Source organism: Miniopterus natalensis, chromosome 4 (assembly GCF_054644295.1).
Source record: "Miniopterus natalensis isolate mMinNat1 chromosome 4, mMinNat1.hap1, whole genome shotgun sequence".
Taxonomy (NCBI): domain Eukaryota; kingdom Metazoa; phylum Chordata; class Mammalia; order Chiroptera; family Miniopteridae; genus Miniopterus; species Miniopterus natalensis.
In genome coordinates this window covers 80,853,736-80,925,314 of record NC_142084.1, presented here as the reverse complement: position 1 = coordinate 80,925,314, position 71,579 = coordinate 80,853,736, and the positions used below count along the sequence as shown (strand labels likewise).

Sequence of the window (71,579 nt, the reverse complement as noted above, 5' to 3'; positions counted from 1 at the left end):
CTCTGTAAAATCATGTCCTATTTCCCCACACGTGTGACACTCTGGTGCTTCCAAAGTCATTTCGCATCTATACACCCTCTGCACCTACCACATTTCATTAGCACAATACGAAGAGCTATAGGAAATTCATGGATAAATTAGGCACCAAACCGATCCAGGAAACTACCATTTTTGCCTTGAGCACAGTGCTTAATAAAACACTAAGCACTGACAACCCAGGATAGATAAGAACAGTTCCCACCTCCATTTGGCAGATGAGAAAACTGTTTCCCAAGTAACTTGTCCAAGGCCACACAGCTGCAAGACAGCAGAGCTGGGTTTGAATCCAGCTGTCTAACTTCAAGAACAACCCCCACCATGTGCTCCACACCCTCAATAAGTGCAGCCAGGGGGGTGAGGACCACACAGTGATATCCTGCCCTGACCTCAAGGTGAGACCAGAACAGAGCAACCTGTGTTCTACAAGGGCATGGAATCCCTGGCAGCTCATAAGGAAGCGTGGTGGGGAGCCTAGGAGATGCTACTGAGCAGACAACCTTGGGAGACACCAGGTAGGTGTGGGCTGGATGGCTATATGGGTAGAGATGCCCCATGAGCAGATGGAGGGGTCTGGGCTGAGGCTGGGGAGCAGCAAGACGGCTGATCTGCGGAACCGGCGACATCATCAATGAGGCCCAGTGCAAAACGACAATGTGGGAAGCTTATTCAGAACTGAGATTTGCAAGACAGAGAACAGAGCATTGAATCAAGAGCAGGGCCTGTCGAGATGGACGCGGCATGCTCATGGGTCCCAACCCTGTGATCTAGTTGGAGCATGACATTGGGGTGGAGGCTAAGAGCTCAGTTTTGGAGCAAGATAAACTTAGCCCAAATCCTGGCTCTACCATTTAAGGGGAGGATGACCTTGGACAGGTCACTTAAACCTCTGACTCAGTTTCTTCTTCTGCAAAATGAGAATGGTAATAATAGTACCTCATCACGAAGATCTATTTGAGGATTAAATGAAATGATGTACTTAAATTAAAACAAATATTAGTTATTATCACCGCAATTATTATTGTTGTTACCATGCAATAGGGAGAAATGGAAGAGACTGCTGGAAATGTCGTTCATGGTTGTGTAGAAGGGGACCTGGGAGGGGTACTGTCCCTGGGCCAGGGCCACATCAGAGCCCCAAGTCTGGGGCAGGTGAGGGTGTGGATAGCATCAGAGATTCTGTTTGAAGTCCACCTCCCAGGCTTCCTGTTGGGGTGGCCTAACCAAGGCCACTGAAGCAGGCTGCCTGGCTCCATTAGCTATCAGCACAGTGCCCCACCCACCAGCACCAGCCTGGGGCAGGCCCACTACAGGCTGGATTGGTGGCAGATGAGCTCATGCTCACCGGCTGGCCAACAAGACCGGACGCTCCTCCTGGCAGGAGCTTGTCAGAACTGCCAGCTGGGGGTCGAGATGAGCTGGAGGGCCCGGTGGTATCCAGATGCCCATGGCCAGCGGGTCTGCTGGGTGTTTGATTACATTCCCGGGCACCCCAGGCAACGCCAGGGCTGGCTGTTCCCACTCCTGCTGGGTCCCGTCTGTCAGCCACAGAGCTGACATCCCAGGCTCAGCCCCCACGTCCCACCTGCCTTCCACCTTCTGCTTCTCCCTCTCGGCTGCAACCCTCGAGCAGCCAGGTGGCCACAGCCCCGATGACTTCATCCCCCTTAAAGGCATCATGTCCCTTTGACAGCCAGGCCTCTGAATCTTTTCCGTCCACCGGCTCACAGACCAGACTCTAGGGTCTCTGCTCTGTACCTGTCTCGCAGCCCCACTCCCATCCTGCTGTGTGCCCCTCCCCGGGGAGAACGCAGTAGGAGGGAGGGACCCCTGCCCTGAAATGACAGTTTGCATTTCATGTTCACTGAACGCATCGTCTCCGTCAGCTAACTGTTCCCAGTGAGCTGAATCTTCTCTCGAGCCTGGTCTTCCAGGGTGGACCGCACTTCCTTGGCACCTCCTCTGGGTGCGCAGCAGATGTGGGCCATGCAGTGAGGCAGCAGTTCCCTCCACTAGGGTGACGGACAGGTCCCCTTCCCTTGGGACCTCCCAGTTATAGCACTGAAAGTCCTACATCCTGGGAACCCCCTTAGTCCTGGGCCAACCAGGACGTTGGCCAACCAACCCTGCACATGCATTTGAGATGTGTGGTCTCTGATAATGTATGTCTATGATTTTCACCAAATAAACCTGAGCCTATAGCCTGCTCCAGAAGGAATCAAAGGGGTTCAGTCTGTTAAAAATGAACATAATACTATCGGTGCTTCCAGACTCTGTGGGCACCCTGAAATTTTGCCACCTGCTTAGAGTTTTCATCACTGCTCAGGCCCTCATTTATATTCTCCACCCCACGATGAACGCAGGGAGGAACGGCTCAGCCGGTCCACAGGGGAGAGTGCGGCTTTCCTGGGCAAGCAGGGGAGTGGACAGTGACTATCTGCCAGGCCTTTCTTTAGAAGCCTACAGCATCCTTGCAGAGAATATCAGAACTGTAGGACCCCAGAGATAGATGTTAAAGGTCAGAGTTCAATACCTGCTTCATTGAGCTGGGGGATCTGAGGTCCAGACTGGGGATTCAGAACCAGATGTAATTCTTTTTAGTGCCTACAACATGCCTGCCCCTGCGTAGCAACCCTGATGCGGGGGCCCACCCCAGAGAGTTCCATGTAATTGGTCTGGGGTGGGGCCTGGGCATCAGGATTTATAGAAGCCCCCCCCCATGCCTAGACTCCGGGGTACTGGGATGCTAAGGTGCAGCACCCCTGGGTTACCCAGATATCCAACCCTGAGGAGCTTAGCATAGAGCGGGGCTGGACTTGAGTGAAGAGAAGGGAGCACGCAGAAGTGGGGCCCAAAGTAGAGAGTCACACAGGAGGTTCGGCCAGCGGGCTGCAGGTTGGGAGGAGAGACCCAGAGCAGTGCAGTTCAGTGGTTAGGTTCAGACAGATTGGGGCTTGAAACTCAGCTAAGTTTAGACCAGCAACCTTGGACCAGTAACTAAAGCTTTGGTGAGCTTCCGTTTCTTCATCCAAAAGACAGAGAATGAGAACAGCGCCTACTCCATCGTGGTGGTGTTCAGAGAAATTAGACAATCCCTGCAGAGTGCTGGTTGAATGCCCGACATAAAGACGAGCTATTATTATTATTATTACCAATCGATCAGGTCAGGCGCATGGTCGGGGGAGCTCACAGAGAAGGGGTAGCATATGGGCGGTCCCAAGATGGATAGGTACAATTTCAGATACCCAGGAAGCTGTGAGCAGGGGCCTGGGAATGCGAGGCTTCCAAGCATGCTTGGGGGACATGAGGAGTCCATTTCCTGGTGCACGAGGGACTAGAGGCCAGAAGATCTCCCAGCTGGGTCCTGGAGCCAGCAGGGAAAAGAAGGATTAGGGCCTGGGTCAGGAGTGGCAGAGGGCCTAGAGAGGAGGGGATGGCATTACGGGGTTCTGCCATACATCCCAATGCTCACCTCCTCCTTCCCCCCAGGCTGCAGACAGTCCCTGCACTGGGCAGGCTGGGGGCCAGCCTTGGCCCGAATGGGGGGCCTGAAGGAAGATGGTCGCCTGCCACTCTGCACATGACTAGTCAAAGGGCTCGTGGGGCCGCTCTGCCACCCTCCCTTGGGTTAATGCCTAATCGGCCCAGACTCAGGGACTTGGGCGGCAATCAGCCAAGTGGATAATTGCCCAGGTTAGCCTTCCCACTGGAGTTGATCACAGAAGCTCCCCTCACACTACAAACCCCTAGGCCTCTCAAGCAGGCCTGAGGCGGCTTGTGGGAGGGAGACCTGGGAGAGTCTTCCTCGAATGGAGCTCCTCGGGACGCCTTGGGCAACATACTGCAGCAGCCTGACACCTGTGGTCATCCCGGATGCCGGTGACAGATCGCCAAGGGCACAGCCCACAGTGGCTGCAACATCTCCATTATGAACATATTCTGAGAGCTGGGAAATAGCCAAGAGCCTCATGAACCTTAACAGTTCCACTCTCCAGCCTGAACTTCTAGGAAACCAAGTCCTAGACCACAGATGCAGACCTCAGTTTTTGTCACATGGCAGAGAAAGTAGATCTGTTCTGAGTGGGCCCGGCAGTTGTGAGTCCATTTAACAAATAAGGAAACAAAAGAGACTTTGCAAATGTAAGTCATTTGCCTTGGGTCACATAGCTTATAATAGTAATAATACAGAGATGTAGAAAACCTGGTTATTAACCAGGTTCAAGGGTGGCTGCTCAGCTGACCATCAAGTAGAATTACTAACAGAACTGACTGCTGGGAGAGGTAATGAGCTCCCTATAATTAGAAGTGTGCAAGCAAAGACTCATTTGCCAGGAAAGCTACAAAGGGGCTGCAAGTCCTGGGGAGAGAGAGGGAATTAGACAGGATGGTTGCAGAGCTGTTTCAGCTCTCCCGGGCAGGAACCATTTCATTTCCTTTATGTCCCCAGTGCCTGGAAACGGGAGGTGTAGGGCCTCACATGTGTGCGTACGCAAGAAACAAGCAAATGAATGCATCCACAACAAAAAAGTGTGGCAATGAGAGAGAGAGAGACTAATTCCCGTCTTAATTCTTCTTCCCTTCTCTTAAAACACTGGTTCTCAACATGGGGAGCCTATTGGACTATCTGGGAAGCCAGAGCAGAGAGGCATCCCATTAAATATGTCAAACTAAGACGTCTTGCTTCCCAGCGAGATGCCAGGCTTTGTGCTCTGTACTTTCCACACATTATCTGTCTTATAAATTTGCACAACCTTATGAAGTAGACATCATTGCTCCCCCCATTTCCCAGATGGGAAGCCAGAGCTTGGCGAGGTTGTCATTTACAGAGGGAGTCACAGCTAATGACAAGAAGAATTAGCTTTCATGAGGGACTTTCTTTGCTAAATGCTCCCCATCAACCTTTATCTCATTTAATCCCCATGACAACCTCGAGAGGCGGGAGTTATTATCTCCATCTTTTCAAAAAAGGAAACTGATGCTCAGATTAAGTCACTCGCCCAAGGTTACTGAGCCAGGACATGGCAGTGCCAGGGTTTTGAACCAGGCCTTTCGGGGAGGGAGGGATGACTGTAGTTGTCTCTCAGATCTGTAGCCTGGGGGAGGACAGTGGAGAGGAAGAAGACCTAAGCGACCTGAGTCCTTTCCCAGTCCCGTCATGGCCCCCGTGCGTCCTCGGGTGAGTTCTCTACCTGTCTAGGGTCTCGGTGGGTGCTTCTGTAAGAATGAGGAAGGAGGTGGCCATGGGCCTGCGCTCTCAGCAACTTTCCAGCCGTCATTTTCCATGACTCGATTCCCCACCGTGAGTTCTGGGCCACAAACCAGTTGGCTCCCTCCCTCCCTCTCGGTGAGACGGAGCTGGCAGGAGGGATGATCCGCCTCAACTCTCCCCCCTCCCTCCCCCCTCCTCCTCCGGGGCTGGGACACACCTACTCCAACTTTCTCGGCGGCCTCTGCGAGCGGAGCGCGCCTTCCCGGGCCTCTCCGCACCTCCCTCCGGAGCTCGGCAGCCCCGTGCAGCCGGGACCGGGCTCCAGCCCAGCGCCCAGTGCCCAGCGCCCAGCTGGCGGGCACCCTCCTACCTGAAGGGCACAGGTGAGAACTGCTGGGAGATGGGCAGTTGGAGGAGGGGGTGCAGAGCTAATCCATTCTTGCGCCTCGTCCCAGAGAAGGCGGGCGTTGGGGGCCCTGGGAATGTGGGGACGGAACCAGGACAGGACTGAGGCAGGCGTGGAGGGGTAGGACAGGGACACGCGGGCCTTGGATCACCTAGGTGCACCGAATGAAGCCAGAGATGTAACCAGCAGGAGCCCAGGGTCGGGGGGTTGGGGCTCAGGAATGGACAAGACTTTGATCTCATGGAGGAGCAAGGTCATATTTGCAAGAATGGAAAGTTGGACTCTTGTCCCTGGAAGAATGAAATCCCCCGCTTGAGCTTCCTGGGGATGAGCCTTCAGGGGGATGTGAGGGCCATTTTCCCTGTGGTTTTAGGGGGAAGTGCTGGGGTCAAGGAACTGGGAGGCGCTGGCTGCTGTGAGTGTCCAGGGGGCTCAGGGTCCCTATCACAGACAAAGCCACCTGGTAAGGAGGAGGGAGGGTGGGAGGGAGAGTCAGATAACCTGGCCAGCCCTGGCTCTCCTGCAACTCCTTAGCGGCACTGGGATTAGAACCTCGGCTTTCCCAGCTGTAAAATGGGGTGCTCTAGGGCTGTGAAAGGCTGCGAGTCTTCAAGGCACCAGGGGCGACACCGGGGTTGGGTGGGGGCAGTGGGAGCAGCCCTATTCCCCTGTCTTGGGGGAAGCAGGAATCCGATGCATATCTCTGGAGGCAGGAGAGCTGGAGTGGAACGCTGAGCAGAGCCACCAGGCCAGAGTTCAGCCTCCACGGGGGGGCGGGGGGTGCTACCTGCCCCGATGTGGGGAACGGCGGGGCTGTGCTCACGTTTGCCTGGGGCTCAGAAAGCCTGCCTCTGTCCCCAGCCACACTTGGGAGCTGACGCCTGGGCTCAGGAGAGAGGAGGGAGGTGGAGAAGCAGGCTCAGGACTCCACCGTGTCTGTTCTTCAGCTGATTTACAAATGGGGAGCTGAGCCTGGGCAGGTTAGCCGTGCCTCCATGCAGGACAGTTCCAACGGCTCTTATTACAGTGGCACTCACTGGATGCTTTCTGTGTTGGGGGCCTGGGCGGGGTATACAGGGTCATTTGAAAGCTTTAAGTTTTCAAAGCAGGCAAGGAGAAAAGAACGTTTCATTATTTGTGTCTCTGTGACTCCCGGGCTCTGTGGCCTCGGACTGCCTCTTTGCGCCTGTTTCCCTACTTGTAAATTAAAGGTGTTGGATTATTCAGATCCGTAATTAATCGATTCACCCTGCCAAGCCTGTTGGGTAGGCAGAGCAGGAAGGATTGCATTTTGCAGGCGAGGAACCCAAGGGGCTCAACGTCCCCGGGTCAGTGAGCCCCAGCTTGGGTTTCCCCAGGAGCAGGGGTTACGTGAAGCACAGGTTACACTCTGGCAGGGAGGTGCTGAGTGCATGGTGTGGGCTAGCCCGAAGGAGTGAAACAGAGGGGCCCCCCTTCCACGAGCCCCCTAGGCCTCCGTTTCCATATCTGTAAAATGGGGCAATAACTAGAGGGAGTGAAGCTCTCCCTGGAACTCCCCACTGATTCTGTGACTCCTAGTGGCTTCCTTGGGGACTCAGAGTACCAGACCCAGGCCACTGACGTTCCCGGGGTTACATGCCGGCCGTGCCTGTGCTTTTCATGGGGGGCGCTGCTGGGCTCCCTCTGTGCCCGAGCTGCCTCTACAGCGTCCGCTGTGAGCTGGGCCACCATGCCCCGCTCCCTGCACACTCTCCTCTGAGTGGAGCTGAACTCACCTCGGCCTGGAGAGTCTCCTTTCGGCTGCCCCACAACAGGCCATGGCACCGGCACTGGCCAGGTGGGGTCAGGTGGGAGAGCACGCCGGGCCGGTGAACTGTCTTACAGAAAGCCAGTGTGTGCTGGGGCCCCGAGGCTGGTAGACTCAGGGACCTTCCTAAACTCTCTGGATGGGCCCTGCCTTTTGGATTTCTTCAGGACTGGATGGGCAGAGCCTCTGGAAGCTTCCTGGGCTCCTGCATCCTCAGCACGAGCCCAGCTAGCTCAGAATCTCAATACTATTATTTCTAGGGTTACTGGTATTAATGCTTACATTTATAACGGGGGTTTTCTAGGCAGGTGTACAAAGAAAAGTGTGGTTCCAAATCCCGGAAAGTATTCATGTGTGACCTGGGCCATAGCTTCTCTAAAGCTCAACCTTGTCATTTGCAAAGTGGGGAGAAGAATAGTCCATTTCTCAGAGAATTGATATGAGAATTAAATGAGATAATGCAGGTGATGTTCAGGGCCTTATTTACTATGTTCACAGTCATCAGTGAAGTCATCACAGAGCTGCCCTCTGCTTCCCCTGGGACAGAGATCACCCACAGCATCCTGAAGTACCCCTTCCTGAGACACATTACAGTTGGAATTTTAGTTATTTGTATGTGTTTTTTTTGTTTGATGTTTTCTCTCCTGCTAAGTGTTGCTAGCTGCTCTAGCACCTAGGGCTAGCATGCCTGGCATATGCAAAAAGCTCATTGCATGGCGGTTGAGAGAATGAATGAATCTTCATTTCTAAGTCATAGATGAGGTCTGTCATAGGGACTAAGCATTAGCCCAACCCAATGGCAGACAAGAGTGGGAGTGGAAGGGGCCCCAGAGATAATTGAATCAGGCATATGGAGACACTGGGGCCTCACCAGAGAAGGCTGGTAACTTGACTGTGGTCACACAGCAAGAGAGCGGGGAAGGAAGGACCACTAGCCAGATCTTTTCACTGTTTTCTATACGGGTGGTCAGTCTTGGAGGCCAGTAAACTGTCCCCACATACCCTGGAGACCAATTTGGGTTCAACAACAAGCTTAAGCTGGACAGAGGACATTAATCAGACCCTTCCCCCAACACCCACTAACACACACACACACACACACACGCTCGTGCGCATGTGCACACACTACTCCATACCTATTGCCAACGAGTCAGCAGGTATCTGTAACTGTACAACTGGAAGGGTCCTCAGGAGTTCCCTGAAATCTGCCTTTAAGAATTATTGGTCCCCTTTAACAGATGAAATACAGATTTTGAACTATTTGCCTAAAGTCAGTAGCCAGTTTGTGCCGGTGTCCTGGGTTGGTGTGTCATTTCTGGGAGCCATTTCTGAGCACGGGATTTAAACATGGGAAAGAAGACCTGATTTACTGAGCCCCTCTATGCACCTGTCACCAGGTTGGACTGTTTCACATATACCTTCTCTTCTACTCCGCACAACTGCCCTGCAGGCCATCTGTCACTATCCTCTATCTCTTCTTTTTTTGTTGTTGCTATTGTTTTCAGTGTGAAGACGAATTTCAGAAAAGCTAAGCCACTTCCTTTCAGTCACACAGCTTCTATTTTCTCAACACTTTGTTCAATGACACTGAGTAAGCACTTACTATGTGTCAGGCCCCCAAAGATTCACAATTGGTAGAGGCAGGCCCATAAGTAGATGGTTTAAATACCTTGAGGTAGGTGGTAAAATAGAGACAAACTCAGGCTGGCCCAGAGGAGCGAATTAGCTCAGCTACAGAAGCAACGAGGGCTTCTTGGAGTAGCTGCCACTGACCATCAGTTTTGAAGGCTGAATAAGGCTTAACTAAGGAAAGGCAATTCAGAAGAGAAAGTAGCATGTGCAAAGGCACAGCGGTTCAAAGAAAACGGCAGGTGTGTGCAGGAAACTATCAGCCTGGTGGGGCCAGGTCACTGAAGGCCCTGTGTGCAGGGCCAAGGGGTGTGGCTTTTTAAAAAATGTAATTTATATGTAATTTTTTATTAACTGGAAATTATAGAAGTACACAAACGTAAGCAGAAGAGTATTTTAAAAACCCCATCACCCAGTTCAACAATTACGTTTCCTCTCTACCGCCACTGATTATTGCCTCACCATATTATTTTGAAGCATATCCCAAATATATAATTGCGTCTGGAAATATTTCCATGTATATCTGCATGGCTTTTATTTTGTAAATATTGGAGGACCGTGTTGAAAGAGCTTAAGTCAAAGAGTACCTTGGCTAGGTGTATGTGGTTGTGGGGTGGAGCATGCATTTAAGGAAGGGGTTGGGGTAGAAGATTAAGAGGTCTTGTCTCCCCTTTCATCAAGTACAGGGCCTGATACTCTACCATTACCCACTGATTAACAAATTATTCCCTAAAATCCACCTTGTTCTGAAAGAGGTGATGCCTTAAGCATTTTCCAGTTTGGAGCCTGCAGAAGAGAGACATCCATCCCTGCCCCCTCCCTGCTGAGTCTTTTTCCGTTCCTGAGGCTGGCGTGGCCCCTGCGAGGGGGCGGCCACGGTGAGGTGGCAGGGCAGCTGTCTGTCCCCTGGCTTGCGGCAGGGAGCCCACACTGGAGAATTCTCCAGGTCCCAGTTCCCGTTCAGCTCCAGTGCCCGCAGCAGTTGGCCTCGGAGCAAGCTGAGCAGGACTGTACATGCTAACTGTGGGGTAACGTCAGCGTGTGTGTGCCTGTTGGCCTGTGTGTGCTCACATGTCCCAGGTCAGAGCTGCTTGCCGTCTGTCCTTGCAGCGTCCCCTTCCCTCTGGGGTCCTCCTGACAAATGCAAGGTGGCACAAATGCATCATTTTAGACAGTTAGAGGGTCAGAGCTTAACTCACATCAGTATGGCACCGCAGTTGGGCGGATGAGCTCTGGGGCCAGGGTGCAGGAATTCCTGTCCTGGCTTGACCTTGGGCACATCATTTCACCTCCCTGAGGGGGGAAGGGTGCAGCATGCTCTCTACCACACAGGGCTGCTGTGTGTGGACACATGTAAAGCTCTCAGCAGAGCAGTCACCATGCATTAAGAGCTCACTAAACGTTAGCTACCTCACAGATTTGGGGGCTCCTGAAACCTTGGGAACTGACTCAGAGAACATTGATAGCGTCTTGGAAAATTTAAATCCTAGACTCTCAAAGTCTTGGAAGGGAACCATTAGAAGAACCTAGATCCCTAGTATAACTCTCTACCTGTGCAAACATTCCTTGTACAGAGTCTCTGACAAATGGTCAGCCTGATTTTTTTTTTCTTTTCGTAAATATTCAAAACCAGAGTACATCAATTTAAGTTACAGCTTGATGACTTTTCACCAAGTGAACAAAACAATGGCTCACCAGCAACCAGAGCAAAAAGCATGGATCACCAGCCCCCACGAGCCCTCTCGACATCCCTTGTCAGTCATCACCCCACCCCAAGTGTAGCCATTACCCAGACAGCCGGGCTGTTCTCCAATACTTTCCTGTGGGGTGTGTACCATCGTTAGGAGAACTCTAATAATTAGAGAGGCTCAGTGAGTTAGCTAATTTGGAAGTTGCTAAATTAAGCTTCACCTTTAAATTGTTTTGTTTTCGCTGTCATATTTCAGAGGCAGTCTCGTTTAGAGCTGAACTTCCCAAATACCTAGGGCTATTACCTAAAAATACAGATTTCTCTCAGCCCTATCCCAAGTCTACAAAATTAAAATGTGGGGTCTGGGAACCTGTATTAAGCTCCAGGGGAACTGCAGGTGAGGCCCAACTGGGTTTGCGAACCATTGGGCTAGTGGTTCAGAACTCAGACTCAATTCATGTTTGTTCCAATCCTTGCTCCACACTTACTGGCCATCGACCCTGGACAAGGCATTTGGACTTTCTGACCCTCGTTTTTCATTTGTAAAATGGGGATGAAAAAATAGTATCTGCTTCCTTGGGTCCATCCATAGGGAGGGTGCTCTCTGAGCGACAGGTGCTACAGTCAGCATGGCTATTATTGGGAACAGCCCGTCTGTGCTGTAGCCAAGGAAGGGTTGGATTTGGAATCTGAAGCCATGTGTTTGAGTCCTGACCAGGCCACTTGCTAGCAGTATGACCTTGGACAAGTCTTTTGACCCCCCACTCGAGGTCTCAACTTCCCCATCTATAAGATGAAAATACTCCTTGCTCCCCTTGTAGGGTCTTTGAGGGGATCAAAAAGAATATGAACCAGAACACTGCTCTTGGGACAGAAAAACGCTGCATGAAGTGAACCCCAATGACCAGGAACTTAGCCGAACCTGGGAACCTAGTGGAAATGGGCTTGCCATCGAGCTGCGGTTCAGCCAGGGGCGGGCCGGGTGGGGGTGGGGACAGGGAACTGCTGAGGCTTTGGCTTTCCACAGCCCGTGTGCCCTGGCAGGCCTCCCACACTTCTTGGTTTTTGAGAACTGTCTCCTTCCTGGTTCCTGGGGCAGGAAGAGTCCAAGATCCCACAGCTATGAAACCCTGTGCAATCTGCCAGTCAGATGCTTTTATTATTTAAATGTCTTCCCTCTTATTACAAGTCTTCCTTGAAGTCCTTTTCTAGCACTTTTAAGAAACTTTTTAATAAAGTATAATATGCATACAGAAAAGTGCACAAATCCTAAGCATACAGCTCAATGAACTTCCCAGAAACTAACCAGCTCCCAGATAAAGAATCAGAACATTACCACCATTCCATAAACCTCCTTTGTGCGCCCTCCCTTCCAGTCCCTACCACCCACTGCCCCACTAAGGGTAACTTTATTTTCATCTAATCCATAGACTTTGCCTGTTTTTAAACTGTGACTAGTTGGAATAGCACAGTATGTATTCGTTTGTATATGGCTTGTTTCATCCACATTATGTGAGTGGGTTCATCTGTATTGTTGCCTAGAGCAATACTTGATTTTCTTTGCTGTATAGTATTCCACTGTGTGACCCTACCACAGGTGACTAATCCATTCTGCTCTGGATGGACACTTGGGTTGTTTCCACTGTCGGGCTATTATAAGCAGTGCTGCTCTGAAGGTTGTCGTGTGAATCTTTTGGTGACTGTAGTATGCACACACTTCTGTTGTGTGTATCACTAGGAGTGGGCATGGTAGAAGGTAAGATCGTAAAGAAAGAGATTCTCCCTTTTCAGTAGCTGTGCTTGTGGTCACAGGGTATGTGCATGTGGGTGGAACCCTTTCATTTTCAGGAAGCAGAACATGGTTCATGGGGTTGAGTCTTTATCTGGGAGATAGACAGGCCGGTCTGCAGGAAGATAAACAGTTGCCTCTGGGGTTTGAGATGCTGATGAACAGAGAGATTTGCAGACTTAGAGACTTCCAGGTGAGAGTCAGGTGCGAGAATCAGATCTGCTGCTTTCCCTCTCCTGTCAATTCTTCTATTTGACTTAGAGATGACCTTGTATCTGCTTTGCCTGAGGGCCAATGTTCCCCTAAGAGTGGTTAGTGGACCACCTACGGGGAAAATGTGCACTCCGAACTCACGACAGCCCTACCTTATCATAAGTCAGACTTCTCGAGGATGAAGCTGTGATTTTTAACACACTGACATTTGAGAAACACTTCTCCAGCCAATAAACGTCATGCAAATTGAAGTCTTTTCCAAACTTCCCCTCCCTTCTCCACTGGGGCATAGCAGAGGACCACATATGGGATGTCAACTTTGAAATAAAGCATAGTAGAAGGTAAGATCATAAAGAGATTCTCCTTTTTCAGCAGATCCCAAACACCACAGGCACCAAAATCACCCCAGGAACTTGTTAAGCATCTATACCTGAGCCCCACCCCTAAGGATTTTGATTCAGTAGATCTGGGGTGGGGCTGCGAGTATGTCTTTGTGAGCCCCGCCCCCACCTCCTTAGGGGATTCCCAATGGTGGGAACCCATGGTTCAGGTCAGTGACCAGCCCTGTGGGTGAGAACACAGCTTGGTTGAGTTCTGTGTCTATGGCTGGGTGGAGCCGAGTTACCATGGGTAAGAGCAATCGGTGTGGACCCAGCCCTGGTGGCTTCAATGTGGAACTGGGTCTGGGCCTAGAGCCTGCCTTTAGAGGCTTGTTTGCATCTCATTAGTATGCACCTTGATGCTCCCAAATCAGCCCTAACCCCTCTAGTGCCTCTGGCCCTCAGTCAGGTTGGGCCTGCAAAACTGCAAGACTGGGTGCCTCAGACAGCGGAACTGCCTGCCTTGCCCCACTATTAGAAGCCGCTCCCCACCTGCCCAGGCCTCCCCACCTGCCCAGGCCTGCCTGCCTGCTGGTTGTGTGTCCCTAAACTGTTCTATGCAGAGGGGATTGGCCGTGGATGGACAGACAGCGCAAGTGGGGTAGGCCAGGCCAGAGGGAACGGGATGGAGAGGGAGGACTAGAGATGAAGTCTTTGCTGAGATCTGTGTTTGCTTGTTCGAGAACCATCCTGGTGTGGGGGAGGGGATCATATAACTCTCTCCTCCCAAGTGCTCTTTCTAACCTGAGAGCACCGGGAGGCGGGTCAGGGAACTGTTAGATGCACAGGTGATCTGAGTTTTAATCCTGGCTTGGCCACAGGCTAGCTGTGTGAACTTGGAGGTCGGGTAACCTCTCTGAGTCTCATTTATCCCCCAAAATGAGGATAATTATAGGTTTGTTGTAAGCTAGCTTAAAAGCGATAATGCATGCCAAGGGTTTACCGCAGGCTCTGGCACATAGTAAACGTTCAATAAAGGCCAGCTGCGACCAGTGCCTGTGCCTCCATAAGCCCTTCTTAGTCCCCAAACCTTGCCATCTTCAGGGCGTCATTTGGCAATAGCTCAGTGAAGGGTTACTCGGTAAGATAGGAGAGCAGGGACTAGCACCAATTCTCAGATGAACAAGTGGAACCCCATGAGAAGGGGAGGTTGCTCAGGGGTCTCCCACTTGGTCCCCTCCTGGGCCTTCTGATATGTTACCGAGGCCCCCTGGCACCAAAGGAGCGGGGCCTCCAATCACAGGCCGGCCTCGGCCCACTGTTCATCTGAACCGATCCTCACAGCAGCCTGATGATCACCTTCCTCAGTTCACATGTCAAGAGGCTGAGGCTCGGTCAGGTTCAGTGATTTGCTCAAGGTCAAGCCCAGCAATGGGCCAAGGCAGGACTCGAGTATAGGATGCCTTACGCCAGAGGGGAAGCAGGTGGCCCCCGTTCATGTGGCCCTGCTCATAAGTTCCCCACCCCGGGGGCCTGAGTTAGAGGCAGACCTGGCTGGGCGTGGCCACGGGTGGATGACGACCTCGTGCACCAGGAACTCGCAGAGGCTTTGGTCCCAGCGGCTTCTCGGAGCCAGCTTAGAGGAACAGGTTTCACCTCCCGTGGCCACGGGGCCAGCTGGCTCCTTGGGAAGGAAGTGTGTTTTGTCCTGGATAGAGAGGGGATGATGCTGAATGGCCTCGTTTTACAAACCACGTATGATGAGGCCCAGAGTGGTTACCCCAGTGGCAGAATAAAAGAGGTCTGGACACCCATGTTGTTGTAGGGTGTGCATGACACTTCTCCACCTCCTATTTTCCCTGCTCCCTACCACCTACCCTTCAAACTCAGAATGAGATCATACCTGTGACCTCTCTGCACCCCCAGTGCGACAGGATAGCAATTATTTTAATGCTGCATAAGCTGTTGCTTGAGCTTTACTACAAATTGTTGCAAAGAGAGCAGGAATGTTGAAAAGACCCACAGGTGTGTGAGTGTATGTGTGTGTGTGTGTGTGTGTAGAAGGGTGCTCCTGCAATGGGCTCCTGAGGCATGGGTGTGGATCAGTACACAACCGAGAATAGCTCCATCAATCCACACATATTTTTTGAACATCTATTATAATAGTTATTAACATTACTGTAATTATTACAGTAGCAATAGTAGTAACTAATAATAGTAATAACATTAACTACTTTCTGTGTTTCTGGCACTATGCTAAATGCTTTCCGTACATAAACCTCACTAATCCTCCAGTGAGGTAAGTGTCGCTAGCCCCATTTCACAAATGGGGAACTGAGGCTAAGGTAGAGGAAGCAGGGCCTCTAAATAAAAGCAGAGACAAGACTGAGGGCAGGTCTGACCCTGAAGCCTGGCTCCCCCACCCCCACTGCTGGCTAAGTAGAAGGACCATGGGATTGTGGGTTCCCGAGGAGCCCCCAGGTTGGAAGAGGAGCTGGTAGGGAGAAGCAACTTGGCCAGTGCAGAGCCACCAGGATTGGAAGCCTGGGTTCTGGTTCTAGTGACTGTAAGAGTTCACATCCAACACCACTTCCTCTGTCCCTTACGTAACCATCATGTCAATCCTGCAATGGGGCCCCACTTCACTGCAAGTCTTTTCTTTAGCCTGAAAGGCCCTGGGCCACCTCCCTGATTTCCCTCCTTGCTCCCTCTAGTCTATACAAATGACCTCCTTGTTCCTGCCTCAGGGCCTTTGCACTGCCTGCTTCTTCTACCTGGAACTCTTTCTCAAGGTGGCTTTGTGGCTCTTTCTCTGCTCAAACGTCACCTTGTCATGTAGGATTCCCTGATCACCCTTTCCAAAACAGTTTTTCCAACATACTCTTTAACCTTCCCCAGTATGATTTTTCTTCATATCACTTTTCACACCTGATATTATATGTGAAAACATTTTCTTCAACCAAAAGGTCTGTTTTCTTTCTACTGAATTTAAGATACATTTTCACAGGCCCCTAAAAGCACTGTGGGCCCTGGGTGTGCCCGCGGTGCCTACCGGATAGGTGGACCTTGACTCCTCCTCTGAGTCCCATGGTCCTTGGTTCCCGTGCCAAGCTCTCTAGAGCTGAGCTGGCCAATGTGGTAGCCACTAGTCACATGTGGCTATGGGAATTAAAGTGAAATAAGATTACAAACTCGCTTCCTCAGTTGTACCAGCCATGCTCCAAATATTTGATAGCCCCGTCCGTGGCTAGTAACTCCTACCCTGGGCAGCTCGGCTCCAGAGCATGTCCAATACTGTAGACAGCGCCGTTGGAAGCTGCTGCTGTAGAGAATTTGCTCCTGCTACTCCAGCTTTCTGAGTCTCGCTTCTCGGAATATGGATTCCTATCCTGGGATGGTACTTGAATCCACCGCCTACTAGGTGGGTGAAACTGGGCAGAGCCTTCACCGGATCGGAGCCTCAGTTTCTCATTTACAAGATGAGAGTAACTATAAGCATCATAATAGGATGAGGCTGGTGCAGTAACTGACTCGTTTCGTACCGAGTGTGTCCAGGCCTGGGTATTTGCATGCACCGACTCACTCAGCCTTCTCAGCCACGCCATGCGATAGGTGCTATCATCATCTCCCTTTTCCTGGGACCAAGAAGTTAAATAATTGCACAGCTGGAGGGTGGTAGCGGTGGGATTTGAAAAGAGGTCTATCTGACTCCAGAGCCCACTTTCTTCCTGTTAATTCTACCTGCTACTGTACCTCCTACCCAGTAACCAAGTTAGATGATGCATGAAGACATTTTTTGAAAACTTACAGATCACCATACCGATATAGGACAGTGTAATTTTTTTGTCATCAATAATAATAATAATAATTAGAATACTGATAGAGAAGGGGACCCTCAGTCCCAGCTCCCTTTTGCCCATGCCCTAGGCAAGGTTTCCTTCTCGGTTGCTTCTTTTCCTGCGAGCTCCAGGCTTGTGCTGGCCTGGCTTTTACAAACACTCTCCTAAGACAGCCTCTCAGTCCCCTGGTGGTTTGGCTGCCAGGTACCAAGCCACTGGGCCTAATAAGATGTTATTCTGTGTCTCTCCTCCTTGTGCTCTCACCTATCATATTATCTGTCTTCCCTGCAGCCCTGAGAAGTAGGTAGGAGTAGCTATTATTATCTCCACTTTACAGACAGGGAAATTGAGGCTCAGGAGAGGTTCTGTGGCCTTCCCAAGGTCACAGGGCTGATCAAGGGCTCAAGCCACGGCCCCTTTCCAGCTCATATCCAGCTCTTTGACTTGTTTTGTTACATGAGAACCTAGCAGTGGCTGCCGCCTACAAACTAGCAAGTGGCTCCAGTGTTCATCCAAGTTTCTTGGAAGTAAATCAAGCCTTCCTATTCACAGTGAATTCCAGGAGGCCTAAACCAATAGAGCTGGTGTTCAAACCCAGTCCACAGCAGAGGGGGAGTCTTCAATGGGAAACTATCCCTTCTGATCTGATGTCAGATTACTCTTCCCAGCATGTAGTTCTGTTCTGGTCCTGCTTCTTCTCAAAAACCATCAATAGCTCCCTACTTCTAAGGGGAAAATTATTTTAGTAGCTGAAGACTTCCTGTCTAGCAAATACCTAGAAGGTCACCATTCTTTCACTTACAATTTAAATTCTGGTTCAAAGGCACAATCCCTCTTAATCCCTCACCACCAACACCACCAACACCACCAACACCTTTAAGCTCTTGTGACAAACAGAATATGTTTAGGATTCTTTCTTGAGAGCCACAAAAGCCAGCCCTAACACTGGATGCCTGAGGCAGACGCAGTGGCGGGGAGGAAAGTGGGGTCAGAAAATACATACCTAGGTACCTGAGTCCATGGTCATTTTACATTTAGACTTGGTGGAAGGGGAAGGGAGTATAGACTGTCTCCAATCCAGAGAAATGAATCCAGTGGCTCTTTCTTTCATGAAAAGCTCTCCAAACTTTAAAAAAAATATATCTTATCTCATTGCTTCTCCCCAAAGCACCCAGGTTTAGGAAATCTGGCTGTCATTTCAGTTCAGCCTCCGCCTCCCTGGGTGGCCTTGGGTGTGCCATGCAAAGCTCAGTTTCCCTTATCTTAGATATGGGAGTGAAAGGGCAGATGTGTTTTCTAGGAGTAGCATATGGGTTATTAATTAACAAACCTGGGTCATGCCTAAGAAAAGGGAAGGTGTTGGGGCCACCAGGGAGAATGTCATCGCTGACCTGTGGGGTGTGATGGAGGAATTTCATCCTCAGGAACAAAGCCTGACACTTTGAACAAATCTGGTAGGAGCTTCTGTAGTTCAAAGTTCTGTTTGGCTTTGAATTCCTCCAAGTACATGCTGTTCCCCATGGAAGGGATAGAATTTGTCAGAATCGTAGACGTCTAGAACCAAAATGCCTGAGTCACTGCACAGGGACCAACCATTACAAATACCGATCACAGAGCATTAGAATTATAGCATATCCAACCCCAGGTCTGAGAACTTTCCATGCCGGACACAGAATGTTAGAATAGCAGAACCCCAGCTTCTCAGATCTGGCAGGGGAAGGGGAGGCTCTTAGAGATCTTCTAGCCTAGTTTTTTTAAACCTGTGCTTCTCAGGGGAGTGCCCACCAGGCAGATGAAGGACAAGCTTGGGGGCAGGGTCCTCGGCTTCCAAATGGTGCAGCTCTGCTTTGATCTCTTTATAGATTGTGCTTCAAGATACAATTTCATTAGGAAAAAGGAGATTCTGCCTCTGAAAGTGATAGAGGAGTTTGAAATCACTGACCCATCCCGGCCCCTCCTCCCAACATACATATGTCATTACAGATGAGGAAAGAGGTCCACAGGGAAGAGTCATACCTTAGATCCAGGTCTCCCAAGAGCCAGGTCAGCTACTACACTGACGACTGAACAAGCATCGGTGAGTGTGCAGCCCTGATCTGCAGCCACAGGAAATCCCTTCACTGCCTTTGGGAGCTCATTTAGGGTCTAATTGAGACCAAAGGCTCGAACAGGCCAAAGACCTACACCTGAATAAGTTCAAAGGGGCTTTAGAGCTCTTCTCATCTCCCCCAAGGGCAAGTATCCCCCTAGAGCAGTGCATCCTTCACATGTGGCCGGCCACCTAGACTCTGCTTGGATGCCCCCAGTGACGGGGAGCTCTCCATATTCTGAGAGGACTCATTCAGGATTGCATTTGAGATCACTAACCAAGAAAACAGGAAAGGTCTCAGAACACTGCTCCTCCCAACTATGCTCAGACTCATCAATGACTTGGGTTAAGACATGGATGTTACAACCATCAAGTTTCTGAATATCAGAATCAAGATTCTGAGAAGCTGGAGCAATGGGCTGAAATAGGATGAAACTAATCACTGTCTCACTAAAGTCCTACAGCAGTTAGTTGCAGAAAATCAGCCTGCACAAGAATAGAGGAGGGTGACATGATAATACATCTGAGAGTTTTCATTACCCACAAACTCAACAGTCAATAGCATGAGCTAGCTGCTAGAAAGTAATAGTACTTGGTATTTGTTGAAATCTGTGTTGCATACTATATTCAGCTTTTGTGTACATTAACTAATCTCATTATAAAATGGTTTTATGAAGTAGGGAAATTTAGGATCAGAGAAGGTAAGCCATTTGCCTAAGGTCACACAGCCAGAACCTGTGTGTTGTGAATCATCTTCTGCTGTCTTCCCCATCTTTGAAATGGGATTGGGAGTGACAAGGAAGCCGAGTTTGAGTCACACATATCCTAAAAGGGTCCATTCATGAACCCCCACCTGCACTTGCTCACAACTGTGCACACACAAGTCCCACTGCTACCAATTTAATTACACTATATGCATTCTGTCAAGTAGACACATACAACTAGTGAACCCAAAAAAATTATTCAAATTTGCCTCCTAAGTATATGTATGTGCTCTCTTGCAAATGTGCTCATTCACCCACATGCAGATCTCTCTCTGGGCCTGGGGAGCCAAAAGCATGAGGCCCCACCCCAGACAAGCGCCTGCTCGCAGCTTCCCAGAACAGCCTGTGGCTGGGCCAGCAAGCTTAGACTCGACCAGCGACCAGCAGCTTCCTGCTCTGCCAGGGTGCAGGCTGGTCCTTCTCCAGAGGGTTCAGGGGACCCCACCCTCACTCCAATCTTAGGCTTTGATTCTGCCTTGGCTTTGAAAACTAATAATAAGTAATATTTATTGAATGCTTTTCTATGGCCAGGCACTGTGCATGGTCTTACTCGATCTTCCTAAAACCCCATGAGAGCATTACTCTTAAGAGCCCCATCTTCCAGATGAGAAAACTAAGGTTGAGAGATGTTGAGTAACTTACTCAAAGTGACGCAGTTAGCAGTTAGTGCAGCTGGGATTTGAACCAGAACAGTTGGATTCATGTCACTGCAGCTTCTCTTTCTGGCAGCATGGTCGGGAGGAAAGAACCTGGCTTTGGTTCTCAACATGTGACCTTGGGCAAGTCCCTTTCTTTCTTTCTTTAAGACTTTTCTCCAGCTTCAAAAAGTAAGGGATGCTCACTAAAGGTTCTCTCAGCTTTCACTCTGTCATTGCTGATCCTAAGTCCACATACTTCCATTTTCAATTAGTAGTTAGGTACCAGGCACTGACCTAGGCACTGGGAACCCACTCAGGAATCAGATACACAAAGCCCCTGTCTTCATGAAGCCCAACGTCTAGTGCAAGAATCATTAAACAAATACACAGGAACACATTGTGTGGTGATGATTGCCATGGAGAAAACGGAGTGATGTGATAAATAAGGGTGTTAGGAAGGACACTACATCAAACAGAGGGTTAGAAGGTGACATTTGAGCTGAGAACTGGATAGCAAGAAGAAGCCAGCCATGTGAGAATCTTAAGTAGAGGGAAAGAACAAGTGCAAAGGCCCTGAGGCCCATCCCAGCTCGGTAGCGAGGACCCATGTGGCTGCAGCTTGGTGAACAATGGGGAGAGTGCTGGGAGAGATCACTGGAGAAACAGAGAGGGCCCAGATGGTGTGGGGCCTTCCCAGACATGGTAAGGAGTTTCGATTTTAATTTAAATGATATGAGAAGCTACTGGAAAATTTTAAGCAGAAAAGTGATACAAAATTGACTTATGTTTTCACAAGATGTTTCAAAATAGTGGTCCCAGGTGATGTGGACCAGAAGGGTGTCTCAGGGAGTCCAACGTGCCTCTGCACCCTGCAAACCTGTTCACTTGCCTGGACCTGGTGCCAGGAAACTTATGTCCAGACACAGGTCCTTCCCTCTGCAAACCAGTTGCCAGGTCTGCAGGTCCCACAGCTTGAATACAGCCATGGGCACCCCACCCCCACCCAAGGGTGCATTCTCTTTGCATCTTGTCCCCCTGCAGGGAGACTCCACCCCTGCTCCCTTCCCTACAGTTCACCTTAACGGCTCCCCTGCTCTGCAGGCCGCCCGTGCAGCTGCGGAGCAGGGCGTCTTGTTGGGGCCTGCCTGACACCGGGGCTGACCTGGTGAACAGGAAGCCTTCCCAAAGCAGGGCAGGGAGAGCTGGAGGCTGCGTGCACCCGGGCTCGGGCTCGCTGGGCCTCGCGTGGAGTGAGTGGACCTGGGACTGGGGTAAGGACTTATTTTCCCCCTGGGGCTTCAACTTCAAAAACAATGCCAGCCTGGGGGTGGCTGGGGCCCAAATAACTCAGGGGTCCCCTCCTGCTTGCGGGGGACTATGTCAGGGACAAGGTGAGTATGGCTTTTGCCTCAGGCTGGCTCCACTGGGTGCCGTGGTAAGGAGTGAGGGTAGGGGGTAGGAAGGGTGGAGAACAGATGTTGCTTTTTTCTGTAACTGGCTTTAGGACCCCCAGTGTAGAATCTGCCTCCATCCTGCCCTCTCTTTCCTGAGGCGCCTGGGCTTAGGGTACCACCAACAGGACTTAAGTGAGGAATGGTAGTAGGGAGGCCAGAGGATGGGGCATATTCAAATTCTTTTCTGTGACAGGCTTTCAAATTCCACATCAGGGCTCCCTTTCCATTCCTGCCTCCATTCTGCCTCCCATCCTAGGATGCTACCTGCAAAGTCTGAAGGAATCTGCATTCAGTTTCCTCACAACTCTGCGAAGACAAGGACCCAAGCCTTCCCCTCTCCCCCTTGCTCTGGGAGTTTAACTCTTCCTTGCCTTTGAAGAGCAAGGCAACTGGAAAAACAAGTCTTGCCTGTTTCATCCAGGAATGCTTGGCACATCTGCTGGCAGCCACCACGCTCTCATGGGCTGGCAGGCACCAGCTTCTAGGAGGCCCAGTTTGGCAACCAACTCTGCCCTCCTCCCTGCCCTGTCCTGTCCTTCGCCCTGATGAGCCTCATATTTTGACCCAGGCTTGAGTTCAGGGACAAGCCCTGTGAGAAGCAGCAAGGGAGAGAGTGGGGACAGCAGCGTTAGAGGGGCTGAGCGTTAGGGTAGCTTGACTTCCCCTAGGAGGCGGTCTAACCTGGCCACCCACCCTGTTCCTCTGGGCAAGACCCTTTCCCCCTCCGGGGCTCTATTTCCCCATCTGTGCCTGAGGAGCGGATCAGAACTCCGGCATCTCTAAGGTCCATGTCAGCTCTGACATCCCAGGAGTTGAGCTTTCTAAGTTCAAATTTACAAGGTGAGTCAGGGTCAGGCCCTCCTGTCCAGAGGGACTAGCGGTGGGACAGGCATAGGTAAGCTTGGGCTAGGGGGAGCTGCCCTGGCCCGTGATGCAAGGAGTTCTAGATCTAACTCTTGCTTTGCCTCCATCTTGCTGCAAGACACTGAGCAGTTCCTTTGGCTCCGTGAAACTTAGTTTCCTATTACTAATAATAGCTAATACTAAGTTAAAACTTTCTAGGTATTAGGCGCCCTGCTAGGTCATTTAATTTTCATAACAATCCAATGAGGTAGGTAATATTCTTATGCCCATTCTACAGAAGAGGAGATTGAGGCTCACAGAGATTAAACAACCTGCCAGGAAGTCACCCAGCTAGTGAGTGGCAGAGCCAGGGCTGAAGGCCAGGCAGCCTGATGCCAGGCCTCTGACCTTGGCCACTTGGCTTCTCTGCAGCCCTACACATGCCGACACCGTTCAGTTTGACTGGAGCTCAGCCTGCTGGAGGGGTCTTGCAGGAAGCACTTAGAGACAGATTGCTAAGCTGGTTGTAACTATTTTACCATCACTGGGGAGCCGCTGAAGGTTCTGGGGAGAAGAAGAGAAGGTGTCAGGACTATGTTGTATCTGCCAGGTGCTCTCAAGATTTAAACTAGTCGGTTATTGTTATTCCTCGAACGCAAGGTTTCTCAGTCTCGGCACTATTGACATTTGGGGCCAGATCATTCCTTGCGGGGGGCTGTTTTGTGCATTGTAGGGTGCTGAGCAGCATCCCTGGTCTCTGCCTACTAGATGCCATTAGCACCCCCATCCCCAGGCTGGGATAGCTGAGAATATCTTCAGACATAGCCAATCAGGCAAAATCAGCCCCGGTTAGCAACTGCAGCAGTGGAAACCATTGTCTTCCTAACTTACACCCCTTTCTTTTTTTTGCTCAGGGTTTCGGGAGTGTTTCCACCATGATTATTGCTTTGTTGGGTTTTGTCATTTTCTCACTTCATTGTACAACCTGTGACAAGCCCCTAGAAAGGACCATCTCCTCCTCCAGCTGGCACTTCACACACACCCTTTATAATGCGACCATCTATGAAAACTCTGCTCCCAAGACCTATGTGGAGAGCTCTGTGAAAATGGGCATTTACATCGCCGAGCCCCAGTGGGCAGTGAGATACCGGATCATTTCCGGGGACGTGGCCAATGTGTTTAAAACAGAGGAGTATGTGGTGGGCAACTTCTGCTTCCTGAGAATCCGGACCAAGAGCAGCAACACGGCGCTTCTGAACAGGGAGGTGCGAGACAGCTACACCCTCATCGTCCAAGCCACGGAGAAGGCCTCGGAGTTAGAAGCTCTGACCCGTGTGGTGGTCCACATCCTGGACCAGAACGACCTGAAGCCCCTCTTCTCCCCACCTTCATACCGAGTCACCATCTCTGAGGACATGCCCCTCAAGAGCCCCATCTGCAAGGTGACCGCCACGGATGCTGACCTGGGCCAGAACGCCGAGTTCTATTATGCCTTTAACACCAGGTCGGAGATATTTGCCATCCATCCCGCCAGCGGTGTGGTCACGTTGGCTGGGAAGCTCAACGTCACCTGGCGAGGGAAGTACGAACTCCAGGTGCTGGCCGTGGACCGCATGCGGAAAATCTCAGAGGGCAATGGGTTTGGCAACTTGGCCGCACTCGTCATTCATGTAGAGCCCGCCCTCAGGAAGCCCCCGACCATCGCCTCTGTGGTGGTGGCCCCACCGGACAGCAGTGAGGCTGCCACCTATGCCACTGTGGTGGTAGATGCAAACAGCTCAGGCGCTGAAGTGGACTCACTGGAAATTGTGGATGGTGACCCTGGAAAGCACTTCAAAGCCATCAAGTCTTATGCCCGGAGCAGTGAGTTCAGTTTGGTGTCTGCCAAGGACATCAACTGGCTGGAGCACCTTCACGGATTCAACCTCAGCCTGCGGGCCAGGAGTGGGAGCAGTCCTTCTTTTTATTCCCAGATCAGGGGCTTTCACCTACCCCCTTCCAAACTGGCTTCCCTCAGATTTGAGAAGCCTATTTACAGAGTACAGCTGAGCGAGTTTTCCCCTCCTGGCAGCCGCGTGGTGATGGTGAAAGTAAGCAGAGCCGTCCCCAACCTGCAGTATGTTCTAAAGCCATCCTCAGAGAGTGCGGGCTTTAAACTTCATGCTCGCACCGGGCTCATCACCACCACGAAGCTCATGGACTTCCACGAGAAGGCCCACTACCAGCTGCATATCAAAACCTTACCAGGCCTGGCCTCCACCACTGTGGCCATCGACATCGTGGACTGTAACAACCATGCCCCCACCTTCACCAGGTTCTCGTATGCTGGCACCTTTGATGAGAACATCCCTCCGGGCACCAGTGTTCTGACTGTTACTGCCACAGACCGGGATCACGGAGAGAACGGCTATGTCACCTATTCCATTGCTCGTCCAAAAGCTGTGCCCTTTTCTATCGACCCTTACCTGGGGATCATCTTCACCTCCAAACCCATGGACTATGAGCTCATGAAAAGAATTTATACCTTCCAGGTACGAGCATCAGATTGGGGATCCCCATTTCGCCAGGAAAAGGAAGTATCTGTTTCTCTTAGGCTCAATAACTTGAATGACAACAAACCTATGTTTGAGGAAGTCAACTGTACTGGGTCTATCCGAGAAGACTGGCCAGTAGGAAAATCAGTAATGACTGTGTCAGCTATAGATGTGGATGAGCTTCAGAACCTAAAATATGAATTTGTGTCAGGCAATGAACTAGAGTATTTTTATCTAAATCATTCCTCTGGAGTGATATCCCTCAAACGCTCTTTTATGAATCATACTACTGGTCAACCCATCAATTACTCCCTGAAAATTACAGCCTCAGATGGGAAATACTATGCCTCACCTACAACTTTGAATCTTACTGTAGTGAAGGACCCTCGTTTCAAGGTTCCTTATATAACATGTGATAAAACAGGGGTACTGACACATTTCACAAAAACCATCCTCCACACTGTCGGGCTTCCGAACCAGGACTCTGATGAGGAGGACTTCACTTCCTTAAGTGCATTTCAGATCAATCATCATACCCCACAGTTTGAGGACCACTTCCCGCAGTCCATTGACATCCTTGAGCGTGTTCCTCTCAACACCTCCCTGGCCCGCCTGGCAGCCACTGACCCTGATACTGGTTTTAATGGCAAACTGGTCTATGTGATTGCAGATGGCAATGAAGAGGGCTGCTTTGACATTGAGCTGGAGACAGGGCTGCTCACTGTAGCTGCCCCCTTGGACTATGAAGCCACCAGTTTCTACATCCTCAATGTAACAGTGTATGACCTGGGCACTCCCCAAAAGTCCTCCTGGAAGCTGCTGACAGTGAATGTGAAAGACTGGAATGACAATGCACCCAGATTTCCTCCTGGTGGATACCAGATAACCATCTCAGAGGACACAGAAGTTGGAACCACAATTGCAGAGCTAAAGGCAAAAGATGCTGACTCAGATGACAATGGGAGGGTTTGCTACACCCTGCTAAGCCCCACAGAGAAGTTCTCCCTCCATCCCCTCACTGGGGAACTGGTTGTCACAGGACACCTGGACAGGGAATCAGAACCTCAGTATATACTCAAGGTGGAGGCCAGGGATCAGCCCAGGAAGGGCCACCAGCTTTTCTCTGTCACTGACCTTACCATTACATTGGAAGATGTCAACGACAACTCTCCCCAGTGCATCACAGAACTCAGCAGACTGAAGGTCCCAGAAGACCTGCCCCCAGGAACTATCCTAACATTTCTGGATGCCTTTGATCCTGACCTGGGCCCAGCGGGAGAAGTGCGACATGTCCTGTTAGATGATGCCCATGGAACCTTCCAGGTGGACCTGATGACCGGCGCCCTCACTCTGGAGAAAGAGCTGGATTTTGAGACAAGGACTGGGTATAATCTGAGTCTGTGGGCCAGCGATAGTGGGAGGCCCCTGGCTCGCAGGACCCTCTGCCATGTGGAGGTGATAGTCCTGGATGTAAATGAGAATCTCCACCCTCCTCGCTTTGCCTCATTTGTACACCAGGGCCAGGTGCAGGAGAACAGCCCCCCAGGAACCCAGGTGACAGTAGTGGCTGCCCATGACGATGACAGTGGCTTGGATGGGGAGCTCCAGTACTTCCTGAGGGCTGGCACCAGTCTTACAGCCTTTAGCATCAACCAAGACACAGGTACCAGGAGTGGGGTAGGATGGGAGTGCCAGGTGCTGGGAGAGGATGGGCCTAAGGGAAATCAGGGACTGTCCTGAAAGAAGTCAGACTGCAGGCTAAAAAGGAAAGCAATAAATAGGAACTCTCCTTTCTTTCCCTTTCATTTGATTTTAAATCTATTTTTATCATACTGGGGCTACATATATACATATATATGCGCGCGTGTGTGTACTCATTTAAGTCGAATTAACCATATCACTAGTATTTGTATATATATACATATACACACACATATAAACATATATTACATATATTTGCTTATAAAAATAATGCATCAAAAAATAATGCATCATAGTTATAAATTTTTGTATATAATTTAAAAATGAAGGTTTCTCTATGACTCATCTCCCCAGATACAATATTTATTAACAATCTGGTATATAATCTTCTAAAGTTTTCTTCTTTGTATCTGGTATATTGTCACTGTTCATGTTGTTATGATGATGAAAACATAATATGATAGACACTAATTATGAAACTTATTTTTTTCACATAATGTAACTCCAGGACATCTTATATGTCAGTACATACAAATATTTGTCATTCCTTTTTAATGGCTGCATTTTGTTCTATCATATAGGTATAACATCCTTGTTCAAATGCTTTTACTCATATGCATGGGTGTCTATAGGAAAAACCCTTAAAAATGCAGTAGCTAGGTCAAAGGATAATGCATATTTTCAATGTTAATAGATATTTCCAAATTGCCCTCCAAAAAAGGTGGAACCAACCTATTTATTCCTTTCAAGCTTCACAGAAAATAAGTGCAATTCAGCAAACACTTACTGAGTACCCTCTACTCAGGAGGTCCTGACATAGGCACCTTGGGGGACATCCTGGTGAGTAAAGGTAGATCACTGCCCTTGAGGAGTTTACAATCTGATGGGTGATTTATTTCCAGGGTAAAGGGAAGGGTGATATGGTGGGAAGAGCATTAGACTGAGAGTCAGTCTAGACCCAGCTCTTCCACCTTCTGCCACATGATCTTGGTCAAGCCATGCTCTTTCTTTGGGCTTTAGTTTTCTCATCTGTCAAAGGATTAGGTTCCTTCAGCTCTGACATGCTGGGCCCTGCCCTCTCACATAGGTCCTTCCAGCTGAGGGTGAGCCACAAGAACTTACGGTGCAAGCCTCTTTTGCTCACTAGAGGACCCTCAACTTCTAGAACAGTGCAAGCCCATAGTAAGCAATGTGTGGCGCTAAGTCTTTCAAATCATGAAGATAATGGAGAGGAAAACAGCAATTTATTTATCAAGTCCCTAACCCTTAAATTGTATCTATAATGCTTGAAGCTTGAAGAAACCAGTTTGAGGACAACTGTAAGGAAATCCCTTTGAGAATGTGAAATTAAGCAATCAGTAGGCCTTGGGCTGAAGTAGCCAGGAGAAAGTAGGTCAACTACCACTGTCTTCTGGAAACCCTGCAGATGCCCATATGCCAGAGTCAGGGGCCTATTTTAGCAGAGAAAGGCTCTGAGAGGTCCAATAGTAAGGATATGAATTTCCCTGTGCTTCCCTCAGCAGCTCCCACACCATATTGGGCACAGTTTCCTTTTCTCACGGACTATATATTAATATCCATCCCAGAGAACAGTTTGGAGAGTGTGAGGTAAGGTGATTTCTAAAGCTACTTTGAGCTCTAAAATATAGCAATCGACTGTCCCTAGGAATGATTCAGACCCTGGTACCCCTGGACCGAGAATTTGAGTCCTGCTACTGGCTGACGGTACTGGCAGTGGACCGGGGCTCCATACCCCTCTCTGCTGTAACTGAAGTCTACATCGAGGTTACGGATGTCAACGACAACCCACCCCGGATGTCCAGGCCCGTGTTCTACCCCGCCGTCTGGGAGGATGCGCCCTTGCACACTTCTGTGCTTCAGCTGGATGCCTGGGACCCGGACTCCAGCTCCAAGGGGAAGCTGACCTTCAACATCACCAGTGGCAACCATATGGGATTCTTTGCTATTCACCCTCTCACAGGTAAGGACCTCAAATCTGGGTGAAGAGGATTGTTTAAAACAGTGCTTCTCAAAGTGTGGTCCCGGATCAACATAGTCAGCATTACCTATGAACTGGTTAGACATTCGCATTCTCAGGTCCCATCTTAGATCTACTGAATCAGAACTCAGGGTGTGGTCCAGAAACCTGTATTTGGACAAGATTCCCAGGGGATTCCGATGGGTGCTAAATTTGAGAACCACTGCTCTACAAAGTCTGTCTCTATGGAAAAATAAGATACGTCACCGCTCTTTCCTTGGGGCCTAGGGATGCTAGCAGGTTGCCTGGTGACTACTTCAGACCTCCAAGTGCTCCCAACTGACCACTCATCTGAGTCACAAGCCACAGGCTGAATTTCCTAACCCTACTTCCAAACCAGTATCAAGCCTGTCCCACAGAGTGGTGGCACCAGACAGAGATCCACATCAGCAGAGTCACCCAGCTCACAAATATCTGTCCTCGGCCCAAGGCCATGGGGAGCAAGGATGGTGGGGGGTTCAGAGGCTTGCAGAGGTCACCAGCTTGCAGCAGTGAGCCAGAGGTAGCCCACACAGGTGTTGCATTTGGCTTGCACAAGCTTTAAACAATGATTTTTCAAGTTATTGCCAACATTTAAAAATTAGGAAATTCCACAAAACATTCCAGGTTTCTGGTTGTTCTTTAAAAACGAAAAGATCTGGTAACACTGACTGCCTCCTGCCCCATCCCCTCAGGACCACAAGTAGCTCCCTAGGTAGAGCAGGCGTGTGCCCTCTGGTCACCACAGTCCCCCTTTCCCTACTGCATATTGCCAGCCTGCTTCCGGCATTTGTGCCACCTGCCTGGCTCCTGCCAGTGCTGGAGCTTGAGAGCCAGCCAGTCCCCACGGCTGCGGGTACTTCTCCTTCCTCTTGGAGGATGCATAACAACCCCGTGGCAGAGCAGGCTGGCATTCTCTCCTCTCAACCACTCTCCAGCTCCAACCATTCACCCTGGCGAGACTGGAGGACCGGGAAAGAGAAAGCGGGCAGGCAGTCCCCCTCCTTAAGACAAGGAAACCAGGAAAAGCATGAGTCTGGGGGTCCTGGGGCAGACAGTGGGCGAGGGATACACGAGTCTACTTGTACAGTGACATCTGTGTGGAACTGCGCCTGTTAACCTTTGACCCCAGGTAGTGGATTAGTCTTCCTAGAAGGATGCTTTCATTGACCCTGGAAAACAGGCCAAGCTGGCTCTCTACATGGTTCCACCCTGTCCCTCCCTTTTCAGAAGAGGGAAAGGATCTCTCACCTAAGGCATTAGCTTCTCAATGTCTTCCAAATCCCTATTCTGTTTACTGTCAACAGTTCCCTGGCGTGGGGTCTGGCAGAATGCCCCAGAGGGCAGAGATGTTCTTAGTCTTCCTGCACTTGAGGAAGAAATTTTTACCAGCATAAACATCTAAAAATAAAATAATCAGCAATGAGCTCCCAGCCCAGCTTTCTTAACACCGCCAGGTTATTGTCCTACTTCCCTGTTTGGATACCTTGGATGGTGTCCCTATGCCCTTAAGATAAAGCTGTGTCCTGCTGTGTCCCACAAACTTGTGCCTGACCTGGCCCCTGCTGACCTTTCTGGCTTTACTTGTCTTCTCTCACCCTGACCTCTCTGGTTCGAGCCACGTGGCCTGCTTCAGTCCATAACCTCTCCTGGCACCGAGCCTTGCCCACGCTGTTCCTTTTGCCATGAGTCCCTTCTCCTCTCCCTGTGTCTGGCTAACTCCTGCTCTTCTTTCAGATCACAGCCCAGCTCTTCTTTTCTTAGAGAAGTTTTCCTGACACTATAATACATTTTCTAGCACCATCGACTCACATATAACACTGATCATACAGAACATTATATTCCTTTATGTGATTATTCCATTAATTACCCATGTCTTTCACTAGACTTTGAAGGCTTTCTAGAAAAGTGTTCTTGCCCACTACAACATCTTCAGTGCCTGGCACACAGTAGAACCTCAATAAATAACTGGGAAGTGAATGAATGAATCTCTGCCAGCATCCACAATCTTTTGTTAAGCCCAAGATTCATTAATTTATTTGGCAAAGGGTAAAGGTGTCTGCCCTTATGAGGCATCTAAATTGTGCTATGGAGAGATGTGCAAGAAAACACAATGCAATTTAAGGTCTTGAGAAATTCAGCCCATCAGGAACACGAAGACCAAATATAAAAAACTATAGAATCAGTGCAAATAAGCTCATCGGTGTCAGGGGTCATGGGAAGAGCCAGTACCAGGACCCAGGTGAATAATACATTAGTAACAAAGGAGTAAAAAGCTACCACTTTGTGTTTTTCATGAACTGAAGGCAATGACTGTGATCCTTGTAACTTCTGACACGCTGCCTGTTTTACTCAACATTATATTGTGCCCAGCACCGTCCTCGTGGTGAAAGCGGGTCATGGGTGGAACCCCCACGGACACCATAATCTCTGCCGTGTTCTGCTTCCTCATTTGCCCTTCCCTTTCCGCAGGGCTGCATTCCCCTTAATGTTCTCGTTGTAAAGACCAGAATTCCGATCAAGGAGTTGATTGTAGCTCTCCAGCTTACCCCCAGTGAAGGGGCCCTGGGAGCCCTGGGGGCCCTGGGGGCCCTGGGAGCTCAGGTCTCCCTCCTACCATCTCTCCCCCAGGTCTGCTGTCCACGGCCCGGCAGCTGGACCGAGAGAGCAAAGACGAACACATCCTGGAGGTGAGTAATGGCGGTGAGCCCACTCGCTGGATTTGAAAACCTCCCGAACAGGGTCAGGCTGGAGCCCAGGCAGGCCTTGGAGCCATGTACATATCTCTGTGGCTGAGGAGGGCGCTAGGCTCAGGGGGGTTGCTTCCTAAGCTGAGCCTCGCTGTGGTCGGTGGTGCAGGCTCTGAGGGTCTTTGCAGGCTCTTTAGCACCATGAAGGGAAAGCCTGAAGCCATGCCCAGGCTGGACAGGAAGCACTGATTGATTAGTAATGCCTGCAGTGAGTGCAGGAGGAGGGAGCAGTACACATGGGCTATGCGCTCCAGTCTGGTTTCCAGCCCATCCCCATGATCCAGAGAGAGGGTCACCCAAGGTCAAACACCAGGTCAGTAACAGAGCCTGGATGAAAACCCAGACCTTTGTCTCCTAGGTCTGTGCTCTTTCTAGGATGTCTCTAAAATCCCATAAGCATCTCTGGCTGTTGCCCATTTCAATGAGAGGCGTTGATCTTGACCTAAAGGGAATTAAATAAAAAGACTGTAGTTATGCCCCCTCCTGAGCTATCTATAACTGATGAACAGGCATCTCTCTTCTCATCTTAAAGACATCAGGTGGGAGGGAAACATATTCCTCAGCAGAACTGAAAGAAACTTTGCCTCTGTACTCCCAGGCTCAGCACATTCCCTTTGTAAGAAATAGGTATTATTTGTAAGCAGCAGCTAACCTGCCTTCTAGAGACTGAAGCCTTCTCCAGAGTTCAGGACAGGCATCTATCTTTATTTTATTTTACTTTTAAAAATATATCTTTATTAATTTCAGAGAGAGGAGGGGAGAGGGAGAGAGAGTTGAAACATCAGTGATGAGAGAGTCATTGATCAGCTGCCCCCTGCACGCCCCCGATCGGGGATTGAGCCCACAACCCGGGCATGTGCCCTGACTGGGAATCGAACTGTGATCTCCTGGATCCTAGGTTGATGCTCAACCACTGAGCCATGTCTGGCCGGGCCAGGCATCTACCTTTACACACGAACACATTTATAAAAATCGCAACCATTTAGAGTAGAAATGTCCTGTCTCATACCCTCGGGGTCACTGATGATGCCCCTACATGAAATATTCCCTGATTCTTTTCTCTCACTCTGGATTTCATTTCATGCATCCAGCCACCTGTCTGACTCAAAAGGTACCACCCACTCCCCCATAAACATCTTCTCATTTGTTTTTTCTAACCTCCAGTAGCTTAAAGAGACTGGAGAACAAAGCCTATGAGAATTATGAGCAAATAAAAAGTAAATGGTCTCCAAGAAATGGCCCATAGGCCTCAGTTAAGGATGCCAGCTTCTGTTTGGAGCCTCTGTGACTGTCTTCTTCTAGTTCTTTCTGGCTCTTTCTCTGTTCTTGCTGGCTTTCCTGTGGGCAAGGTTGTCAGAGAGCTGGGTTCCAAGTAGGTGAGGTTGGAATAATAAAAGTCAAGAGCATAGACCAAAGAGCAGATTGCTGTTTCCAGGCTGTTGAAAGCAGGGGTGGTGGTAGGGTTGTAGTGGGTGGTGACACATACTCACTGCCTTGCATTTGGCAACTCACGCTGGATTCTGTCCCCAGGTGATGGTGCTGGACAATGGGGAGCCCTGCCTAAGGTCCACCTCCAGGGTGGTGGTACGCATCTCGGACGTCAATGACAACCCCCCTGTGTTCTCCCACAAGCTCTTCAATGTTCGCCTTCCAGAGAGGCTGAGCCCTGTGACCCCTGGGCCTGTGTACAGGCTCGTGGCTTCAGACCTGGATGAGGGTCTCAATGGCAGGGTCACCTACAGTATTGAGGAGAGTGACAAGGAGGGCTTCAGCATCCACCCGGTCACAGGTGTGGTGTCATCCGGCAACACCTTCACTGCTGGAGAGTACAACATCCTAACGGTGAGCAGGATGGAGGCCTTGGAGGGGCGTGACACTATCAGTTAGGGATTTGAGGGGAGGAGACAGGAGGAGGGAGACAGCCACCAGGCATGATGAAGGTGGTACTCCCAGAGAGACTGGGAGCCTCAACTTTAGCTAAAGGATCAGAATTCTGGGTCTTTCTCTTTGAGGGCAATGAGGTCCTTGCCTGGGAAATCAGCTCTATTCTTAGAGATGAAGATTTTGGTGAGATTAAGCAGGGACTTTGGAATCAAGATAAGCCTGGGTTCCAATCCTAGCTCTGCTGTTTTATGCCTGGGACAAGTCACTTAACCCCTTTGAGCCTGTTTTATCATCTGTAAAATGAGGCTAAGAACACTTTCCTTGTAGGAAGTCAATATAGCAAGTAGCTAGGGCATAGGATCTCGTGTCAGGTAGCCTAAATCCAACCCAGCCTCATTGCCAGCCAGGCAGAAAACCCCAGGCGGTGAATTCATCATGCTGAGCCCATTTCCTCCTGCAAAAGGGAGGTGATAATGGTATCTCTCTCAGGGCTGTCATGTGGATTAAATTAGTTAGGGTACATATTGCTCTTAGAGCAGAGCCTGACAATAGTGAAAGCTCATATGTTCTAGTTTATTATGTTTATGGTTGTTGGGAAGGGTAAAGTGTCCATATGTGTAAAGTCTAGTTTAGGAACAAGCACATACTAAGCCTTCAGTTAAATAGTGGCTTTGATTTTTCCCCCCACTACTCATGAGGCTCTTGAGCACAGGTTGTATGTTCTGTTCACCACTGTGCCTGCAGCCGCTGGCATGTACCTGTTCACAGTAAGCCCTCAACTGTGTGTTGAATGAATGAACAAGTAGACGAGAGGCCAGCTTGGTCAGTCACAGGGCACCCTGTTTCTCAGCTGGCCACTTGGGTCTTCTTGTTTCTCAGGCCCAACCCTACAGACAAAGCCTCACTCTCAGTTCTGGCCTCTTTTCAGATCCAAGCAACAGACAGTGGGCAGCCACCACTCTCAGCCAGTGTCCGGCTCCACATCGAGTGGATCCCCCAGCCCCGGCCCTCCTCCATCCCACTGGCCTTTGAAGAGCCCCACTACAGCTTCACAGTCATGGAGACAGACCCCGTGAACCACATGGTAGGGGTCATCAGTGTTGAGGGCCGACCTGGCCTCTTCTGGTTCAACATCACAGGTGAGGCCCCAAGGAGGGCCAGCCCCTCCCGTCCTTATAGACCAGCCCTAGTCCTCATGGTATGATCCTTCTGAGCCCTCTCAAGGTCATGCTCCCTGGCAGCCCCTCTTTGGGCCACAAGTAGCGATTGCCTCTTCCCTGGTTCTCTGGGGCAGTGAGTAATAGTAGTACCACTGTGCCAAACTTCCACACCAGCTATCAGCTCAGGCAGAACCTCCATGGTCTCACTGGTAACCTCAGCCAGACTTGGACAGTGCCTCAGTTACCCCAAGTGTGTGCGAGGCCTAAGAAGGTCCAGAGAGTCCCAGAGGAAAAAGCACAAGTTTTATGTTTCCTCTTTGCCTCCATGGGAAAATCAGTGTAGTGCTAACTTCATTGACCATGAGCCTGAGGCCAGCTGTATCCTGGGGCCAGGCTTCATGTTCTTGTCCCATGTTCCATTCTCAAGGTTAGGGGAAATGTCCATTCTTATTGTAGGAAATACTTGGGTCTAAGCTCTGATGGCCTTCTCTGAAACTCCTTTCTGTGTCATTTTTCACACACACACACACACGCACACACACACACACACACACACACACTTAAGGTTATATTAACAAGATTTTGTTAAAACGGACTCCTTAGGGAATCTGATGAATGCTTGGGGCCCTCTTCCCAGAAAGTTGCACACACAAACATAGACTGATATACAAATTTAGGGGTTTCATAGATTCTCTGAAACCCAGCCAGGGATTCCAGGTTAAGAATCTGCAATCTGCCTGGCTAGACATGGCTCAGCAGTTGAGCATCAACCTAGGGTCCAGGAGATGGAGGTTCGATTCCTGGTCAGGGCACATGCCTGGGTTTTGGGCTCCATCCCCAGCAGGGGGCATGCAGGAGGCAGCCAATCAATGACTCTCTCATCATTGATGTTTCTATCTCTCTCTCTCCCTCTCGATTCTTCTCTCTGAAATCAATAAAAAATATATTTTTGAAAAAAAGAATTTGTAATCTCAGAGTCTCAGCACCACAGGAGCCATGGATTCCTATTATAGTTTCCCAGCCTGGTCCAGAGATTGGATATGCACTCATCCTGAGCTTTTGGCCTCCTGCAGTTAGTTCCAGTTCTGATTCGCTGCTTTTTTTCATTGTTTGGCTTTCTTTCTTTTATATAAAACGAATACATGTATTCTAAAGATCATTTCGAAAACACAAATGAATGCAGAGAATAAAAAATATCACCTAAACTCCCACCAATCAGAAGCTAATCCACTGTTACAATTTTGATGTGTTTTCTTCTGGTCATTTTTCTTCACACACACACACACACACACACACACACACACACTTAGGGTTATATTAAAATATTGTTTTCTAACTTTTACAAATATATGATGAACATATTTCCATGTCACTAAACAGATCTCTACTTAGTAGGCACTTAAATAGCTGTATGTTAATTCTACATTTTGGATTCTTATGGTTCATTAAGTCAATTTCCTCGTGTTTACCAGAGTTATTTTCATTTTTTCCTGTGCATAGGCACCTTTAGACCATGCAAACTGCCTGGAAGCCAGGAGTAGCCATCCATTACTCCTGCATGTTTTAATCCTCGTAGCAGGATATGTTCTGTGACTAATTTTGGTCTTCCTCTGGGACTCTTCAGTCCACATAAGTTCACCTTTTTCTGTATCATTACTTGGATCTTGATAATAATTAGACAATAACTTAACAAGATAAATGACAGCTTTTTGGACTCCTGGGGAATAAACTCCAGCTGTCTCCCAGATATCATACTGTTTCTGAGCAGCTTCAGAATCCCTGGTTCAGGTTCTTCCTTGAATGCCTACAGTCCCTCCAGCATCTAGTCCCGCCTCCTCTAAATTTGCCGGCCAAATCCCATGTCGTGTTCCTTATACCTAAGTCACTGAGGTTGTGTGTGCTTCCCCCCCATTCACACTCCAGGTGGGGACAAAGACATGGACTTTGACATTGAGAAGACCACAGGCAGCATCGTCATCGCTAAGCCTCTCGATACGAGGAAGAAGTCGAGTTATAATTTGACCGTGGACGTGACCGATGGGTTCCACGCCATTGCCACCCAGGTTAGAAGCCTCAGTTGGGAACTCCTAAGTTGAGAGGAGATGGGAGTACTGCTCAGTTGGGATGAAACTACGAAAGGCTTTCTGTGGATGTGGTATAGCTCACAGAATGCTAAACTGGAGCCAAAGTTCTGCATCCTAGTCTTATCTGACATATTTTCTGCTTCTGTGATCTTGGGAGGGTCCTTGTTCCCACTGTGGATCTCTATATCAAGGGGGTTTGTCTAAATTAGCAGTTTTCAATTAAAGATAGAGGGCCATGGGGCTACCAGGGGTATGAGGATTGACAGCCAAGTAAGTGAGGCTCTGGATTTCTACTCTGATTTCAGCCAGAGTTTTATCCATGTCATATACAGAGATTTCACACAAAATTTCATTAAAAGAAGAGGCCCTTTAACAAAAAAAATTGTGTTTGAAAACCACTAAACTGCATGTTACCTGAAAACCTTGTGACTTTGAAATGTTATCATTTATTCAACAAATACTTATTGAGTGCTGTGCACCAGGCACTGTGCTAGGCACAGATGATATGGTGGGGAACCAGACAGACAAAGTCCCTGACCTTGTGGAGCTTACAGTCTACTTTCTGTCTCACTCTCCTCCCTAGGTCTACATCGTCATGATTGCCAACATTAACCACCATCGGCCCCAGTTTCTGCAAGCTCATTATGAGGTCAGAGTTCCCCAAGACACACTGCCTGGGGTTGAGCTCCTCCGAGTCCAGGCCACAGATCAAGACAAGGGCAAGGGCCTCATCTACACTATACATGGCAGCCAAGACCCAGAAAGTGCCAGCCTCTTCCAGCTGGACCCAAGCAGTGGTGTCCTGGTAACTGTGGGGAAGTTGGACCTAAGCTCAGGGCCCTCCCAGCACACGCTGACAGTTATGGTGAGTTAACTGAAAAATCGGGGAAGAATATACTTGTATGCAGATGTGTGGGGGTGGATGCTTGGGGCCATGCTCAGAGTTCTCTTTCCCCTGATGGGCCAGGTGTACTGATGCTCATAATGATAACCCATGAGATGAGTTGGGACATTTCACAGCCTTCCAGAGGTACCTTCCATAAAGGATGCTTGGGAGTGATGAAAGAGATGGGACAGCTGCCAAGAAAACTCCCGTAAACTTAGACTTGCTCCAGATATCCCCCAACAGTTCTCTCCCTGGTCCATAAACTGCATGACCACATTGTGAACTTATGCAGTGTCAGGGCTGGGAGGGACCCAGAAACCATTCCACCCAGGACTCACTCTCAGGGTCTTGTGTCTACACTTTTATGACCCCGAGAGTGAGTGCCTCCTTAAATTTACACTCTACATGCCTCACTTGCCTCACTCTAGTCCAAGCCCTGATCCTACCCATTTCTCTTGTCTTATACCAGAGGTCCACAGAGGAAGAGATGTGCTTACCACCACACAGCTCTTTCTGATGGAACCAGAACTAGAGCCCAGCTTTCCTGGCTCGAGCCTCAGGGTTCTCATGTGTTAGTTTGTCATTCTCTGGGCACATTAATATGTATTAAAGGCTCTGAGAAGTCCTGCAGCAAAGAAAACTTTAATTTGATTTAATTCAGTGCTCCTTAAATTTACTTGACCATAGAATGTTTTTCCCCCCTGCACAACATGTTAACATCTTGAAAAACTAATATCCTCTGAGACCTAATCTGGAAAATACTGTTTCTCTGTTAATGTCCACCTTTCTCCTAAAGCAAAATTATCCAATAAAATAGCTAAGCTTAATAATAATTAATAAAAAGAGCATAAATGAGAGCAAAATGAAAAGGAATAGAGCTACAATTGGGTGTATTTTCCATTGGCATTCTATTCATTGACCTTCTTCTAACCAAGCCTCTTCCCATTCCATTTGCTACCCACCCCGTCACCTCCTTGGGCCCACAGGTCCGAGACCAGGAGATGCCCATCAAGAGGAACTTTGTGTGGGTATCCATTCACGTAGAGGATGGAAACCTCCACCCACCCCGCTTCACCCAGCTCCACTATGAGGCCAGTGTTCCTGCCACCATGGCCCCTGGCACAGAGCTGCTCCAAGTCCGAGCCACGGATGGTGACCGGGGAGCCAATGCCGAGGTCCACTACTCCTTTCTGAAAGGTGAGAGTCTGGCTCGAAGTCCAGAAAGGGGGAGGGGCTTTGGGAAAGGAGAAGCAGCAGAGGCACGAATTTGGAAGTTCATGAAGGGCCAAGCGCTTTAAGCTTTTGCAAGCTATCACTCTAGAGCATTTCCTGGGACTGTAATGACCTAAGCTAATGTACTTCCAATGATGGTCAGAACAACAACTAAGGGACTACTCATGTTACTGGAGACTTTACATATATGTTATGTAAACCCACTGATAACTATACACGTAGAGGATGCTTACAAGTGCATGCAACATTTTAAAATAGAATATCTTTGTGCCTATACAATAGAAGGGGCCTAAAATACCTTATGCGACGTATGGCATAGTTTTAGGAGTAATTTTGATTTCCTGCTAAGGCCATATCTATGATTTTATATCTCTTAGGTAGTTTCCTTCATCTCAAAACTGGAATAATATTACCTGTGCCAGAAAGTCCTTGTAAAGATTAAAAGAGAAAATGTATGTTAATGCATGTTGTAAACTGTCGAATACTAGACAAATGCCAGAGGTTATTGCTATCACTGATAAGTGTTAATTATAGGTAATTGAGGTAACAAATGATAATATCTAATATCCAACTAATTTTTACTGATAATTTATAATGGTTGCTAATTCATAATTAATGATATTTAATAATGATTATCTTTCATAATAATTAATACTTCAGAGAGTTAGATGCTGTAGAGGGACAGAGGCGAACATGACTTGCTCTCTGCCCTCATAGAGCATAATGTTCATTTATTATTATATGTGTTTATGTATATACATATATAATAAAATTCATATCTATATATATATACACACACACCCCCTATACACTATATCGTAACTAAATCCAGGGTGGCATGGGGTGTGAATTTTACCCTTTCCAAGTTTTGTGTGATGGTCTCTTTACTGATCTAGAAAGCCTAGTTGGTGCCTCTTGAGGGTGTGATTAACTTCAGTTCGTCCTGTCTTTTGTTTCAGGGAACAGCGAGGGTTTCTTCAACATCAATGCCCTTCTAGGCATCATCACTCTAGCCCAGAAACTTCACCAGGCAAGTCACGCCCGGTATACTCTGACAGTGAAGGCAGAAGATCAAGGCTCCCCACGGTGGCATGACCTGGCTACAGTGATCATTCACGTCCACCCTTCAGAAAGCAGTGCCCCCATCTTTTCAAAAGCCGAGTACTTTGTAGAGATCCCTGAATCAATCGCTGTTGGTTCCCCAATCCTCCTTGTCTCGGCTACAAGCTCCTCTGAAGTTACCTATGAGTTAAGAGAGGGAAACAAGGATGGTGTGTTCTCCATGAACTCATATTCCGGCCTCATTTCCACCCAGAAGAACTTGGACCATGAGAAAATTTCATCTTATCAGCTGAAAATCCGAGGCAGCAATATGGCGGGAGCATTTACTGACGTCGTGGTTCTTGTTTACATCATTGACGAAAATGACAACGCTCCCATGTTCTTAAAGCCGACTTTCGTGGGCCAAATTAGTGAGGCAGCACCATTGCACAGCATGGTCATGGATGAAAACAACAACCCCTTTGTGATTCGTGCCTCTGACAGAGACAAAGAAGCTAATTCTCTGTTGGTCTATGAAATTTTGGAGCAAGAGGCCTTGAAGTTTGTCAAAATTGATCCCAGCATGGGAACACTAACCATTATATCAGAGATGGATTATGAGAGCATGCCCTCTTTGCAATTCAGCATCTATGTCCATGACCAAGGAAGCCCCATCTTATTTGCACCCAGGCCTGCCCAGGCCATCATCTATATCAGAGATGTAAATGACTCTCCTCCCAGGTTCTCAGACCAGATATATGAAGTAGCAATAATGAAGCCCATCCACCGGGGTATGGAGCTCCTCATGGTGTGGGCCAGCGACGATGACTCGGAAGTCCATTATAGCATCAAAACTGGCAATGCCGACGAAGCTGTTGCTATCCATCCCATGGATGGCCGAATATCTGTGTTGAATCCTGTTTTCCTGGGACACTCCCGGGAGCTTACCGTTAAAGCTTCTGATGGCCTGTATCAAGATACTGCACTGGTAAAAATTTCTTTGACACAAGCTCTTAATACAAGCTTGCAGTTTGACCAGGATGTCTACAGGGCAACAGTGAAGGAGAATTTGCAAGACAGAAAGACACTGGTGATTTTGGGCGTCCAGGGCAATCATTTGAATGACACCCTTTACTACTTCCTCTTAAATGACACTGATATGTTTTGTATGGTCAAATCAGCAGGCGTGTTGCAGACAAGAGGTGTGGCATTTGACCGAGAACAGCAGGATACTCATAAGGTGGCAGTGGAATTGAGGGACAATAGGACCCCTCAAAGGGTGGCTCAGGCTCTGGTTATAGTTTCTGTTGAGGATGTCAATGACAATCTCCCTGAGTTTAAGCATCTGCCTTATTACACAATCATCCAAGATGGCACAGAGCCTGGGGATGTCATCTTTCAGGTATCTGCCAGTGACCAAGACTTGGGGGTAAATGGTGCTGTCACATATGCATTTGCAGAAGATTACACATATTTTCGAATTGACCCCTATCTTGGGGACATATCACTGAAGAAACCCTTTGATTATCAAGCTTTAAATAAGTATCACCTCAAAGTCATTGCTCAGGATGGAGGAAGCCCATCCCTCCAGACTACTGAAGAGGTAGTTGTCATTGTAAGAAATAAATCTAACCCGCTGTTTCAGAGTCCTTACTATAAAGTCAGAGTGCCTGAAAATATCACACTCTATACCCCGATTCTCCACACCCAGGCCCGGAGTCCAGAGGGACTCCGACTCATCTACAACATTGTGGAGGAAGAGCCCCTGATGCTGTTCACCATTGACTTTAAGACTGGTGTCCTAACAGTAACAGGCCCTTTGGACTATGAGTCTAAGAACAAACATGTGTTCACAGTCAGAGCCACAGACACAGCTCTGGGGTCATTTTCTGAAGCCACTGTGGAAGTCCTGGTGGAGGACGTCAATGATAACCCTCCCACTTTCTCCCAGTTGGTCTACACCACTTCAATCTCAGAAGGCTTGCCTGCTCAGACACCTGTGATCCAATTGTTGGCTTCTGACCAGGACTCAGGGCAGAACCATGATGTCTCCTATCAGATCGTAGAGGATGGTTCAGATGTTTCCAAATTCTTCCAGATCAATGGGAGCACAGGGGAGATGTCCACAGTTCAAGAGCTGGATTATGAATCCCAACAGCACTTTCACGTGAAGGTCAGGGCCATGGATAGAGGAAACCCTCCACTCACTGGTGAAACCCTTGTTGTTGTTGGTGTGTCTGACATCAATGACAACCCCCCAGAGTTCAGGCAACCTCAGTATGAAGCCAATGTCAGTGAGCTGGCAACCTGTGGACACCTGGTTCTCAAAGTCCAAGCTCTTGACCCCGACAGCAGGGACACTTCTCGCCTACAGTACCTGATTCTCTCTGGCAATCAGGACCGGCACTTCTCCATTAACAGCTCCTCAGGAATAATTTCTATGTTAAACCTTTGCAAAAAGCACCTGGACTCTTCTTACAATTTGAGAGTAGGTGCTTCTGATGGGGTCTTCCGAGCAACTGTGCCTGTGTATATCAACACTACAAATGCCAACAAGTACAGCCCAGAGTTCGAGCAGCATGTTTATGAGGCAGAGTTAGCAGAAAATGCAAAGGTAGGAACCAAGGTAATTGAATTGTTAGCCATTGATAAAGACAGTGGTCCCTATGGCACTGTAGATTATACCATCATCAATAAACTAGCAGGTGAGAAGTTCTCCATAAACCCCCATGGGCAGATCACCACTCTGAAGAAATTGGATCGGGAAAATTCAACGGAAAGAGTCATCGCTATTAAAGTCATGGCTCAGGATGGAGGAGGAAAAGTGGGCTTCTGCACTGTGAAGATCATCCTCACAGATGAAAATGACAATGCTCCACAGTTCAAAGCCTCTGAGTACACAGTGTCCATTCAATCCAATGTCAGTAAAGACTCCCCAGTTATCCAGGTGCTGGCCTATGATGCAGATGAAGGTAGAAATGCAGATGTCACCTATTCAGTGGACTCAATAGAGGACTTGCATGAACAGATCATTGACATCAATCCAACCACTGGTGTTGTCAAGGTGAAAGAGAGCCTGGTGGGATTGGAAAATCGGGTCTTTGACTTAAAAATCAAAGCCCAAGATGGGGGGCCTCCTCACTGGAACTCTCTGGTGCTGTTACGTCTTCAGGTGGTTGATAATGAAGTATCCTTGCCCAAATTTTCTGAACCTCTGTATACTTTCTCTGCATCTGAAGACCTTCCAGAAGGGTCTGAAATTGGTTCTGTTAAAGCAGTGGCAGCTCAAGATCCAGTCATCTATAGTCTAGTGCAGGGCACAACACCCGAGAGCAACAGAGATGGTGTCTTCTCCTTGGACCAAAACACAGGGGCTCTAAAGGTGAGGAAGGCCATGGACTATGAGTCTACTAAATGGTACCAGATTGATTTGATGGCATATTGCCCCCATAATGACACTAACTTGGTTTCCTTGGTGTCCGTCAACATTCAAGTGAAGGATGTCAATGATAATAGGCCTATATTTGAGGCTGATCCATATAAGGCTGTCCTCACTGAGAATATGCCAGTGGGGACTGCGGTCATTCAAGTGACTGCCAATGACCAGGACACTGGGAAGGATGGCCAGGTGAGTTACAGGATGCCAGTGGATCCCGACAGTAATATCCATGAGCTCTTTGCCATTGACAGTGAGACTGGCTGGATCACCACACTCCAGGAACTTGACTGTGAGACCCGCCAGACCTACCACTTTTATGTGGTAGCCTATGACCATGGCCGGACCATCCAGCTATCTTCTCAGGTCCTGGTCGAAGTCTCCATTACAGACGAGAATGACAATGCTCCCCAATTTGCTTCTGAAGACTACAGAGGATCTGTGGTCGAGAACAGTGAACCTGGTGAACCTGTGGCCACTCTTAAAACCTTTGATGCTGATATTTCTGAGCAGAACAGACAGGTCACCTGCTATATCACAGGTAAGGATACCAGTCTTGGAATGGAGGCACTGAGGTGCACTGAGAAAAGTCCAGTAAGAGGTGCCCCAAGACATAAGTTTAAGTCCTGGCTCTGCCACTTATTAACAGTGTGACCTTGGGTAAATCACTGACACTCCCAGAACCTCAGTTGCTCCATCTACAGACTTGAGCAAGCTGTGGATAGTAGAAAATGCTTTGTAGTCAATCACTGGACCTGAGCATTGCAATAAAAACATCTCCTTAGATATGATATCAGCCCAATCCCTTCATTTCACATCTGAGAGAACCAAAATCCAGATAGAGAGAGAAACTTGACCAAGGTCACACTCCAAGCTTCCATCAGGCTGGGATTAAAATCACACCCTACAAACTGCTTTCCTCAGTGGATACCTATTGCAAACCTAAATTACCCCAATTCCTGTCCAATGGCCAAAAGAGTTTCTTTACTTCTCAATGTCCCTTTCCCTCTCTTTCGGGTGCCATGTCATTCCATTCCCATAGACATGGTTCCTTCCGCTATCACAGGTGTCTGGAGGAGAGTTAATGAGCCAAGAATCATAGACTCCTGGAGACAGACCCTGGACCAGAGCTGTTTGAAATATGGAGTCTTAGGGAAACAGAATGTTACCATCTTATATCAGACTCTTAAAAACAAAAGTCCTAAAATCTCTGAATAATAAAATAATGTCAATATATTATCAACTCTTAGAAGAGTTGAATTGTGGAACTCTGGAATCTTAGAATCTCAGAAACCCATCTCCTCTATTAGTGATTGGTGTCAAGGAATTATATGACTCGGAAGCAAACCCTCCACTCAGTCTGTGTCTTCAGTTGTAAAATAAGACCTCAGAGAGTTTAGTATTGTGGATCACTTTCCACCCCTCTACTGTTGAACAGATACTAGAAGATTCTTGTATGGAATTAAAATTTACTTGTCTTTAACTTTCTCCGATTCCTTCCAAAACACAAAAAATAAGAAGCCTACCTTAGGCAAATATTTTGGAGTGGTACTTCCTGCATTAATAATTCCATTAAACAGGCAGCCCTTGAACTCTGAAGACATGGTTATGCTTCATAACAGCAAATAACTGACCTAATGGAGAATTGTGAGTCCCTAGTTAATAGAGAAAATTTTTGTATTTTCCAGCAATTCTAAAAGTGTCAGGTGGGCAGCTACCTGTGGCACGAAGCTTGGTTCATTCCTGTTGCTCAGCTTCTGGAATGTCTGTCTCATGTTTTTAGAGGGAGACCCCTTGGGCCAGTTTGGCATCAGCCAAGTTGGAGATGAGTGGAGGATTTTCTCGAGGAAGACCCTGGACCGTGAGCACATGGCCAAGTACTTGCTCAGAATCACAGCTTCTGATGGCAAGTTCCAGGCTTCGGTCATTGTGGAGATCTTTGTCCTGGACATCAATGATAACAGCCCTCAGTGCTCACAGGTGAGAGCCTGGCGAGGGGTTGGGGGGAGTGGAGGCAAGGAAGCTGGAGTGAAGGGAAAGACGGAGGAGGAATCAAGGGACCGTCTCTGAGGCTGGCCTTCCCTGACCACACCTGCTTCCGCTTCTCCCCAGCTGGCCGAAAACTAGTGCCTTGGGCGGGGGTCATTCTAGGTAATTCCCTGGCCTCCCCGTAGGGATATCGTCAAGCTCTTTAGGAACCATGGTCCATACCTGTCCCCCTACACTCCCTACAAAGGACCATTTCTCTGTAAAACATACCCAGAAATAAATTAACTTCTTCATTCTTCAGACACAACCTGCCACGCTAAGTGGGAAACCCCCTCCACAGCTCAGTTTGTTAGCATGGATCGTTATTACCAAATACATCCATACAGACCTGCCCCGAGAGACGCCCTGCCCTGCCGCCCACGCTCATGTCTGCGTATCCACATCTGCAGAGGTAACACAGACCAACACAGATAACCTCCGCCAGGTTACACGTATTCGCAAGCATGCAGACAGGGCAGTTACATTTTTGATAAGGGACACTTCCCTAAGGGCCTCATATGATTAAACCCTAAATTTCCCATGATGTGTATATGTGTGTGTGTGTGTGCGCGCGCACATCTCTCCTCTCCAATCTCTCTCTCTCTCTCCCTACTTCTGTCTCTCTCTGTGTCACCCTTCCTCTCTCTGGATCTGAGTGTATCTCCCGCAATTTCCCTCTTCTTTGTCTTCCATCTCCAGCTCCTCTATACCGGCAAAGTCAGTGAAGATATATCTCCTGGACACTTCATTTTGCAAGTTTCTGCAACAGACTTGGACTCTGATACCAATGCTCAGATCACATACACTCTGCATGGTCCTGGAGCAGATGAATTTAAACTAGATCCTCATACAGGTGGGTTCCCTGAGCTATAGGATTGAACCATTTATTTACTGAATATCAAGTACCCGGTACTATGGTAGGCTCCTTGGGAAATGAAACAGGAATTGACTTATCCATCCTTCCATCTACCCAGCAAACATACTTTGGCACATTGTGCCAAGCATTGCACTAGCTGCTGGAGAAATAATTAATTGACTAATAAGACAAGATCTGGGTCTTTAAAATCTAATAGGAAAGGCAGTCACTTAATCAGTGGTTTGAAATGTGCTGAGCTGAGAAAAAATGCAGGGTTTTAAGGGGAGTTTTGATAGAACTTGACTTAGGCTTGGGAGTGAGATTAAGTGAAAGCTCTCTGAAGAAAGGGCATTTTATGTGAGACTTGAGGACATATAGGAGTTAGCCAGGATAGATAATAGAGTAGTAAGTAGTAGGAACAAACATTCAAGGCAGAAGAATTTATACAAAGGCCTAGTTTTTGGAAAGAGTGTGCACATCAGGAGGACCAGAAACTGGTGCACAGAAGGGGTGGAGAGAGGGCAAAGGAAGAGACCCTCAGGATGGCAGGGGGCAAATCCCTCCTTTAGAGCCATTGAAGGATTTAGGCAGGTGTGTGTCAAGGTCAGACTGGGGATAAAACCTGTATTGTGGTAAGGATCAGAGATAAAGTATGTGGAAGCCTAGCCCAGGTGTGGCACATAAAAGAAGTTCAACAGATGTGGTTGCCATTGTCATTATCATTAGTTAGGGGACAAAGCAGAGAGCCGGAAGTAGAAAGCCCTGCGGGATAGACCTCAAATACCCCGGAGAGGCTGGGCTGTGAGAGTCTGGTGGAGAAGGCAGGGTGGGGTCTGCTCCCTTTGGAAGAGCAGCCCACAGAGGTGGGATCCGGTCCCGCTGCTGTGTAGGGAAGGGGATGGGGATGGGCAGCACAGAAGGGCCCAGTCACAGAGGGCCAGCTGCCAACACTTGGCTCGGAACCTGTAGCCTTGGAGATTCCTGAGCAGGGAGGTGGCAGGTGAGAGTGGTGTCCCAGGAAACTGTCTGAACAGACAGGAGACAATATTGTCCTCCCTGACTCCAGAATGGGCATGCTGAGTCACCCCAGGTGGGTTACGTGATCTCTTTCTGCTGTTGTTTGTTCAGCTGCAGGATGATCAGTGGAGTGAAAAAAAAGAGGGGGGGCAGTTTTTCTGAATATGGAAATAATACATGTTTATCGTACAAAAACTCAAACAATGTAGGTGTATATTATGCAGAAATTGGGAAGATTACGTAATAATTAGCCCCAAGATAAGCACTCTTGGTATATATTCTGTCAGACTGGTTTTCCATGCATCTCCGAAGTCCCTGTACAGAATACTGTTTTGTGACTTGCTTTTTTTCATGTAACAATATCTTGGAGAAATTAGCAAGACAGTGCATAAAGCCCTATCATAATTCCTTTTTGGTTGCACGGTATTTTACTGCATGGCTAAACCATAATATAATTAACCAGTCCCCTTTCGAAAAACATATAGGATATTTTCGGTATGTTGCTATTATAAACACTCTCTTTATTGGGTTTATTATACAGGATATATTTCTAGAAATAAAATTGTGGGCCAAAGGATAAACACATTTTAGCGGTTGTTAAGAAATTGTCTAAATGCCCTTTAAAAGTGTTGTGCCTCTTTGCAGCTTGTTGGTGTGATGTCAAATTGGTGATGGGGTGGTGGAGTGTGTTTTAGGGGAGTGAGCAGGTTTGGGGGGTGGGGATATAGGTGAGCTTCTTTCCTGACCGTCCATAAACAGGGCTGACTTCTTTCCTCTGGGACGAAACTGAATGGCTGGCGTTGTCTTGCATAGATATCTAGAAGGCACGTGCTGGGGTTACATCCACCCAGCGAAAGCTCACCTGCTGTCATTTCTCTGGCCAGGGGTGCTGACCACACTCACAGCCCTAGACCGAGAGAGGAAGGATGTGTACAGCCTTGTTGCCAAGGCGACAGATGGAGGCGGCCAATCTTGCCAGGCAGATGTGACCCTCCAGGTGGAGGACGTGAATGACAACGCCCCCCGCTTCTTCCCGAGCCACTGTGCTGTGGCTGTCTTTGACAACACCACGATTAAGACCCCCGTGGCCGTGGTACTGGCTCGGGATCCAGATCAAGGTGAGAACAAGAAGGCTTGGAAGCCTCTGCTCATGGGGTCACCTTGGGCAAGGATTTGGCTCTGTGTGTTGCTCTGGGACTGGTAAGGACTGTGCCTCCTCACTGAGTCTCCGGACACTTGCAAGTGGAAAATGTCTGTCCACAAACTGCGTACCTCAGTGCTACATAACAAAAGAGTTTGGCAATTTTTCGGGACCAGTACAGGGCATTTCAGTCTCATTGTTTCTCATTGCCACTTAGACCTGGAGCCCTTTCAATCCTGTCATTTTACCTCAAGGACAAATTGAATGCAAACACTTAATCAGAAATACACCAGTCAGAATTATTCAACTCTGATGAATTTGCCGCAGCAAAGGAATTTTGGGCACAAATTCCATTAAGCCTACTAAATTCCTTAATCAATTTTCTATACAATAAAGTGGAATCCTTTTCAATATTTTACATTTTAATTTTAATGAGATCATTTTCATTAGGGTTAATTCTTTTCCTTTTAAATTTTACAAGGCAAATTGGATTCATCCGGGAGTATTTATTCCATATTGTGCCAATTATAGCTTCTGCCATCAAATGTTTTATTGTTGTTACACACACACACACACACACACACACACACAATGTCAGGTATGTGTCATGAATAAAATTTTATAATTGAGGTAGGGTAAAAAATGCCCTGGGGTCAAAGTAGCCAGATCAACATAGGATATGATAATGATGATGATGTTGATGATAAAAGTGGGAATCAAAATATCCTCTTTTGTTCGACTCCAGCAAAGTAAACTTAAGACTTCCTAGACTAGAGGAAGTGAGCTTTAGCTTGGCAATGAAGGAGGTGAGAGATTTTGGAGGGATGCAGGGGTTCTAGAGAGGACAAATAGTCAGTGCAAACGCAACCAATGGCTACAGTAAGGCCCTATAAAAGCTCAATTAGCCAGTGCTTGCTCACCTCCAGAGACAGGAAGCTCCCTACTTCCTAGGCAGCCCCTTCCTTCCATGGTGCCTCAGATAATTACCAAGCACTACCTATTTGGAGCTAACAATCATCAGTCCTGATCCTGCCCTCTGCAGCCACACAGATGTCCTAGATGCTCACTCATGACAGCCCTTCCAAGACTAGGAGGTAGTGACTACCTGCTTCAGCCTCGACCTTCCCCTTCAGGATGGAAGAGGCCTAGTGTCTTCAGTCACCTCTTTCCAATCCCACCAGCCTTGTGGGACACATCCTCTGACCTTGCACTGGTTTACCATTAACCTTTCAAATGCCCTCGGTCTCCCCCACAGGCACCAATGCCCAGGTGGTTTACTCCCTGACCGACTCTGCTGAAGGCCACTTCTCCATCGAGGCCACCACGGGTGTGATCCGGCTGGAGAAGCCGCTGCAGGTCAGGCCGCAGGCAGCACTGCAGCTCACCGTTCGTGCCTCTGACCTGGGCACCCCGATCCCGCTGTCCACACTGGGCACCGTCACGGTGTCCGTGGTGGGCCTCGAAGACTACCTGCCCGTGTTCCTGAACACGGAGCACAGAGTGCAGGTGCCCGAGGACGCCCAGCCTGGCACAGAGGTGCTGCATCTGGCCACCCTCACCCGTCCGGGTTCTGAGAAGACTGGCTATCGCATGGTCAGCGGGAATGAGCAGGGGAGGTTCCGCTTGGATGCCCGCACAGGTGAGAGAGCGCCTGAGGCAGCCCCTGCCCGGGTCCCCGGGGACTTTGGATTCCTCATATACAGGGCATATCTGCCCACGCAGCCCTCCCGGGCCAACCTCCTTTGGCCCTTTCTTCACTCTGCATGTCTCCAGGTACCAGGTCCCTCCTGCGCCCTGGGGCCAGTTTATGTGGGAACCTCCATTATTCCCCCACTTCCCCGCCCAAGACCCTAAGCAACCCACTCTCCTCCCACAGTTTGCGGCTTCCAGGTTTCAGCTCAGACCCAGCCCTACAAGGCTGAGGCCACCCTCCATGCCTGGCTGCAGAGGTAGAAGCGCTTCGGGAAATGTGGGGCATAACAGCCCAGGACAAGGCTGTGGCTTCCCTCCTAGAGCCCTCCCCAAATACCCTGGCACCCCTGAATTTCCTTTATTCTTACAAAGAGAGGCTCCCCAGGTCAACCCACACCCCGTGCAGAGTCCTCCCCACAGCACCCCTGCAATGCTATCTACCTCCTAAAGTAGCTGCCTTATTGTTGAGCAATGCTTTCTTAAAGTTTGTATTATGAAGACTTTAAACAAATAAAAAATAGAAAAGAGTATAAATTACCTGTTCCCATCACCCAGCTTCAGGAATTATCAACACACACCAGCTGGTGTCATCTTCACCTGTCCCCCTCCCACATCGACCCGTTGCTGAGTTATTTTAAAGCAAATCCCAGACACCATATCATTTAGTTTATAATACTTTGGTGTGTATCTCTAAATGATAAGAACTCCTTTTATAAACACAACCACAATACCATTATCACACTTAAAAGATAATTCCTTAATATTGTCTAATACCTAGCGAGATAATTTTTCAGGTTATCTTATGTCTTTTTGAAGCTGGTTTGTCTGTCAACATCCCTCAAATGATTTATATGCAATATCTTAAGTCTCTTTTAACCTCTGATATCTTCCTCTCCTTCTTTATTTCCCCCTGCCATTTATTTAATGAAAATGTTGGGTCATGTGTTGGTCAGAATTTTTTATATTTTGGATTGGCTAGCTGTATCTTTATGATGTCATCATATAACCCATCTCTCTAACCCTTATAAGTCTTTTTTTTTTTTTTTAAGTATATCTTTATTGATTTCAGAGAGAGGAAGGGAGAGGGAGAGAGAGAGATAGGAACATCAATGATGAGAGAGTCATTGATCAGCTGCAGCCCGCAACCCGGGCCTGTGCCCTGACCGGGAATCGAACCCTGATCCCCTGGATCCTAGGTCGATGTTCAACCGTTGAGCCACGCCCGGCTGGGCTTTAATCCTTATAAGTCTTATAAATGACATTTGGACCAAAGACCTTGATCAGGTTCAAACTCAATTTTTTGGCCACAATGCCTCATAAACAATGCTGGGCTCTCCTTTGCACTATGTTGGGAGGCTGGTTCTTTTTAGGTTAAGGTTGACGGTGGGCTTGGAGTTGTCAGCCTGATTCATCCAATATAGAGTTCTCCGTCAGTTCTACTTCTAATGGTTTTAGCAGCCTTTGATGATCATTTCCTAGATATATTATTCCATTTGGAGCTGCAAAATGATGACTTTCTAATCCTATCATTCCTCATTCATTTACTAACTGGAATTCTTTTATAAAGAAGTGTTTTCCACCATTAACTGTTGTCCAGGAGCTGCAGGAAAAACCCTTGTTCTTTCCTTTTCCAGTTTTCAGAATAATAAATCTATGCCCTAACAATTTATTGAACAACTTTGGGTGATATAAAGCTCTTAATAATTTAACCTCTGTCGTGTCCTAGCTGAGTGAGCTTGGGTAGGTCACTTAGCTGTTGGGAGCATCAATTTGACTCACCTACAAAATGGAAATCACTTTTTTATCTAATATAAGTAGATTTAATACTGCAGACTTAATGGGATTTCAATGAAATATTACAAAAATAAATGAGGGAAGCACTGCCATTGAGAACAATAATAAAGAAAATGAGAGGAGATGGAAGGAGAAAGGAAGGTAAAGAGGGAGACGAAGGAGGGGGTGATGGGAGGTGATGGAGGAGATCTGTATCTCCTGACCCTATTGAGCTGCCTCTCCTGGGGTTTGGTTCAAGACTTCTCAGCCTCTGCCTTTGTGGTCCCAACTGTCTCAATGCTTCCATCACCTCTTTTTCCATCAGGGATCCTATACGTCGACAGGAGCCTGGACTTTGAGACAAACCCCAAGTACTTCCTGTCCATTGAGTGCAGCCGGAAAGGTTCTTCCTCCCTCGGTGACATGACCACAATCGTGGTCAACGTCACTGATATCAATGAACACCGACCCAGATTCCCCCAGGATCGGTACAGCACGAGGGTCTTAGAGAATGCCATCGTGGGCGACACTGTGCTCACGGTAAGGATCTGCAGTTCTGCTATTTGGGGGGCATGGGCTCTGGGGTGGATTCTTATCTCTCCCTTCCCCCCGTCACCCATGAGCATAGATTAGTTTACAATTAATACACAACGGACTTGACTCTGTACTTGCAGCCACTTGGCCAAACTGTCTCTCATGACAAAATGTCTCAGGAACATGTCTGACAAAACCTAGATCAAGTCCTGATGGCATGGGGCCCGGGAGAGGCCCCAGAAGACTATTAGAGACTCCAAAGCCTGAGAAAGGCCTGGTCACAGCGTGGGAGGGAACATGTAATTGTTCCCAGGGCATGGAGTGAAGTTCTGTACGCCCACAGTCCAGGTTCCCCCTGACCCTTCATTCTGCCTTTGGTCCCATCTCCTCCCACTCCCTACATGCGCCCTCGGCTCCGACCACACTGGGAGATGCGCCCTTCCCCAGACATCCTCTGCGCTTTCACACCTCTGGGCTCCTGCTATTGCCTCTGCTTAGAACGTGGGCTCCGCTCCTGGAAGCCATCCTTATTTCAAGGCTTCATGGATCCTTTTCTAGTCTCCCCAGCTGGAACATACCACTGCGTTTCTACGCTGATCAGCTTAGAAAGCTGATCATACTTTGCCCCCCACATTAGAATTATCCATAAAATTAGATGTTAAGTTTTTTTGTGGGCATATTAGTTTTGCCACATTCCTCACCTCCTAGCTCAGGACCTAGCACCCTATGGGTCAATGAGTAAATGAATTAATGAGTGGATAAATGAATGAGCCATGGCATGCTGAAGTCCATATTAGGACATAATAGATTCCTCTGGCAAGGATGACTGGTCCAGTCATTGGGGAGGGAACATATCTGTGCCCCCTACATTCCCAGGGGCTGAGATTCCTTTCTGGTCCCTCTTGCCCCTCATTCACAACCATCACCCCCCTCCACTGCAGGTGTCAGCTACTGATGAAGATGGGCCCCTAAATAGTGCCATCACCTACAGCCTGGTAGGAGGGAACCAGCTTGGGCACTTTGCCGTCCACCCCAAGAAGGGGGAGCTACAGGTGGCCAAGGCCTTGGATTGGGAACAGGTGAGTCATGTAGGAGGGGCCCAATCTGAGTTCATCAAAGCAGAATTTAGCCCTGCTACAAGTCCAGAGTATGAATTGTGGTCAACGCCCCATCCTAACACTTCTCCAGGCCTGCCCCCACTTGTTTTCTCTGTAGGGCCTCTATGGCCTGTGAGACCAGAGGCAGGAGAGGGACTGAGTGACACTTAACCTTCCCTGGAGAAGCTCAGGCCAGCTTCTCACCACTGGCCAGGGATCATTAGATCATTATAACAAGTTAACATTTATTGAGCACCTGCTCTGTGCCAGGAACTTTGCTAAGCACTTTATATTCATTATGCTATTTGGTCCTTAAAATAACCCTTGGAGATGGGTCCTGATATCATCCTCACAGAAGTTTGGTCACTTTCCCAAGGTCTCACAGCTAGTAAATGGTTGAACTGGAAACCAACCCTATTTTTGTCTGACTCCGGAACCTGGGCCCTAAAATGCTATTGTTGGGCAATGAGGGGGGCGGGGCTTAGGGAAGTATCTCTACCTTATTTTTCTGAAAACATTAATGATGAAGCTTAGGGAAGTATCTCTACCTTATTTTTCTGAAAACATTAATGATGAATCGGGGGGGCAGAATTGAGGGGTCCCATTGCTAACTCTCCACTGGGTATCTTGCTATGTAGACTTCTAGCTATTCCCTGAGGCTCCGAGCCACAGACAGTGGGCGGCCCCCACTGCATGAGGACATAGACGTCACCATCCAAGTGGTCGATGTCAATGACAACCCACCAAGATTCTTCCAGCTCAACTATAGCACCTCTGTTCAGGTACGCTTGACCTTCCAAGGCACCCTAAACCCACCCCTCCCTTCATTTCCCTCCTAGAGGAGGGTGCTCAGCACTGGTATGAGTCTACCCGAACAATGGCCGTGACCTTGCACTGGTCTAGACTGACCAAGTCAACAACTAACTGGCAGGCAGGCAGAATGAATGAATGAATGCTCAAGGTGCAAGCATGCCCTGGGCACAGCCAGGGTGCCGAGGACTCATCCCAGGGAAGGGGATGCAGAAAGGTGTGAGAGGAAGAACTGGGACTCATTTTGCTCTTTGATTTCCTGTCACTCTCAATCTCAGGAGAACTGCCCCATCGGCAGCAAAGTCCTGCAGCTGATCCTGAGTGACCCAGACTCCCCAGAGAATGGCCCCCCCTACTCATTTCAAATCACCAAGGGGAACGACGGCTCTGCCTTCCGAGTGACTCCAGATGGGTGGCTGGTGACCACCGCGTACCTGAACAGGAAAGTCCAGGAATGGTATCAGCTTCAGATCGAGGTGAGAGCATGGTTGGTGACATTGGGGACAGTAAATGTGCTGGCAAAAACATTACCAGTGCTTCAATTATTAGAAAAAACCACATACAGAGCTCTTACTATGTGCCAGGCACTGGGCTAAGTGTTAAACATGCATCATTGCAATAAATCCTCACAACATGCTTTAGGGCCGGTACAGTTATCAACCCCATTTTATAGATGTGATAACCAAGGCACACAGAGGTTAAATGACTGGCTCGAAGTCATACTACTAGTAATTAGCAGAGGTGGATTGCTTCAAACCCAAGCTCTCTGACCCCAGAGCCCAAGCTCTTAATTTCGGCCCTGCTCCCAGGCAGGACACCCTCAACCTAGCTCTCACTCCTTGAGGCTGGTCAGGACAGCTCTCTGAACCTCAGGTCTTGTTAAAGGCCTACCCCAGAGAATTGGCGTGGGGTCAAATGAGAGAACACATATACATGTGTAGGGGATTGTGGTGGTATTATTACGGGTTGTATGAGAATTGCCCAGTGGCAGTGACTAAGATGGTGCTCAAACATTACTCTCTCATTTCATTCCCCCCAAATCCTTTTCTTAAGTGAGGTCACGTCACTGCCTTGCTTAAAACCTTCAATGGCTTTTCGTAGCTCTGACATAAAATGCCACCTTGCGCTCCTCTGCCCACCAGTGACGGGGTCCCTGCTTCCCTCTCTCTCACCTCGTCCTCTGCCATGCCCACTCTGCTGGCAACAGTGGCCCCTTTCTGTTTTGTTAAGCATACCACAGTCTTTCCTACCCAAGGGCTATGCCTGTCTGTCCCCTCTTGTCCTCACCTATTCTCATCCCTCAGGACTCAGCTCAAGTGTCACCTCCTCGGAGAAGAGACTCCTCTCCCAGCTGATCTAACTCAGGTCTTTCAATCCTCAGATGTCTCCATCACCTCTCTCCATTTATTTGCTCCACAGCGACTTATCCAAGTCTGACATCCTCTTGTTTATTGTCATTTATTGTCTCTTTTCTCCTGATCACAGCACAAATATTTGTTAGCTGAGCTAAAAAAAAAAAAAAATGCTCCCCCTGAACCCAAGCCCAATCACAGAGTAAAGGGGAATCCCAAAGAGAATCTCCTAAGGCTGGCAGGGGCCATGAAGGACAAACACTGGCGTCGCTAAGACACCTCTTAGAGAATGAGAGAAGTTCAAGAGCAAGGAGGCCAGGTCATGTAGCCGGAGGGGTTTAGGGAGAGCCTCAGAGAGATGTCCAGTGGGGAGAGGCAGCTAAGTCTTGCTGTGTGGCGCAGGGTGTAACTCCCTCCACGAAGCCCTCAGTGCTGTTGGAGCTAGTATTTTCTCTCTCAAACGTGACAGCACGCTGAGCCTGCCCTCAAGTAGCGAGATACGATCCCCCACGGAGCCAGCATCCTGGGCCACAGTCCCACGGTAACGCCGTGCTTCCCTGCCCACAGGTGTCCGACAGCGGCATCCCACCCCTTTCATCTTCCACGGCTGTCAGAGTCCACGTCACGGAGCAGAGCCACTACCCACCCTCCGCCCTCCCACTGGAGATCTTCATCACCGTCGGGGAGGAGGAGTTCCAGGGCGGCATGGTGGGCAAAATCCATGCCACAGACCGAGACCCGCAGGACACGCTGACCTACAGCCTGGCAGGAGAGGAGACCCTGGGCAGACGCTTCTCGGTGGGAGCGTCCGATGGCAAGATCATCGCTGCCCAGGGACTGCCTCATGGCCGCTATGCGTTCAATGTCACAGTCAGCGATGGGACCTTCACTACCACTGCTGGGGTCCACGTCCACGTGTGGCATGTGGGGTGGGAGGCTCTGCAGCAGAGCATGTGGATGGGCTTCCACCAGCTCACCCCGGAGGAGCTGGTGAGCGACCACTGGAGGAACCTGCAGAGGTTCCTCAGCAACAAGCTGGACATCAGACGAGCCAATATCCACTTGGCCAGCCTTCAGCCTGCAGAGGCCACGGCGGGGGTGGATGTGCTTCTGGTCTTTGAGGGGCATTCCGGAAACTTCCACAAGCTACGGGAGCTGGCAACCATCATTGCTCACTCAGCCAAGGAAATGGAGCACTCGGTGGGAATTCAGATGAGGTCAGCCATGCCTGTGGTGCCCTGCCAGGGACCAAGCTGCCAGGGTCAAATCTGCCAAGAGACAGTGCACCTGGACCCCAGGGTCGGGCCCACGTACAGCACAGCGAGGCTCAGCATCCTGACCCCGCGGCACCACCTGGAGGGGAACTGCTCCTGCAATGGTGAGGAATGGGCCTTCCCCAGGGCAGCCAGCAGGGTGGGCTCTGCCAGCCTGACTCCAGGGATGGAGATCCCGGGGAGGGGGTGTGGGGTAAGGGAAGTTTTAACAGGGCTAAAGGCCAGGAACCACCATGAGGCAGGTGTGGCCTCACAAAATCTAGTCACAGGACAGCACCCTATTCTTGGCCACTTTTTGGAATTTTGAAAATAATGGTAAAAATACAAGAGGCAATTTAGCATCATGGCTAAGGGTACAGACTTTGGCATCAAGCTGCCTGGGTTCAAATCTCAGCTCTGCCACTTGCTAGCCACGTGAGCTTAGGAAAATTACTAAACCTCTCTGTGCCTTTGATTCGTTGTAGGGATTAATTGAATATTAAATAACAATAGCAAGTGCTTGTTTAGAAAAGTGCCTGATATAGAAAGTGGTCAATAAACACTTCCTAATACTGCCACTATTATTACTGTAGCCTGGTGGTTATAACGTAAAGGTTTAGACTAAATGGCGCAGGTTCAAGCCCCACCTGTATCACTTACTAGCTAGGCAACCTTGGGGGTTTATTAAAGGCTCTGGGCTTTAGTTTCTCAACCATAAAATAATGAAAATATTATCATCTGCCTCCTTGAGTTGGTTTGGGGAGTAAATTACTGAATGGATATAAAAAGCACTTAACCCCTGGCTGGCCCATACTGAGCACCCATCAGTGGCAACTATCATTCATAGGGTAGCAGTTGTTGCTATAAGGACTCTGCTACGTGCCAGGCTCTGTGTGTATGTTACCTAAACTCATTGTCACCACAACCCCACGAAGCAGGGTCGTAGCTCCATCTACAGTTGAAACTGAAGGGCGGGGATTATATTATATTGGTTTGCCTGAAACTATAGGCTCTGGTGAAGGATTGATCATTCAAATACCTATGCACCCCACTCTAAAGCCTGAACTCTTTGAGCAGCTCTTTAGGAACTCAGTTTTCTGAAAGGTTTCACCCAGTGTCCATGGCATTAAGACCAATGCACATGAGCATTGGCCGAAAGAGAATGACCTTGCCTGCAGCTCGCCGTCGCCCCCTGCCTGGTATTGCCTACCCTCTATGGGTCCACCTGGTTTGCATTAGGGAATTCTTTCTCAGATCTGTTGACTCTCTCTGGGCCCACTGGATTTAGGCTGGGTGAGCTACTCTTGGTGTGGGGTGGGGGTTCCCTTCTTGTGTCTCTTGCCCCAGAGTGAGGTGCAGGGACAGCTGTGTTGGCTGAAGCTTCTCTCTTGACCATCTGGCATCAGATAGCAGAGGTTCTAAAATTAAAGATTGTGCAAAATCACGCAGGGAGTGTGCTTTTAAAGAGACCTGTTCCTGGGGATCACCTCCAGAGTTTTTTATTTAGAAAATCTTGGGTGAGGCCTGGAATTGGCTTTTTTAACCAGCACCTCAGCCAACGCTGAAGCAGGTGGTGTGAGTGAGGGCTGCACTTTAAGAATACTAGATGGGCTGGCTCATGCATCACCGGAATCACTTGGACAGAAGTTTTGGGTTATTTTTTTAATTTTAGAAAAATATGACATACAGAAAGATCCTGGCATCACAGTGCATAATTCAACAAGTTTTCACAAGCCAAATGCATAGTACAACCAGAACCTAGATCGAGGGTCAGAACATGACCCTCAGACACCTCCCCTGGCCTCTGTTCTAGTCACTCCAGCCATCATGGGGAGAGTTTGAAAATGCAGATTCCCATGTGCCACCAGAACTTCCACGTCATACTCTCTGAGGACAGAGCCTGGCATTTAGTATTTTAAAAGATTCTCCAGATGATGCTGATATTCAGCCTGGTTTGGGATTCCTGATCTAGATAACCTTCAATATCCCATCCATTAAGGAGCTAGTACAGTGGAATCTCCAGCATCGGAGAGGATTAGACCTGCGGTGTGACAACTCTTGGGATTTTATAATCCCGTGTGCCTCAGGCTTTCTGGTTCTTTCTCCTCTTTTTGGCCTGTTCCCTCTTCAACAATTCCTCTTCCCTAGGTCTCGGGGCCTGTACCACTAATCCCTTCCCCTTACAACCATTATTCACAGGGATTTAATATTTGAACTCAGTTCTGGGGAGGGTGGAGTTTCTAAAATATCAGGAGGGCAGTGCTGAATATAGCACAGCATTTCCCAAAGTGGGTTCTGCAGAATGCTGACTCCAAGGGCTACGAATGGGTGGTCCACGTAAGAGGGTCCCATGGTCAAATAAGCTTGAGAAACCCAAGTGTGGGTGAAGTCTCCTTATGCAACTGCATATTAGCAGTTCTAGGGGGGTTGGAGCATGCGGAACTTTACAGAAGTTTTGGCCGCACGATCTATCACTTCCTTTATCACAGAGTCTCCTGGCCTCTCAGGGGCGTTTCATTTGGGAAGTGCTTACCCAAGTGGTTACACTCCTAACGATGAGAAAAGAGATATCTTGAGGCAAAACAACCCTGTGGTGTTCCTGAAATCACACCTATATGCAAAATCCTCTCCGATTCTACTTCCTTCTTCCCCAAATGAGATAGAAATGACACAAAACACAGTAGGATAGAAATGTTGATCTTCACACACCTGACTAATTATATATCTGGCTTGATTCCTGCCTTGTTAATAGTTTGAGGTCATAGCTTCTGACCCAGGCAGGGACCCAAGGCAAGGGTCCCTGGGGTCAAAGGAGGGTGTGCAGGGTGATGGCCCTGTCTAGCTGTGTGACCCTGGACAAGTAACCCCCAGTCTCGTTTCTTCATCTATAAAGTGAGCAATGACTCTGCTTGTCACCAAAGGGGTGAATGAGACAGTCAGCTGGAGGGCTCTGTGGGGACCACGTCACGTGGAGGTGACACTTCTGGTTGCTTTCACAGGCACTGCTGCAAGGTTCAGCGGTCAGAGCTTCGGGCGGTACAGTCTCCCAGAGGCTCAGAACTGGCACATCCGTTTCCGTCTGAAAACACTCCAGTCACAGGCCGTTCTCCTGTTCAGCAATGGGACAGTGCATATCTCCCTGAAGGTAGGGCACCGCCAGCCTGAGAGATGCCATGGGAACGTGCCAGGCTCTGGAGGTGGGGGCAGCGTGAGCATGGCCAAGAAGGCCAATTTCAGCAAAGAAATCCCTTCATGGTTCTCAGGGATGTTAGGTCTGACCATTATGTCAGGACACAAGACTTTCCGGTCACGACGGCCAAAGCCACCCCACCTGAAGATGCATGTCCAAATACAACAACAGAGGTCAGGCTATTCTATGGGAGCAGAGAAAGTCTCTGAAGAGAGAAAGAGAGATAGATGGGCCCATCTAGCTCTGGTGCTTTTATCACTTTTGCTGAGTAACAGAACAGTGTTTCCCAAGACGGGGGAGGCTGGTTACCACTGGGGTGTTCAAGATGAAAAGCCCAGCATTAACGTTACATGGAAGAAAAATGAAGTTCAATGGATACTTTTTCCATTGATTTTTTTCTTTTTTAGAGAGAGTGGAAGGAAAGGAGGGAGGGAGGGAGAGAAACAGAAACATCGATGTGAGAGAGATACATCGATTGGTTGCCTCTCGCATGCGGGATCCAACCTGCAACCCAGGCACATGCTCTTGCTAGGAAATTGAGCCCACGACTCTTTGGTACGCAGGCCTGACACTCCAACCACTGAGCCACACTGGCCAGGGTTGAATTTCCTTTCTAATAGTCTTTCAGCCCTTCTGATTATGTCATCTAGAAAGTCTCAGTTTACCTTCCTGATTTGAACACCTCTAGCACACATATCAGTCTCCCACTTTGACAAAGAGAAACAGACTTTGGCCAGTTAGAACTTAATTCATTCAATAAATATTTATTGAGCACCTACTATGTGACAGGCACTGTTCTAGGTGTTGCTGTCTCATCAGTGAATAGGAAAAAAAAAACCCTTACAGCTTTTGTCCTAACAATAACCATAATAAATCAGAAAATTACAGAGTCTGTCCCAATGTGATAAGTGTTTTGGGTTAAAAGGGGAAAAAAAGTTAAGGGAAATCATGAGTAGGGGAAGTTGTAATTTTAAATAAGGTGGTCAGGGGAGGCTTCATTGAGGTGATAACTGAATAATAATTTGAACGGGGTGAGGGAGTCCACCTAGACAGCTGGGGAAACAGCATTCTAGGTAGAGGGAATAGTAATTGGCAGGAGATTCCTTAGCATGCTCAAGGCACAACCCAGAGGTCTGTATGGCTTGATTGAAGCGAGGGGAGAGGAGGAGGAGTTGAGGTCAGAGATGTAATGAGACGGGGGCAGATCTATAAAGTCTCATAGGACATTGAAGGACTTTGGCTTTTATTCTGAATAAAATGGAGGGCATCAGAAGGTTTTGAGCAGAGAACTAACATATGCAAAAAGGGCCCTTATGGCTGCTGTGCTAAGAATAGGCCTTAGAAGAACAGACAGAAGCAAAGAGATCCAGCCCAAGAAGCAATAATTCAGGTAAGAGATGATGGTGGTTCAGATCACGGCAGTGGCAGTGGAACTTGGAAGAAGAGGTCAGATTCTGGGTAGATTTTGAAGGTAAGGCCAACAGGACTTCCTGATGAATTGAATGAGGGGGTGGAGAGAAAGGAAGGAGTAAGAATTTTGGCCTGAGCAACCAGAAAGGATGGAGTTACTGCCAACAGACCTGGGAAAGAATATGGGTAAAGCAGGTTTGGGGGGAAGATCTGGAGTTCAGTTTTGGACATGTAAGTTTGAAATGCCTATTTGACCTCCAAGTGGAGCTGGATAAACAAGTCCAGTGTTTATGAGAAAGGTCTGAGATGAAGATGAAGATCACCAAGGAGTGTAGATGAAAAAGAGAGTAGGCCAAGCTTTCATCCTTGAGACACCCTAACACTGAGATGCCGGGGTCCAACAAAGGAGACTGAAAAGGGGCAATCAGTGATAGTGGAGGAAAACCAAGACAGTAATGTACCCGGGAAGCCAAGGCACACATACCAAGAAGGAAGGAGTGCGGGATCAGCTGGGTGATATGCTGCTGAGAGGTCAACTAAGATGGGAAGTGACATTAATCGCTGGATTTGGCAACACAGAGGCCACAGCATACCCTGACACCAGTGGTTTCAGTGTTGTGGTGGGTGAGGGTGGAATTTTGCTGCAAAAGGAAGCAGAGGAAAAAACGCTATATTTGGCAAGAGAAGTATGTTCAAGTCAACTTTTAAAAAATAATATTAGAGCAATAATGTTTGTATGACAATTGGGATGATCCAGCAGAGAATGAACAAAGTTGTAGGAAAGAGAAAGAAGAGTCAGTGGAACCTTGTCCCTGAGGAAGTGTGTGTGTGGGGGGGTCTCTTACATGAATGGGGAGACTGGCTTCCACCAAGGTGGACAGATGTGATTGTGAGAGGGTCCCCAAGTCCCCGTCTGATTGCTGAGGGTTGAGAATGAGGAAGGAGGCATCAGGGGTCTGAGGAGAGAGAAGGTGTGGAAATAGTCATCTGGGAGAGTAAATGAACTAAGGAAGACAGTACGACCGTTGAGCAGCATGAAGGGCTCACTTGAGACTCATGGTCATGAAATTAAAGGGGGCTCAATAAGTAAGGCTGTTTCTCTGCAGCCATGTTCAGCTCCATGATGTTCATTCAGAATAGGGGGAGACTTGAGTTTTGCTAGATTTATGGGTTTGCCAAGTGAGTTCTACCAAGTAAGGGAAGGGTAGGACTTTGGCTATGGAACTTACGCTGCATAAGGAGAGGAGTGAGGACATTGCTAAGAAGGCAAGAGACAGTGAAGACGGAGGTGGGATCAATGGATTTGTGGTCCTGGGTAAAGTTAAAGGAGTGATTTAAGCGCGATGTTTTGAGCTGTACTTACTTTTTTCATTCTATTTTTCTATTTACTGTATAATAGTACGTTTCCTTTTTAAGTAAAAAATAGTATAGGTAGTGTTGAATCAGGGCAAAAATCAAGAAGGTGGTGTACAAATGGCTAACTCCTAAAATCACTGGACTGTATCTTCAAATTTCACCCAGAGACAGTGCTTATAGTGAGCAGAAAAATATTTGACCACAAATTATCCCACTTCTTAGGGTGAGGCGAACTAAAATGTTTTAACCCAGACGTTTTGATTTCGGGACTTTTTACACTCTTAAAAATGATTGAAGATCTTAAGGAAGTTTTGTTTATATGGGTTATATATAGCTATCGACGTTTCCAGTACAGTATTAGAAATTAAAACTGACAAATGTTAAAATCTTTATTTGTTAATTCATTTAAAAGTAAGGAAGCCATTACATGTTCACATAAAAAACATATTTTTATGAAAAATAATTACATTTTCCAAAATAAAAAGCATTTTTTTACATTTTTTGCAAATCTCTCTGCTGTCTGGCTTAATAGAAGAAGACAGCTGGCTTTTCATATCTACTTCTGCCTTCATCTGTTGTGATAACACGTCTCAGAAATCTCCACTGTATATTTGTGAGGGAATGAGAGTAGAAAAGGCAGATAATGTCTTAAGATTATTATGAATATAGTTTCTCCTTGTAGATCCCCTGACTGGATCTTGGAGACCCACTTCAAGAACTGCTAAACTATTGAATAAGGGAATGGGAGTGAGAGAGAGGCTTTGGTATCCTTGAAGGCCAATGCCCAGGAATGCAGAACACTGGAGAGGCCTTTGCAGAAGAATCCAGAAAATAGCAAGGCATCTCTGGGCCTCAGTTTCCTCATCTGTGAAGTGAAGATGCCATCCCTGCCCAGGCCATCCCATGGAGTGCAGTGAGGGCCACATAAAACCATAGACAGAAGAGCACTTTGAAGGCTTTCATTCTCTATAAACACAATATCTAAAACAGCCTTGAAAAACACTCCCCCTCCCACCCATGAAAATATAACCAACATTCTTTGCCCTGGCAGCCCGTTAGTAGGGCTTTTTATAAGGACTTCTTGGCTTTGCTGATGCCATCTGGGTTTTCTTTGCAGCTGGTCGATGGTGTGCTCGAGCTGGAATACCGTTGCCCAGGTGGTTTTTATGGAACGCTTTCCTCCTGGCTCCATGTGAATGACAGAGAGTGGCACTCCGTTCTGGTGAAGGAGACGGATACTTCCATTCGCCTGTTGGTTGACAGCTCAGGCAACGGCTCCCTTGTGCTCCCAGAGAAGTGCCAGGGTCTGAGGCCCGAAAGGGACCTCTTTCTAGGCGGCCTTGTCCTCTCTCACTCTCCCCCGAATGTCTCCCAGGGCTTCGAAGGGTGCCTGGATGCGTTCACCATCAATGGAGAGGCACTGGAGCTGCTGGCCCATGGCAAGAAGGCGGTGGGCTTGCTGGAGAGGCAGGCCCTCACCCAGTGCTGCGTCCACAGCAAAGACTGTAGCCAGAACCCGTGTATCAACGGCGGGAAGTGCTCACAGGCCCATGGGACAGGTAAGCGCTGGGGGAGGGTCACATCAAGGCTTATCCCAGCGGGCTCTTCAGAGGACCCTGACATGCTGGACTAGCAATCATATATCACTACAGAGTGTACAAAGCATATTGTTGCACCACAGCCCCATGAAGAAGGGAGGGAGAGAGGGAGGGACGGAAGAGAGCCATTGACAGCCCCATTTTACAGCTCAGGAAACTGCTGGGCTACGGAAGCGAAGCCAGAAAGGTAAAGGAACTCAGCCATGGTAGTTAGGTGAGAGGGGCACGTCCTGGGTCCAGATCTCCGTGAAACACTTTGCCTCCTGATTCCCAACATCCCTTTCTTTTCCTCATTGCCCAGTGAGCAACGGGATGAGATCTGCTAGGTTTACACTGGGGGAAGCCAGGAGTCTGCATTCTCGCTCAATAAGAACTTTCTTTCTTCCTACATTTTTTGGATGGGGGAAGCATATGAATGGGGACCTCTGGTGTAGAGGTTGCGACCGTCACACATTTTAGTGTCATCACTACTCTCTGTCCCCACTGCCATCACTCTGACTCAAGCCCCCGTCATCTCTCTCCTTTTCTATGACACCAGCCACCTTCCTTCTCCTGCTCCTCTCCCTCCACCTGCATCTTCTGGGAGGGTACTTTACATAAAAACACTGATCCGCAAACAGTGCAGATCTGAGCATGTCGCTTTTCTGCTTGGGACCTAGCAGTGTCTTCCCCTTGCTGTTCTGATAGAGTCCCAACTCCTAATGCCTGCCTATGGCTCATACCTTGCTTGCCTGGCCCCTCCAGGCCCTGCAGCTCCTACCCCCACCCCCTTTTTTCAGCAGGCTCGCCCACCCTGCCATCGTTTTAGTTCCTGAGATTTGCCACACCCTCCCCACTAAGCCTTTACCCGTGCTCTCCTCTGCATGAAACACCTTCCTCTTTGCCCCTCTCTTTTTGCCTGGCTAATTTTTTCTCATCCTTGAGCCTGAAATAGCGCCTGCTCCAGGAAACCACTCCAATGCTTCCCTTCAATGTAACTAATTTTTATGATAATTACTCATACACTGATATTACATATGACTGTCTAGGTTTGCATCCAAATTTTGCTACTTACTAGCTGTGTGGCCTTAAGCAAATGTCATACATTCTCTGTGCCTCATTTCCTCACCTGCTATTGCACCTGTCCCTTGATGAGGATAACAGGAGCCCATGTCAGAGCTGTCACGAGTATCAGAGAAGCGCATCTGTGAAGATCCTTACTTAGGATAAGTGTTATCTGGGTAAATGAGGAGGGTATGCAGCATTCTTTAGATGCCTGTCCTCTGCTGGACTGTAGGCTATTTGAGGGCCAGGATCAAGTCTCCTTGCCCAGCAGGGCACCAATGCCCAGCACGGTGCTGGCACTCAGTAAATAAACATGAACACGTATCTGCAAACACACTGCGGCCTCCCCTCCATCCCGGGGGGACTCTCAGCCTGGGCTGCCTGACTGCCAGGCCCACGCACTCTCTCACCTCCCTGCTCTTCCTCCCAGGCTATGTCTGCGAATGTCCCCCACAGTTCTCTGGGAAACACTGTGAACAAAGAAAGGAGAACTGTACTTTGATGCCCTGCCTGGAAGATGGAACTTGCATCCCCTCCCCTGAAGGAGCCGCCTGTAACTGCCCTCACCCCCACACAGGAGATAGGTAAGCACAGGAGAGGCCACCTGCCATTGGCTCCTCACCCTGGGTTTGGCACCATTAGGGAATGAGCTCTGCACTCTGAACTCTAGAAAGGCCAAAGGGGGCAAGGGTCTGAGTGCCCCACAACCCAGTTCCTCAGCCTTTCCCATGGGTCAAGGCTTCTCCCTCCGACCACCTGTATCAGAGCACTCTGGGAGAGGGAGGTGCTTGTTGATAAGATATTTCCCAAGCCCTATTCTAAACCTACTGAATCAGACTCCCCAGGCTGGGGCCCAGGAGTCTATACTTCTAACCAGCTCCTCAGGCGGTTCTCATCTTTGGTAAAGTCTGAAAACAGCTAGTGTTCTTAGTCTTTTGCTCTGGATCGAGACTTCCCAGCAGTGATCTGGAGACAATGACCATTTGGTACAGGTACTGCTGTGGGTCTTGAACCCCACTGCAAGCCACCTGTGCCTCGTGTTATGTTGGTTTGCAGGAGTGGGTGGAGGGGTTGCAAGAGAAGGCGAATCATCTAAGAACCCTGTAGGTCAAGAGGCTTTGGCACTCTGGTTTTATGGCTCCCCAACTTGTGAGCCTTTAAAAAATCATGAATGGAGACTGGTGAAAAATATACATTCCTGGACCAACTAAATCAGAACCTCCAAGGAGTGAGGCCTGGAATTCTACTTTGTTTTACAAACTCCCAAGGGAGTCCTTGCTGTCAGTCTGCATAAGAGAGCCAATGATGTAGTCCGCCCACTCATCTTACAGATGGGGAAACTGAGGCCCAGAGGAGGAAAGGGCTTATCCAAGATCCCCCTGTGTGTTGATGACCCAAGTCCTCTTTCTTGACTACTGACATTTCCGGCCCACTTCACTTACTGCCTGCAGTACACAGTGCTCTCCATTTGGCAGATATGTCATAAGGACACTCCTTGGCTGAAAGTGGTGTTTGCATTTTAAAAGAGGAACTTGGGGAGGACAACGTTAAACCCCAAGGGACAAACTGTTGGTGAAATTTCAGGCACTGGGGGATGTTTTGGACTCAAGTAGAATGAAGGGAGCCTTTCCCAATATCCTTTCAAAAGTGGATAAAGCTGGCCATAGAAGCCTCCTAAGAGTCTTACACCAGGGAACGCCAAGCCGAAGGTGACCTGAGAGGTCATGGAGTTCCAGGTGCTCTCTGAGAAAGCTGCCCAGTGTAACGTGGGTGCAGAGCAAAGCTGGGTCCGTGACCTGCTGGTGATGCCTGGCTGCCATTGCTGGGTGACTTGCTGACTTGTACCTGGGACCCAGACATTATTGCTAGAGGACAGCTAGGTATGTTTGCTGCCTCTATCGCCATATATGGTTGGAAATCAGATCTCATTAGTGGAGAGTATATCCAATACCTAGGTCTCATGGGTGAAAATAATGGATATGCTCAGAGTCCAGACCCAAATGGTGATAAATGAGGGTGTAGCTGAGTCCTACACATTACTAGTATAAGATGGAAAGTTCTGAAGTTGATATGTTGATGTGCTTGAGAATTCTCTCTCTTTTTTTTTATTTTTAGTAGAAAATTGAAGAGGGTAGGCTTGAGTGCAAGGGTCTCCATCCCATAGAACTTTGTAAGAGGGGACATGGAAAGGGCAGTATAGTGACTCAGCCCCCTACCTACCTCTCTGTCTCTGCAGGTGCGAAATGGAAGCAAGGGGCTGCTCAGAAGGACACTGCCTGGTCACCCCTGAGATCAAAAGTGGGGACTGGGGGCAGCAGGAGATTCTGATCAGCATAGTGCCCCTACTGTTCGCTATTGCCAGCATTGTTGGGCTTCTCCTCTACTGCCGCCGTTGCAAGTCCCACAAGCCTGTGGCCATGGAAGACCCAGACCTCCTGGCTAGGAGCATTGGTGTTGACACCCAAGCCATGCCTGCCATCGAGCTCAACCCCCTGAGCACCAACTCCTGCAACAACTTGAACCAACTAGAGCCCAGTAAGATCTCAGGTCCAAATGAACTCGTCACTTTCGGACCCAGCTCTAAGCAGCAGCCAATGGTCTGCAGTGTGCCTCCCAGACTCCCACCGGCTGCGGTCCCTTCCCACTCTGACAATGAGTCCATCATTAAGAGGACCTGGTCAGGCGAGGAGATGGGTCAGTATAGCCAGAGGCCCTTAGCCTTGGGGACTGGTGGAATGGGGTGGTAGACCAAAGCACTTCACTCTCTGAGGCACAAGGGATTGTGGCCACCATTCAGGCCAATCCCTTGGAATGGGACGTGAACAAGGTCACAGTGCACTAGTGGACTGGTCTCTGGAATCAGAGTCTGTGGCTCATTCTGCCTGCATCATGATCCACTTCTCGAAATCCAAGACACTCCATAGGCTTGATGTCCATGGCAGAAACCTATAGACTCTGGATAGGAGTGGGTAGGATCCCTGGGATCAAAGGGGGGCTTCAGTACTTCTGGGAAAGGAAAGAGAAGCAGCAGTCCACCCTTCTGATCACCCAATCTAGAGGTGCAGCAACCTCAGGCCAGACCTGGCTGGCTGAGAGGAGGTACCTCCACCCCTTTCTTGTCTTTGGCTCAAAAGGAGGTGAATACATAAGCACTTCACATTTTCTGGCTTATTCACCAATAATTAAAACAGTATTTTCACTAACTTTTTGCTCATAGGGTAGCCAGAACCCATAAAGACGAAGTGACCTGTTCTAACTCACCCAACTATTCAGTAGCAGGGACACAGCTGAGACCAAAGATGCTTGGTCTCCAATCTTCCAAGACACATCTCATTTAACCACCCTCTGTCATATATGCCATCACACCTACTCCGAACTGTTTCCTTCAATTAAGAAGACAAAACCCACCAGTAAGACTTGGGAGGGAGCTGCTGTCTCCAGCACTGAGGGTGGGCTGCATGGAGCGGTCCACATTCTTCCCTTGTTCACTGACCCTTCGATCAGTGGCACAGATTTGCAAGATGGGCTGGCTTTGCATTAAACCTCTGGCCTTAAACATGGCCCCACTGGATTCTAGATATCAACTTAAGCTGCCAGAGACGACATGCATAGATGGGCCACAGATAGTAGTTGTCAGGCCAGCTGGAACCTTCACCAGGGAAATTCAAAGCTCACCCTATCTCAATGTTCTCTTTCAGTGTACCCAGGTGGAGCCACGGTCTGGCCCCCTACTTACTCCAGGAAGGAGCACTGGGAATATCCCCACTCTGAAGTGACCTCGGGCCCTCTGCCGCCCTCGCCTCACCGCCACCAGAACCCAGCTGTGATGCCAGAACCCACTGGCCTCTATGGGGGTTTTCCCTTCCCACTGGAGCTGGAAAACAAGAGGGCACCCCTCCCACCACGCTACAGCAACCAGAACCTGGAAGATCTGATGCCCCCGCGGCCCCCCAGTCCCCGGGAACGCCTGCTGGCCCCCTGTCTCAATGAGTACACAGCCATCAGCTACTACCACTCGCAGTTCCGGCAGGGTGGGGGAGGGCCCTGCCCAGCAGAGGGGGGGTACAAGGGGGTGAGTATGCGCCTCAGCCGTGCCGGGCCCTCTTATGCTGACTGTGAGGTGGGGGGTGGGCTTCCCGCAGGCCAGGGCCAGCCCCAGGCACCCCCCAACTATGAGGGCTCTGACATGGTAGAGAGTGATTATGGGAGCTGTGAGGAGGTCATGTTCTAGCTGTCCTCAGAGGAAGGCAGGTGGGAGGCCAAGGGCTTGGCACCTTCTCCCTGTCTCATAGAGTGAGTAGAGCATGTCTGGGAAGGTGGGAGGGAAGCCCCCATGCCCATTCCAGGCTGCCATACCTTGAAATGTGCTCTTCCAGAGCCCCAGCTAGTCCCTGAGGATGGAGGGAAGCTGAGGGTAGAGCTCCAGAAACAGCATGAGGGCCCCAGCAGAAAGGGGATGCACAGAGCAGTTACCCTGGAAAGCCAGGAAAAGCTGACTCCTAAGTGGGCAAGAGGCGGCCTGTCTCTGATCTGCCACCTCTCAGTGCCCAGGGAGGCAGGGCCTGAACTACTGGGTCAACTCTTTTGGGGCACATTCTTATACCTGCACAGCTCCATTCTGGAGGAAGAGGCAGGCACATGCCTCACAGGCTACCACAACACCCACCATAGAGACGAGGTTCCAGGGTCGCTGACCCTGGAGGGCCACAGGGTGTCCTCCTAGGGCTGAGAAGTGAGCAGCAGGCGAGCAGTTACCAGAAGTCACTTATGCACCCTGCCTCGTTCATATATCTATTGCAGCACCTGCTCCATGTCAGGCGCTGTGCTAGGCATCGGGGATAAGATGGTGAACGAGGGCGACAAGGGTGCCTGAGGAGCATCGCTTTGGCCTCAGTCTCCTGGAGGTCCCACTCCTCTAATCCAGATTCCAACCAAGCCACTTGCTCCACCTCTTTAAGTTACATGGCTTTCTATCAGACAGGGCCAGCCAGGATTTCTGCTGCCCTGGACCTTCTTTGTTAAAGAATTCAGACCTCATGGAACTCTGGGTTCTTCATCCCAAGTTTCTCAAGCACTTTGGGCCAAAGGCAGGAAGGATATAATTCATAATTTTTAAAAATTTTAGGCACTTTTCAACCTTGCTGTATGGATGAGTTGCCCCAAAGGGATTTTTCTTCCATAGACACAAGGAACTTACAATGTCCATTCAGGGCAAGGTAGAGGCAGGGAGCCAGACAGCAGGGTGTTGGTGTCCACACTGGACACCCTGCCCTTGCCTGCCCCTCCATTTCAGAATCCTGCCAATCTAAGTGTTACCTGCAGTGACTCAACCCTATGCATGGACAGTCAATGTGGGCATGTGTCTACACATGTGGGCACCCATGTATAATACATTTGTACACATGTGTAGAATGTATGTAGCCAGGAGTGGCAGCAATCAGATAATTCTGGTGGCCTTGCTACTCTGCCCACACCCCATCCCTTTCTCTGGTCCATTTCTTTTTCATGTGTTATTTCTGGAGACAAAAGCCAAAAGGAAGAGCAACAGAGTCTCTCACCCCCAGGGTTGCTGTTCACAGCGAGAGAGAGGCTGGGTGGGTGAGTGTGTGTTTGTGTGAGTGGTTCGTGGCTGTGCGTGAGACTGTGAGTGTGAATGATGGTGTACATGGTTTCATTGGTTTTTGTCTTTTTTTTTTTAACAATAAAGTATCTTTTTTACTGTTATTTTCTGTGTCACTTACCCTTGTTTGGGGTTAAGTCAGGGAAAGTGCACAAGGGTTTACAAGCCCTTCAAAGCTGAGGTTCATAGTATTGGGGGGCTGGAAGGGGCCCTAAAAATCATCAAACACCCAAATCTAGCAAAACAACTAAAATAAAGATCCCTGAGCCCTACCTCAGACATACAAAATTAGAACTTCTAGAGATGGGACCCAGGACACTAAGAAAAAATGACTCCAATTCTGATACAACTGTCCACAGTGGACAAGTTGACTA

At 48.7% G+C, this 71,579-nt stretch overlaps 1 protein-coding gene across 1 annotated transcript; it reads left to right on the top strand.

Annotated features, from left to right (window-relative positions):
• The first annotated feature begins 23,640 nt into the window (after positions 1-23,640).
• FAT2 (FAT atypical cadherin 2) lies at positions 23,641-71,347 on the top strand. Its single transcript, XM_016213869.2, has 23 exons — positions 23,641-26,905; positions 28,610-28,924; positions 31,592-31,650; positions 33,241-33,552; positions 34,523-34,733; positions 36,678-36,817; positions 37,422-37,703; positions 38,711-38,921; positions 39,917-43,975; positions 45,218-45,414; positions 46,162-46,315; positions 48,220-48,453; positions 49,732-50,115; positions 52,267-52,481; positions 53,417-53,554; positions 54,211-54,354; positions 54,661-54,858; positions 56,302-57,112; positions 59,987-60,132; positions 64,061-64,502; positions 66,016-66,169; positions 67,822-68,279; positions 69,284-71,347. The coding sequence occupies exons 1-23, from the start codon at positions 23,644-23,646 to the stop codon at positions 69,814-69,816; spliced, it is 13,059 nt and encodes a 4,352-aa protein (XP_016069355.2). The 5' UTR covers positions 23,641-23,643; the 3' UTR covers positions 69,817-71,347.
• Positions 71,348-71,579: the final 232 nt, after the last annotated feature.

Coding starts and splice junctions, on each gene's coding strand:
- FAT2 (XM_016213869.2), top strand. CDS start 23,644: ATGATTATTGCTTTGTTGGGTTTTGTCATTTTCTCACTTCATTGTACA. Junction 31,651..33,240: donor AAGACGAACACATCCTGGAG/GTGAGTAATGGC, acceptor TTCTGTCCCCAG/GTGATGGTGCTGGACAATGG. Junction 54,355..54,660: donor ACTATAGCACCTCTGTTCAG/GTACGCTTGACC, acceptor TCTCAATCTCAG/GAGAACTGCCCCATCGGCAG.